This window comes from Oculina patagonica, chromosome 6, assembly GCF_052425735.1.
Source record: "Oculina patagonica isolate OP01 chromosome 6, crgOcupat, whole genome shotgun sequence".
Classification (NCBI taxonomy): Eukaryota; Metazoa; Cnidaria; class Anthozoa; order Scleractinia; family Oculinidae; genus Oculina; species Oculina patagonica.
Genome location: NC_135763.1, coordinates 35784541 through 35841660, shown reverse-complemented (window position 1 = coordinate 35841660; position 57120 = coordinate 35784541). Strand labels below are relative to the sequence as shown.

Here is a 57120-nt window from a genome sequence, read left to right as displayed (position 1 = left end):
GCTTTCAAATGTGATTTTGGCGCAGATCGTTTACTATTTTGACGAGCCGATTTTCCGAGAAACGGCATCATTTCAATGCTTACCCCCTTATGAGCGGACAACGTTGCTAATTTGCATTTATTTATAATAAAAACCATCATGGCGGCTATCGATCGAACTCTCTTATCGCCCCCTTTTTTTCTCTCCGTCCAAATTCCCCTACCTCCGTCCCCGGGCCCCGCCTCCAAATATGTCACACAACCATGACAACGACTGCTGTCAGTGAAGTGTCCTGAAAATTACAACGATAAAAGATTAAAAATATTAAAACAAGTCATATGCTTTCTGAAAAAAAATATGTCTTTAGCTTAGATTTAAAAATTGTAATGTTTGGGCTAGATCGAATGTGACAGTAATAAAATCTAAAATCTTCTAAAATCCCCTTACCTCGCGTTACCACCTTAGATTTCGAAAACGAAAAATACTATAGCGAACTTCGGTAGAGTTCTTTTCTAGATAAAACTGTCATCTGCCTGAAATTTTGCCATGTTTGTTCGACACAGCGCATTGCCAAAAATAATTCTCGTGAGAAATATTGCAAATTAATTTCGCTCTTGATTTTTCTCGAACTTCCGCTTGTTTTCTCCTTCAGAGAGATAGCTAGATCTTTGTTGAACGTAATTTGAAACTACCCAGCAGAGAAGAATATGTTTACATACTCGACAACGAGCAGTCTCTAAACCATAACTGAACAAACGCATTTAAAAGTGTAAAAAAATGCCGAAGAAAAATTGTGCTTGCCCATCTCGACAAAATAAATCGAAACTGATTCAGGTTAAAATAGGATTCCCAAACTATCTTTTTTCTTGGAAAGTGAAAAGTCTGAAATGAAATCTAACTCGAAAATTTCATTTTCTAATTTCTCAGAGAAAAGTCTGATTTCATGTCTTACGGATATCCGGTATAATTTTTTACTTTCCAAAGCTAACAGTATAAAATTAATAAGCTTAGCAGTTATGTTACAAGCCGAGGAATAAGTTTACTCAAGAAACAAGTTGAGGTATACGTGCTGGTCTTTATCAGTCATTTATTTCAACTGACGTTGGCGTGGTGAGTAAAACTTGCCTTGTATTGTATACGTTTTATACTATTTACCAGTTTAACTAAATAGCGAAATTTTATTTTTGGCCAAAATATATATACATGAAACTAGCTAGCCTGCGAAAACAGCCGCCTCTCATTCGCTCTCGCGTTTCGCACATAGTAGCTAGCGGGAGCAAATGAGAGGCGGCTGTATTCGCAGGCTAGAAACTAGCTGTTGAAAGTTACAAGTGAAATGTGTACGACCTTGTTCAGTAAAAAAGAATCTCGTGGTAATAGCTTATTCACACATGTGATCAGTGAATAGTCACTCACTCCAGCGTAAAAACGAGCCATGTTACCATATTTTAAGTCATTTTTTCTAATGTAAAAAAATCACTTTCAAATTGAAGACACATTAAAATGATATTTTTTAACGTAGGAAAAAACACCATAATGATACTATAACGAAAGTAAACTGATGATTGCGAGTGAGAAAGATTTTACTCAAAGTTAGAAATTCGGCCATTCAAGTAAGCTCTGGAACAGTCGCCGTAGCCATACGAAAATTCTTACCGAGGCAATCTCAGGGAAAAAACACACATTTTCACATTCATTTATTTTCATGCTTAGCCTCTTACAAAAACCTGAAAAAAATAAATTATTTCTGAATTTTTAAGTGCCTTGGTTTGCCTGTTACTAGCATATACGCCGAGCAGGGAGCCAGGGAAGACCCCTACTACTATAAAAAAAAAATAACAATTTGAGATTTTGGAACTCCAATTTGCCCAACTTTACTTTTTTCTAGTTTGTGCGCTTTTTCGCGTAAAGTTACAAAATCATAATGTTAAACTACCTTACTCGGTTCATTTTTCAGTTACACTGACAGTTACAGATTGAAGAAGGCGTCATGAACAACATAGAAGAAATCATAGAAGCCATCGCTATAGCCTTAGCTGTTGCCACTTTCTTTCTCAACACGGGTCGTACCCTAAAAGCCATTGAGTTATGCAAGGAAAGCTTGGTGTTGCTAAATAATAAAGCGGTCGGTATAAAACAGCAATTTGGCAAACAAATTTACGGACGAATCTATAAAACAATGTTCGAAGCGTACTGTCGTATCCAGGATACCACAAGTGCATTAACATATGGAAGGAAACTTCTCGCCATTTACCGCGAGTGTGGTGAGACAGTCCACGAAGGAATCCTCAGCGTAAATTTGGCAAGGATATACAGGAGTCAAAATAAGTATGATAAGGCAAAAGAACTTTATGAGAGGGCAACCAATATCATGAGAGAAATTGGAAACAAAAACGGCGAAGCAATCGCAATCGGAGACCTAGGATGTGTGTTTCACTTTCTCGGTGACTATGTCAAGGCTAAAGAATATCTCGAGAAAGCACTTGCGATCAAAATGAAAATTGGTGACCGAGCAGGAGAAGCAGCATGTTACACAAACCTGGGAGCTGTGTTTGGATCTCTGGGTGACTATGTCAAGGCTAAAGAATATCTCGAGAAAGCACTTGCTATCAAAATGGAAACTGGTGACCGAGCAGGAGAAGCAGCATGTTACACAAACCTAGGAGTTGTGTTTGAATCTCTCGGTGACTATGTCAAGGCTAAAGATTATCTCGAGAAAGCACTTGCGATCAAAATGGAAATTGGTGACCAAGCAGGCGAAGCAACATGTTACAAAAACCTGGGAACTGTGTTTAAATCTCTCGGTGACTATGTCAAGGCTAAAGAATATCTCGAGAAAGCGCTTGCGATCCAAATGGAAATTGGTGACCGAGCAGGAGAAGCAGCATGTTACGGAAACCTGGGAACGGTGTTTCAATCTCTCCATGACTATGTGAAGGCTAAAGAATATCTTGAGAAAGCACTTGCGATCAACATCGCAATTGGTGACAGAGCAGGCGTAGCAGCAAATTACGGAAACCTGGGAAATGTGTTTCGATCTCTTCGTGACTTTGTCAACGCTAAAGAATATCTCGAGAAAGCACTTGCGTTCAAAATGGAAATTGGTCACAGAGCAGGAGAAGCAGCATGTTACACAAACCTGGGAGCTGTGTTTGGATCTCTCGGCGACCATGTGAAGGCTAAAGAATATCTAGAGAGAGCACTTGCGATCAACATGGAATTTGGTGACAGAGCGGGAGAAGGAACATGTTACGGAAACCTAGGAACTATATTCAAATCTCTCGGTGACTATGTCAAGGCTAAAGAATATCTCGAGCAAGCACTTGTGATCATGATGGAAATTGGTGACAAAGCAGGAGAAGCAACATGTTACGGAAAACTAGGAACAATTTTTGAATCTCTTGGTGACCATGTCAAGGCTAAAGAATATCTCGAGAAAGCACTTGCGATCATGATGGAAATTTGTGACAAAGCAGGAGAAGCAACATGTTACACAAACCTGGGAACGGCGTTTCAATCTCTCCGTGACTATATGAAGGCTAAAGAATATTTCGACAAAGCACTTGCGATCAACATGGAATTTGGAGACAGAGCAGCAGAAGCAACATGTTACACAAACCTGGGAACGGCGTTTCAATCTCTCCGTGACTATATGAAGGCTAAAGAATATTTCGACAAAGCACTTGCGATCAACATGGAATTTGGAGACAGAGCAGCAGAAGCAGCAAGTTACAGAAACCTGGGAACTGTGTTAACTTTTCTCGGTGACTATGTCAAGGCTAAGGAATATATCGAGAAAGCGCTTACATTCACAAGGGAAATTGGAGACCGAGCAGGAGAAGCAGCATGTTACCGAAACCTGGGAACTGTGTTTCTATCTGTCTGTAACTATGTCAAGGCTAAAGAATATCTCGAGAAAGCAGTTGCGATCAACATGGAAATTGGTGACAGAGATGGAGAAGCGGCAGCTTACGGAGACCTGGGAAATGTGTTCCAATCTCTCGGAGACTACGACAAGGCTAAAGAATATCTCGAGAAAGCACTTGTGTTCAAAATGGAAATTGGCGACAGAGGAGAAGCAGCATGTTATGGAAACCTGGGAGCTGTGTTTCAATCTCTCGGTGACCATGTCAAGGCTAAAGAATATTTCGAGAAAGCGCTTACGATCAACATGGAAATTGGTGACAGAGATGGAGAAGCAACATGTTACGGAAACCTGGGAACTATGTTTCAATCTCTCGGTGACTATGCCAAAGCTAAAGAATATTACGAGAAAGCACTTGCAATCAACATGGAAATTGGCGACAGAAAAGAAGAAGCAGCAAATTACGCAAACCTTGGAATTGTGTTTAAAACTCTCGGTGACTTTGTCAAGGCTAAAGAATATCTCGAGAAAGCACTTGCGATCCACGTGGAAACTGGAAACAGAGCAGGACAAGCAGCAGATTACGGAAACCTGGGAACTGTGTTTGTATCTCTTGACGACGATGTCAAGGCTAAAGAATATCTCGAGAACGCACTTGCGATAAACAAAGAAATTGGTGACAGAGACGGGGAAGCAACATGTTACGAACGCCTGGGAAATGTGTTTACATCTCTTAGGCAATACAGAAAAAGTAAAGTATATCTCGAGAAAGCACTTCAGACGAAAATTAAAATTGGCGACAGAACCGGAGAAGGAATAAGTTACATAAGTATGGGAGGTTTCTTCGGATCTCTTGGTGATAAGGTCAAAGCTAAAGAATGTTACGAGAAAGCACTTGCGATCGGAGTGGAAATTGGTAACAGAAAAATAGAAGCGCGCAGTTACGCAGGACTAGGAACTGTGTTGCAATCTCTCCGTGAATATGTCACGGCCGAGGAATATTTTCAAAAGGCACTTTCAATAAGTAAAGATATAAGAGACGCAAACACTGAGTTTGAGTGCTACTGTTGTCTTACATGGACGAATTTATCGCAAGAGAAAATCCAGGAAGCTTTTTCCTACCTGAATCAAAGTCTTGAAAAAAGCGAAGATTTGCGAGGTTTAAATGCAGACAACGAAGAAATTAAGATTTCCTTAGCAGACGTGTATGTTTTTCCCTACAAGAAGCTCAGTGAATTGTTTTGTTACGCTGGAAATCCTAACAATGCTCTGTATGTTACAGAGCTGGGACGGGCTAGAGCCTTAGCAGACTTGATGGCAACTCAGTACTCCGCTGAAACACACATATCAGCTAACCCGCAATCATGGATTGGCATTGAAAATGTCATGACGAAAGAAAGTAACTGCACTTGTTTGTACATTTCTTACCATGCTCAAAAAGTGCTTTTGTGGATTCTCAAGTCAAGCGAAGTCATTTCTTTCCGGGAAATGACAGTTGATAAAAACACACTTTACAAAAATTTAGCACAGCCAGCTGAAAATTTGGATGAATATTTTGCTATCATGGCAAAAAGTTTCCGTAGCTTTGGTATTTTGCCCGAGGAGGTTTGTGAAGATCGATCTTTAAATGACATTGAACCGACTGAATCTGATTCTTCTCAGGAAGAGAGCCACGCAGCTTTCCGACATGCAAAGGATGAAAAAGGTCCCGAACCGAGTTTAACTTTGTTCCACGAAATGCTCATCAATCCTGTGTCCGACTTACTTCAAGAGCCTGAAATCATCATTGTTCCTGAACGCAACTTGTACCGTGTGCCATTTGCAGCTTTACTAGATAAAAGTGGGAAGTATTTATCAGAGACTTTCAGGGTCCGCATCATTCCTTCATTGACGACTCTCAAACTCCTTCAGGACAGTCCTGCAGACTATCACAGTCAGACTGATGCTCTGATAGTAGGTGATCCTGATGTTGGTGATGTGATTTACTGCGGAAGTCTCAATAGAAAGTTTGTGCCATTGCCTGGTGCAAGAAAGGAAGTAGAGATGATTGGACGACTGCTGGGCGTTCAGCCTTTGTTAGGACAGCACGCAACGAAGCAGGCGGTACTTCAAAGGATGGCTTCAGTGAGTCTGATACATTTTGCTGCACATGGTAATGCTGAAAGAGGAGAAATTGCACTTTCCCCTCTAAGATCTACTACTGGGATTCCACAAGAAGTTGACTATCTTTTGCAAATGTCTGACGTTTCAAAACTTCAACTGCGAGCTAAACTGGTAGTACTAAGCTGCTGTCACAGTGGTCGTGGACAAATTAGGGCCGAGGGAGCTGTTGGAATCGCTCGCGCTTTCTTAGGATCCGGTGCACGCTCAGTGTTAGTGGCACTGTGGGCCTTAGAAGACAGTGCAACAAAGCAGTTCATGAGTTGTTTCTACGAGCACCTTGTCCGTGGAGAAAGTGCCAGTGAATCTCTTCACGAGGCCATGAAGTGGATGAGAGAGAACGGCTTTACCGAGGTTTCTGAGTGGGCACCGTTTATGCTGATTGGAGATAACGTGACATTTGACTTTACAAAATGGAAGTACGTTTAAAATAGCGAAGAAAGCATTTTAAGATTTTGGTTAGTTTTCCCATGGTTGCCTGTGTCTAAATTAAACCATTTTAGTTCCATTTCATTGCTGGTTACGAAGTCAGGATCAAAATCTTACCGTGTCACTTTGAATTTGGGATAATTTTTTTTAAGCCAAAACACACACTTTTTATAGGAAATCAGATCGCTTGTTCTTGTGATCTGTCTTCAAATTTTAAAACGTTTTCTTTTTTCAAAAGCTTTCTATTTCAGTATTTGAAAACAATTTTAAGAAACAAAAGTATACTTTTCAAGCTGATTAGCCAAGCTCAGCCCTCTCTCTGGGCTATCTGACATTTAAATTCTTAAACTGTGATGGAGGCCTGAATATATCGTTTATAATATCATTTTTTAGCCCAGTTAAAAATTGATAAAGAGAAATAGTTAAATCTATAAGCTCACAGAATACACGAATAAAAACATTTGAAATCAATTTGCTCACTATATATAGGGGAATCTTTGTTTACAATATTTGCCTCATAAGCATTAGCGCTTCAGATTCTGATCGAGCTAAAAAAATATCAGTTATGAATATTGAAAACCATGTCACGATTAAAATACTACTATGATCAAATTTTCACCCCTTGCTTTTTTCGGCGTTTCATACAGTATTTAACAAAAGATTCAAAATGCTGTTTTTCCGTTTTCAAATATCTTTTTTAGCTCTGGAGATTCTTAAGCTTAAAAAAATCGTAAAATAGGGGGGATAAATTAGGGGACTGATGACGTCATCTACTCAATCCAATTTTATGTCAGGTACAAAAATTAAGTTATCTCGGTCATTTTTCTGCAGAGACCGATGAAACATGGCAGATCAATAGTTCTACAGGTGACACACATACAGTTATAATAAAATTATGTTATCATGGTAACTCACTCTTTTCCAGTCCTCACCAATTGGTTTTTCAGCTCGGAAAAATGAAACCCAGGCAAGACGTCTGCCTAATACATTCAAATGCTTGCCAGATCACGCATGTAAAGCATTATTGACATTTAACAAAAAAGAATGCCAGAAAAGCCCTTATAATCGGGGAATCTGGAACCTAGTGTGTTGCCATGGTAACCAAATCGTTGAGTTCATATTGTAAAACACAACTAGTATTACTGCAAACAATCAGAGACTTCTGATACAAATAATTTATTGGCTGAGATATCATTTTCTTAATATGTTATCAATCTTTTGTTAAGTCTATGACGTCATCACTTTGCTTATTTGCATATTTTAAAAACTTGAATATCTCTGGAAATAAAAGAGATATTGGAAAACAGTAAACGACATGTTTCTTATCATAAAGAGAACTTGATAATATGTTAAAACGGCAACGAAAGAAAAGATGCGAATTATAAATTTGAGCCTGATGTATTCATTACTTTTTCTTTGACGCGGGTTTGAAATCTCAAAATTTTAGAAAGAATGTACGTACCGTTTCATTAGCGCTTTTGTAGTCTTTGAAAGCTAATAGAGAGATTAAGCATGATGTTATACGGCTAACGGCAAACGCGAGCTTGCCTTTCATTTATTTTTGTTTACCATTTTATGGAATCCTTAAATTAATCCCTCATAAAAATAGGAAAAAAATCACACGTTCGCGACAAACACAAAACTGCTCATTCTGCGTACAAACGCCTAACGGCAGACGGCAGAAGTTGAATTTTTTGCCGTTTGCGAGAAAAATATATACTTTTCATGCATGATCTCTCTAATATCTCCTTCAAGTTACACGTGAAGAGCTGAAAATTTCGCCGATTATTAAGTTTCATAAGCTCTTTAAACTTCTGGAGTTATTTTGGATATAGCAGGATGCCTTCTTTACGCAAAGTCGTATGCTAATGAGGCAAAATGTAAACAATGACGTCAGCAAAGATCGCCCCACACAATGGCCAATTCCCTCTATGAGGCACGCCTGCAGGGAATCATGGTAGTTGTATTCAGCGTTGTCAAGTCTTGCGCATGTTTTGCTGAATGATCTTGCTGAATACAACTACCACTATTCCTTGCAGGCGCGTCTCATAGAGGGAATAAGCTTCTTTCGATATATTACAATTCAGCTTGGTAGCGAGGCCTAGAGGATACAAACAAACAAAAAATGAATAAACATGCTTGAATTTTTTGTTTGTTTGTGTCCTCTAAGCCTCGCTACCAGGCTGAATTTTAATACAGTCAACTCTCTCTAACGGACACCTCTTTAAGACGGACACTACCATAAGACGGACACCTGGTGCTGGTCCCTGCCGTTTTTCAGTCATTTCACTGTAACAAAACTCTCTGTAAGACGAACACCTCTATAAGACGGACAACGGACACTACCTCGAGTCTTCGTTCATTACTGTGCAGGCTTGAAGAAACGATCGAGCTCGTTTCCTGACCGCTGGTGAAAGGGAACGAAGACCCTGGGTACGAGGATGCAAGCCACGTGCAAACCGAAAAGACTATCGGGTGTGATTCTTCTACCCTGAGTGCCAGAGTCCTTTTATGGGTGGATTCCGGTTTCCAGCGGCGACGGCCTTAATTCGCATCCCCGAAGCTCGAGTATTCCACCGCAGGTGTGAGAAAAATCCTCTGGTACGCAGGGTATATTTTTTGTGGTTCAGATCAGTACCTATTGCTGTTTTTTTTTTGGCGGGTGATATGGGTCCGTACTTTCTGGGGTAAAATTACGTAAACGTACTTTTCAAGGAAAACGAAAATTGGTTGTTGAAGTCGGGATTTAGAGAAACTAAGGGTTCGAGAAATCGGGTTTCTACTAGTAGGGTTAGCCCCAGGGCTTTCCACAAGTTGCTCAAGATTTCCCAAAAAGTTGCCCGTAATTTCTCAAAAAGTTGCTCAAAAGTTGCTCCAAAAATCCAAAAAAGTTACTTCTGATAATAAAAGTTGCTCCAAAGTTGCTCCAAAAAATCCAAAACGCTGCTTCTAATCAAGAGAATTTCTCTAAATATATACTAATTTCCCTTTTAGAGTAAGATTTCTAAGCAGTTTTATGCAATTGTTTCAGCAAAAGAAGTATCTAAATAACATATTAAGGGGAATTTTTTTAAATAACAAGGATTTCTTTAACTGAGAAAAATCGTGAAGATATCAGTGACGTCATGTTTGCTGACGAGATTTGTAATGTTTTAATGCAAAATGAGCCGAAAGTTGAAATGTCTTTAGATGTTCCTCGAAAGTCTTCAGCAAACTTCGTAAATCTTCGGAAACGTTCGTATTGCCTTTGAATAACACTCGGATAATCTTCGGAGATCTTCCGTCTGGAAAATTGCTCAAAATGCAACAAGTTGCTCGAAGGTGAAAAAGTTGCTCGAACCATAAAAAGTTGCCAAAAAGTTGCCGAGCAACTTGTGAAAAGCCCTAGTTACCCCCAGTGATAAATTCGCCGGTAACAATTTATAAACTTGAGTGGACAAGGCACTGCACATTCAGCCTGAAAGAAGAACCCCTTTAATTTAGCCGGAGCCTCCCAGGATAGTCCACTCTAGGGGTCATTAATGGTCCATCAAAATTTTGCAGTGCTCGCAAAATCACACATCAGCTCGAAATGCTCGCAAAATTTTAATGGGTGCTCAATTGCTCGTGCTCGCATGCTCAGTTTTTAGTGGAGGTAGCTTTTTGAAAAGGGCTCGTTGCTTGCAAGACTAACGTTTGTCAAGGCTTGTGCACGCAAAGAAAAACGCTTTGCTCGCATGCTTGCAAATGCTCGCAAAGACCATTTGATACCTCTCACTCTAGAGACTTCGAGTTAGCGAGAGGTTCGAGTTACAAAGGTACAGTAAATATAATTAATAAAATATGCACTAATCCAGTGAAAATCAATTTTTGGTTTGAGTTAGCAAGAGATTCGAGTTTTTTTTGGCAAAAACATTTATTAAGAGTTTCGAGTTACTACTATTCGCATTATTTAGATCCTCGCATTGTAATGAACCGGGCTCAGCTGTAAATCGGTGAACGAGGAACGTAAAAAGAATGATCGAGTCTCACTTCATTTCAAAAGACTATACAGTCAGTTGTACTTTTATGTGGTACTGATTATAACATTGCAAAACAAAGGAGACTTTTGTCTGATTGGTCAGTTTCACAACTCGCGTGCGCATGCTCACTATCCAGCCGTGCAAAACAAAATGGCCGCCGAGGTAGAAGAACAAGCGATCGTCTTTGCTGTAAAGTGAAGAATTGATCCTTCTTTAACCTTCGAGCATTCGATTTTTTTCGTACGGCCGCGTTTCTAAAGCGGGAAAAAATGGCGTGCAAAAGGGCTGGCAAGCGTCGCAAAAGCTTTTCTCCACCATGCGAAGAACTGAGTGTAAGCAGCTAGCGGAGTTAGCTCCCTTCCATGGTCGAGAATGAAAAAAATGTACCGCGCCAAAAGCGGGTGTTATGTTTGTGGGAGGAAAAGTGGGTCTTCGCCTTTTATTAAACTAACCGAAAACGGAGAGTTGCTATGCACAAGCTGCTACTGTGCGAGGAAACGAGGAATTTTAACGGAAGAAAAATAGAAATAATATCAGAGTATGCGGTAGAGCGGGCGACAATTCAGCTTGCTGTTTTTGTTGCTCCTAATTTTTATATGTTTAATTTTGTATCTTATAAAAACTGGAAACTATGTGGACGGCGATAAATTTGTCATTTTGATTTTGTTTTATACAGTTCGTAAAGGAGTTTACTGCCCAGGCAAAGACAGAGAAAGCAAACAGACTAAGAAAATATTTGCAGTAAAAGTTTATTTCAGGATGCACGAAACTAGGGATATATTGCTGGTATATTTTGCCGGCAAACTTACTTGTTGATATGTGCTTCAAATGAAGAATGATACTGATCATGGAGATTATTGCCACCATTACTATTTCCGCTATTTTTCTTCTCTTCTCCGTTGTTTGGCACAGCTTCAACCGCACAACACAAGGCAAATGTAAATAGAAGCACAAGGAGGGGAACAATGTTGCGCAGGAACACAAACATCATAGTCCATGAAAAAAAAAAAACAGTTTGGATGCAGGGGACCACGCAACGAAGTAAAAAACTGCTTGGCTTGTTTGCTGCCGGATCTCTTTTTCAAGAAATGCTCGTACCAGACGTTACTCTATTAAAGTGCTAATAAAACCAGATTGATTGCAAGGCTGGTACAACGGCAGGAGGGCAACCATTTTTAAACGCCGATTTACGGAAACTTTTTCTCTCGAAAATTACGAATTTGGTGCCAACATTTTTAGTAGAAACCAGGCTTTCTCGATTCACCCGTACTTGAAAGAAATACCGCTGTTCCTAATGACTCCGGCTGCGAAAGCAATGGCCGCGCGGACTACGAGTCACGGCTTCCGATGGATTATGACATTTTTCTAAGGGCGATTTACGGGTTTTTTTCATCCGTTTTAAAACATTTTTTAATATTTCTGGATAGAGTGACAGCTAAATTACTGAAATCTGTCCGTACATTAGAGGAAAATAACTTCTGACCCTGCCAAATTATTATTTTTTTTTCAAAATTACGGGCATTTTTTTGCTGATATTTTGAGCCAATCTGGGGGCCTGGGAACGAAAATAAAACATTCGAGCAAATGTCGCACAATTTTTTTGCCATGCTGATTGCAAAAGATTTCACCGTGGCAGTTAAAAAATAATCGCGTTTTATTAAAAAGAAGGCTTGAAGTCTTGCTTGAACGCCACAATTTTTTATGATTTTACATTATTTCAGTGTTCTTCAAATTCTTTAAAAATTATAAGAATTAAAAATCGCTTAATATTTTCGGTTTCTTTTGACAGAGCAATAAATACCCGCAGGGCCACCTTAAAGTGCCTCGAAATCCCTTCCTAGCAAAGTCTTGTGCAAGAGAATTCAGCGAGAAGTGTTTATTTGAACGTTTCAATATATAAACGCTTACTTCTACGTTACAGTCTTTAAACAAAACCAATCCACGAGAAATGACTTGGAAATATCGTAAAATGAAAACATACTGAGCCGGGCCGTCTTAAACGACTGTAAATGTGTCTCTTTTGCCGGCATGGCGACCTATTTTATTAATATTACATCGCAGTAATCAGCAGGGAAAACGTAAGAATTGTTTTAGTTACGCTCTGAGTTGAAACTGTAATTACAAGAAGTCGAGTAACAATTTTTGACCAAATTTTCTCCCAATCTTCACTAAACACAACATTAAAATTGCCAAATTAAAGTCTTACGAGACAGCAGGCACATTAGCTCATATTTTTAACTTCAATTGAAGATGTGCTAGTTTTTTTACAGATCAATTCAGATCTTTCGAAAGCACTGGAAGACGGACAAGATATAAAAAGACACGAAATATTTGAATGCTGATAATTTTATTCAATTTTAACTCTGATTTAGAGTGCTTTACAACACTTTTTTCCAATGGAAATTCTTTCAGATTTAATTACAATGTATAATCATAGAATTTATTTAATGTAGAGATATCCAATATTTTCTTCATGACATTGTACTGGTCCCATTTCTTCTCACACGACGTATTATCTTGTTCAGCGAAACCTGCGAATGAAACGCGATCTTTCAATCAGTACACAACTCAGATTTGTACGTTGATGTGTTTTACTTGTTTGTTTTCTTGTTTAGCGTCAAGCCAAGAAAAATGAAATAATATCTTGATGTGATGTTTACTTTATAATAAGACTAAAATTAAGCAAATTTGGATTTTGTAAATGGTTTAGGTCGTTATAAGTCTCTTGTAGCTCAGTGGTTAGAGCATCCAAAATTGGAAGCTAGGTCATGGTTTCGACTCTTGGTCCCACGTTTGTGACAACTGGATTTGCATCTCTCAGAGAGAAAATAATTCTTAGAACTTTTTTTAGATTGTTTCGAAAAAACTCCATTTTAGTTTTATTTTCTATGTTTTACTTGTAGAACTATTAAAAAAAATTCGAGTTATAAACTAACCTCGTTTTCATTCTCCGATCATCATGGTGGCTACTTTGACAGGATCATATCCGTTTGGTTTGTGGATTTCTTTAATGCACACTCGGTAGTCAGTGGTGTTAATATGCTGTGTGAATTAAAAAAACATCGAAACATGCATTTAACATGATCATAAACACCCAGAAAGGTTTTTGTTCAAATTATCTAGTATAGTTTAAATCACGTTTATGCATGCAGAAACACAAAACAAGAAACATTTATTGAAAAACATTCACGGTGTTGACATGTATATACCGTGGAATCAGTTGAAAGCCAACCTAACGGAAAATATTTGACAGTAAATACAAGTCGTTTTGGCAAACAGCTCGGGTTTTCTACAGCTTCACACTTGCTCAACAGGTCGACACCTGGTGTTGATTGTGCAGAAATTCTCCTCGGTAAAAGTCTTTTAAAAAGTTTCAGAGGAAAATAAAAATCAAGCCATTTGTATTGGAAACCAGCTTTGCTAAATTGAAATTTTAAAGGTTATACAATATCTAAAAATTCTTAGATTTTTAAGTTTTCGGCCATTGTTTGTGCTTATTCAGAATTTATACCAAATAAAAATATCTTATTTGCTAATTGGATTACCTCTACCCAGGATGCAATGCTGTTGTACTCTGGTTTCATGTTCTGCTCAGCTCCTACTCCTGAACTGTGACACGCTGACACGATCACCGTGGGCGTAGATTTATAGACCTTGGAGAACTTCACGTCCTAGGAAAAGAAAATAATTGTTTATCGTCTGTCAAGCTTTGCACAGTACAGAATCATGTAGCACTGAATATTGGCTACTGCAGACTGTCAGGTCTTAGTATTCAATATAAGCTTTTTAAAAAAAGGGTTAAGCGACTAGATTGAATGTTGTCTTCAAATAATCTCATATTTTGTTTTTCCTAACAAGGAATCGTGCCGATGTTGAATGACAAAAACTACACAAAGGACTCTTTGCAGCTAAGATCACATGGTACAAAGTAACAGCTTGCTGGAGGGCGGCGAGCTACGCGCTGAGACAAAACAAAGCGACCGTTAAAGGGACTATGTCACGGATTTTAACAGCTTTTTAAACAGCCCAAAGATATATTTGTGTCGTAGGAAACCTAAAATTAATGGTCTATTTATATTAACAATTGCTATTTTAATAGCATTAAAACTATTTAAAAACGGGTGGATATGGATTGCAATTTGAAAACGTTAGTCAACGCTTTCAAGTTGTTTCCACGCGCCTTCAAAAAAATCGATATTTTCAGCCGAAGTTTGATTTCTATCTCCAAATAAAGGTTATATCTTCCATTAAATGTACAAAGACAACGTTTTTCATGGGTATAGTTGCCTATCACTTATTTCAAAACAGTTTAGACCAAAAAACTGCGAAATCTCCGTGACATAGTCCCTTTAACTAGTCATGGTTGACTCCACTATGTTTTAATGTCCCAGAGTGCCCCTTGTCCTTCAGCATGGCGGATTTTGCACCGTGTGACCGTAAGCTGCAAAGGGCCCATTGCTAAAACCTACTTTTATGGGCATGCAATGCGTCCAGATGTCTACAGGTTTTCGCACGCATTGCTTGCCTGCACTACGTATTTTTCACGCTAAAAAGTGCGCGAGTTAAAACTGCTAATATATAGGGTTAAGTTTTGCCTACCTCGCAGTACGCGTTGTGAAATCCAGCTTTAGGCAGATCGGTGTTTGGAAAGTCTACCAATGTCTGTTTGGCAAGGAGTTCCGATGGAAGGGATTGAAATGCAAACCAGTTCTGTTGAAAGAAAGATTGGAAACAGAAAGAATTAATACCAGGGTAATAAAGATCTCTTCAGAAGGCTAAGAAACATGTACAATGGGAGAGAAATAAAATGAAAAAACATCTCACAGTCTCTGGAAAGCACAAAAATATTCAGTAGGAATAACAAGGCAAAAAAAAGAGCTTTCCGTTTTATCTTTGCGACTGACGTTGCTATGCGACGTGGGTGTTGGCGCGTTCTAATTGTGTCATACACGTGCAACAAGTTTCCGCAAAAATAGTGAAGGTTCGCGTAAAATAAAAAAAAAAAAAGTCAAAGAAACTTTAAGTTTTTCACCGGAGATCGAAATGTTGTTTTACTTTTTGCTACTGTGGCGCATACTGCCGGAGCTTATCCCGGTTTCGATAGCATTAAGCAGCTCGGAATATTTCATCTCCCCCTTAGATGGGATGCTAGTCCATCGCAGGGTACCCCCAGCATTATTCCACTGGTACGCATGGGTGGAGAGAGGCACTACTAGAGTGAAATACCCCGGCCAGGGCTCGAACCCGGAACGTCCGCTCCGGAGTCCGGCGCGCTAACATTAGGCTACCGCGCCACCCATGAGGGATTCTTTTGGCATCATAATTTCAGTTAGACTCACCACTGCGATGTTCTCATGTAGTCCGTCAAAGTTCTGCATTTCCCTCAAACATGCTGTAAAACCGTCGGTTTTGGCATTCTCGACCCAGACTGTGGCGGCGTCATGTTTCTGACCCAGTACTCTGTGTTTAGCGGTCACCAGGATGTATGGTATCGAGTAGAATGTGCTCTGTTTAAATTACGAGACCTTTGTAACATCTAAAATATTCGCTTCTATTATGTTTTGTACCTAGTATGTCTAAACTGTGACCAGATTACACCCTATCTAATACGGAGAACAGACAAAGTGACTTCTTAGTGGCGATCTCTAGATCTATAATACGGACACCTATCTAATTCGGACACTTGGCTCTGTCTCTTCGGTGTCCGAATAAGAGAGGCTCAACAATGAGAGGAGCTGCTCATGCGCCTTAGAGACATCCGCTGACTACCACCCCGATGATTGCTTTGCAAGTTGTGAGAGCATCGCTCAGATTTCATATAAAAGAATATAATGTATGGGAAGTTGCTTCCTCCTCCATGACAAGGAGAGTTTAGAATATCAACTAACCTCAAATGAGACTGTTTTGCAAGTCGTGCCATCCCACCATTTAGACGGCATTTCAAGAAGGCCGCTGACCGCTGACTTCGGAGACTCTTGAAAGGCGACAAAGTCCACAAACGTGAGCCCGTCATCTGGTGTCAAGCGTTCTGCCCTTCCTGCCTTAAGCGCACACACCTCGAACGTGTTGATATTAACGTTCTCGACCCAGGTCACCGCAGCGTCGTGAATGAAGTTGCCGCTGTAGTTGAAGTAGTTGATAGAGGTCTGGACGAAAACTCTTCCCCGGCTGCTTTCAAAGGCTGCTTTCTTGAAGGAAACTGTTTTGCATTGCACGTCGGTTGTGTTCATACGGAGAGCAACGCGACCGCGTTCAAGAACAAATGCTATGAAAAACAAAAGACTGACTTAAAATTGGCTGAAAAGGGGCGGGCATTATCGTAAGGGACTCTGTAAGGTTTATTTGCATGTTGTAGGCTAAATTCGAATGCAACTCAAGACGATAACTACAGTTGTTAAATGTTATTTGCAGTAGGCGATTATAGTTAGAAAAAATATACTGTTCTTTAATTTTTCTGGAGCTTAATTGTGATACAAGCCCAGTGAGTCGCATTTAGGAAGAGTTGCTCATTATCATAGGATTTTCACGTCCGAGATATGCTGGGGCTGGACGAGGATTTGCTTAACTGGGGCCCATTTCTCGAAAGCCTCGGAAACTTTTTGTTAAAAACATAGAAGTGTAAAAGCCTGAAACTTTGTATAAAAAAACCTGTTTATAGTAAAGACAAGTGAATAAAACAGCTCTGTAATTATGTAAGCCGGGTTCGAGATTTTGCTATGGCTTTCCGGGTGCGAAAACTCTTCGGGATCTTCGAGAAACGGGCCCCTGGATTGTATTGATATTTCTTAACATTTTTACACTGAAGCCGGATTTACACAAGGATTCTTTATGTGATAAATATATTTGATCGTGTAGATGACACAACAATTATTTGTCAGTAATGACCTTGGACAGCAGAGATACGCAAAGAGATACGCGCGCACAATGCACTCTGGAAGTTTGGGGACCACATATGCTGACAATATATATTTGCCACATTTTATGTGACGAGTCGTTTATACGAGGAAAATTTGTTACAATAATTGGTCAAATTTTCTCATTTACACGAGCAAATAAAAATTGCCACTTAAACTGCCACATAAAAATTGTTCGTGTCAACAAGGTTTAATAGTTGTAGAATAATAAAACTTACGTTTGCATCCCCCTAGGTGTAGTATTGGAATATCCTGCTTTGCATTGCAAACAGCAAGCTCGTATTCACAACGACTATTGTGTGTAACTCCATACACGTCGCAGATGGGACTAGATTGGTTCCCTTTACATTCTTGACAGAAGCAATCATATTTTGTCGGAGAGGTCGGCTCACATTTTGAATAGTAAAGACAAGTAACACCTTGGCAAGGATTGACAGCTGTAAAGGAAGAAGACAAAATAACGTTCATGATTCTAAATTGAAGTAGTTACTCTCCAGTCTAATGTAGTCCAGTCCAATCCTGAATTTTCGACAAGCTTACTGGCAGTACTCATACTCAAAGGTGTTCTGAATGTATACAAGAGAACCAAAATTGTTCTAAAATTCAATATCTCCCACTACAGTACTGTACGCACGGCATAGTCATTGGCATAGTTATTAAGAAACACTCGAAAATTTGCCGGTTGCTTCTTGTTTTTTGCCTCCCATTGCTTATAGCGCACCCCTATCCCAACAGGTATGCAATGCGTACATAGAAAACATGTTTGAGTTCTGAACTTACTTCCGATAGCCCAGAAGTTAACAGTGATCGGATCGTGGACTGCATCGTAACGCTGGATATCTCTAAGACACATTTCAAATCCGTAGGCCGTTATACTCTAGAAAATTAAGAAATAGTAGAATAAGGAACAGTACAGATTCAAGATAAAATAATCAAATCATTTTTGACCTCGGGCAATCTACAAAAGAGATGTCATTGTTAAGAAGCGTGCATTGGTGAAATTGGTTGAAGTCGCTTTTTTTGGATGACCCGGCGCGTACCACGTGACCGTTAGCTGCAAAAGTCTCATTTACAATTCCGTTTCACGTCTTTCATGCCGTATCGGTATTTACATAAGACAAAGAATAAACGTGTTTTTTTTTTTACCGTATCGGTATTTTCATAAGACAAAGAATAAACGTTTTTTTTTTACCTGCGACCATTCAGTAATGGCGTTGTCGTCGGCATCAATATTTTTCTTCGCGTGCGTGGCTGTTGAGATGACAACAGGGGCTTCGTAATACGGTGCAGTAAAGTACACTTCCTATTCAGAAAGAATAAGGGGAATGTTAGCTTCAACTTTGAATATTAAGGAGTAATGTGGACCTCTTTGGGTGGGGAGGGGGGGGGGGGGGGGGTCCGTGTTCTCTTGTTGCCAACAATTTTCTTGTCTTCCCGTGTTCCCTAAACGATTTTCTTCGATTTTGGTGTTCCCTGTTTACTAAAATTTGCTCTTGTTTGCTTGTTTTCCGTTTTATTTTCCTTTTGTTCCCATGTCCCCAAAAGGTCAATGGCCATGTTACCTTCTTCCTGAAACCCCTGGGAGAGCCTCATTAATGAAAGCATCATCTTCTCTAACAATAGGAAGATTAGACGCAGGTAAAGGCCGGCAACCAAAACGGACAATGTTCTCGTTTCTGTCATGCCTTTATAGCCAAATAGGAATAAGAAAGCTCTTATTTTGATTTACAACTTAACATTGTAAGTCTTGTTTTCGATTTTGACCGTCACAAGTTATAACATGAAAATTTAACCCTCGGACGTACAAGGTTTTTTCCAAATTTTGAAAAAAGCATTTACCCTACAATGCTGAAACTTTCGGTAGCTGTTCATTCATCCTTTGCGGAAATTTTGACATGTCAACCATGTGTCCATGGTATATGACGTTGCCATGGCAACGTCACAAATACAAGAAGGTCTTGCCAAAAATCGTCATTTTTAACATTTTTCTTGATTTTTTCCAGTTTTTTAAAACAGAAGTGCAAGATTTGTTTATTTTTACATTTCATAAGCATTCTAGCTTGATTTTGCATCAATTTCCGTTATTTTGTGACTTTCTAAGAAAATGTTGAAATCCAAGATGGCGAATCCAAGATGGCGGCTCTCATGACGTCACGTGACGTCATATGACGTCACAGCCAATTAAAATTATGTCATCTTGTAGAGTAAGCTAAGGGCTTTCTTCTCAGACCAAAAGAATTTCGCTACGCCTTAATATAACGAAAACTCCGGGGAGGGGTTCCATCCACCCCCCCTTGTACGATGGTGGGGGTATGAGTTTGCTTGTACGTCCGAGGGTTAACTGAGTGAAACTTTAATGACCGTTTTAAATTTTCCGTGAATTGTGACCTAGAGTCTTACACCCCTCTTGCCTACCACCACGTCCCCTTTATCACCCTTATGCTGCGTACATTACTTGCAAAATATTTCGGACGATTTTAATTACTGACGGACATTGAAAGTGTCCGAAAACAGAACTGTCCGAACCTTTTAATCGTCCAAATTTTTTACAGTACAGTACTGATAGTTTTAAGTACGAACTTTCTTGGGCGACGCGATCACAGGTATTCAAGGACAGTGTACATGATAGAACTAGAACTCTGATTAGATCCTCTGATTAGATCCTCCGTGAAAGATCCTCTCCCTGACAGGCTCCGTACGCGCATCGTGTACAAATTTTCTTGTGCAAGCTGTAATGCTTGTTACGTTGGCGAAACAAGCCGACATTTCTCCACGCGCGTGCACGAGCACTTGTCATCGGACAGAACCTCTCACGTTTATAAGCATTTGCAGGCTTCAGAGTCATGCCGTACCTCTTGTAACTTAGACTGCTTCAAGATCTTAGACTCTGCACCTACCAAGTACCAGGTTAAGCTTAAGGAGTCTGTGTACATCAAGTGGGAAAAGCCGGACCTTAATCAACAGGTCAAACACATCAATTTGACGCTTTCCCTATAGCTGCACGCGCGCGCGCTTCTTTTTAATTCCGTTAACTTCAAAATTTATCTAGCGTATTGCTTTTCAACGCAATGTAACGTATGATTTGTAACAGGCACGTTTTAAATCACTGTAAACTTTCATAACCGTCACACTGACGATGACGGATGTACCGTCGAAACATGTTTGTGAAAATTAAAGAAGTCGTATTACTTTTGAAAACTCTGATTAGGCTTTTTTCGTTCTTTTTATCTTTGGAAGGAAATTTTTTTGTTTTACTAAAAATATAATGCAGTTAAATGCCGATTCACGCCCACTGGCTTAATGGTTTGTGCCACCGCCTCCAAAAAACAGATCTGATAAGGAAGGGTCAAATGAAACGGTTTTCAGATGGCAGGAATAGTGAAAGCTGTGACCATCCTTTTCAGTGAAGATCTTGTCGCAGATCATAAGGCCACCTTTGAAACCTTGTGCTCCAAAGCTGTAGCTGAGACATTCAGTTCAGAACTGAACGCTAGCCGAGACACTGCTCGAGCTACGTAACGGCTTGAAAGAATTTGTTATTTTCTCGTAGGTTTTTCTGTTAAGCCTCGAGCCTGCAGTAAAACTATTATTTTCACAGATGTTGTTTCTTTCAAATTCGTGTTTTATAGGCGTAAATTTACTTGAGCTATGTTTCAGCAAAATGTCCGAAATTTTTGTCCGAAATTTGTCCGAAAAAAATTAAAAATCCGAAAACAAGACGTCCGAGATTTTATAACGTCCGAATTTTTTTGCAAGTAATGTACCCGAGATCGGTAAATTTCCGCTAGAAGAAGATGGCCACATAATGTCAATAATGTACTGACCTTGCAGAAACTGTATTCGGTATCTCCGGAGGGAGAATAGTCGTTGGTGAATTCAAGTTTGCGACTGTAAGGAATTGAGTCAGACCATCCACTTGGTACACTTGCCAGAGCCAATACGTCCTGAAACGCAGACAACCAAAAGATCAGATTGACTTATTGTTGGTGAAGTCAAAAAAGATAGAAGTGCAACGCATTTATAACTTCAAAGGCGGGACTAGACCAAGCGAATTACAGCGATAGGATCCCTAGGCTTAGTTTTTCTCTAAATATATGCATGTGTCCTTTCTTACAGTGATCATGGAATTCTTTTGCTCAACATCACCACAATTACCTTATTATAGGAAAATAACGCTGTATGAAATTAACGCGAATTTTAAAAATTCGCTTAGCTTAAGTCGCGTTAATTTCCGCGACCTTAGTTGCCATTATTATTACCCACAATTCTGAATCTTGTCTAGACTTTCGTTTTTTCTGCAAAATAACTATCTTTTGCCCTACTTTGCAAAGTAAAATCCAACCGCTATATTTTTTACGATATTTCCAGTTTATGCCTGCTTTAAGAAGGTCAGTTCTGCATCTGAGACATGAACTTGTTTTGATTTCGGCCAAAAAATTGAATGATGAAAAAAAACTTGTTCTTCTTATCGCCACAAACCGCACTTCCTTGTGTTAATCGCGTTAATTTCCTTCATTATAAAAAATTCATCTCCTCTTTTGCGTTAATTTCTTTTATTTGGGAGTGAGTTTTCTTCCAATTCGCGTTGAATTTAGTCGCGTTAATTTCAACTACTTTAAAAAATACGAGCATTAATAATAAAGTAAAGCAACCTACCACTTTCACACCACTGTGCACGCCATCAAAGTTTTTCAACTCACGAACGCAGGCCTTAAAGTTGTCTTTAGTGACATCTTCTGCCCATACACTGGTAGCATCGTGTTTGTTCTTAGGCGGTGTGGTGTGGATTACGGTTAAAAACACATAAGGAGGACTCGAAAGCGAAGTGAACTGGAAAAGAAAAGCGGAAAAGCAGAACATGATTAAGCATAACATAATTTATAGCTTGCGTTGTCAGTTTGTAAGCCGTCTCTAGTAGTTTTTGAATTTCGATTCCTCTTGCCTAAAAGCTGGCTATTCAGTTAAGACAGCTAATTGTGTTGCAAAACGTGAAAGAAACTTCTTATTTTCGACCCCAACAGAAATTGCACATTTTTCATTCAGCGTAGGTTGTTGGAAAACTGATCAATGCTTATCTAAGATTTTTACCGACCAAGGAACTTTTAATATGTTGAAATTCCCAAATGCTTATTTTTTATTTTTCGAAGTTAAGAATGTTGGAAAAGAATTGAAGAAAATGACTAATGATAACTCTTTTAAAAGATGACTCGAAATTGACTCCTGGACTTAGCTTGTTCACGACTGTGCTTTGAACGGGGGTTTTGCGGATTACTGGTCTAACCCGTTCTGTAATAAGTGGTAGGCAACTTATAATTAACTTGAAAAACATTATCTGTGAAAATCTTAAGGAAGATATAACCTTAATTTGCGGATAGAAATCAAGCTACGGCTATAAATATCGATTTTTCAGTTAAGACGCGCGTAAACAATTTGAAAAGGTTAGCCTTAATTTTTCAAGTTGTAATCCATTTCCATCCTATAGTGACCCGCAACCAAACACGCTTGTTGACAGCTTCAGTGCTCTAATATAGCAATTGTTAACAAATTTAAAATCGACCATAATTATTAAGTTTCCTTCGACACAAATATATATATTAGCTGTTCAAAAATCTGTTAAAATCCATGACAAAGCCCTTTTAACAACGACTGTTTAGTAGTCGAGAGATTCCGAACAGAAGATTCCAGGAAATTCTTTACTTAGTACCACACAACAAACTTCCCTTACCTTTGCGCCTGTGTCCACAAGAACGCATTTTGTGCCCGTGGTCCACAAAGGAATGTCTTGAACTTTTCCGTAACCTTCGCTTGGTAATTCATTGTGAACAATAGCCATCCATTGCAAATAGATTGCTCTATTCCCTGTAATCGGTCCGGACGTTGCGACACAGCCTGTAAATCTGCAAGAAAATTGAAGTTGGAGGGGCTTGCGAAGCTTTTAATTTCTAGGTAAGCTATTCCGGGAGAGAAACCCTAGCGAGTTCCACTTTCTTCGGCTATGAGAGTTTGTCAGAATGAGGTTTACTTGGAAGAAGGATTTTCAGAACACTTTGATTTCAAAAGTACTTCAGTCGTCTGTTGAAGTGAGGAAACACGCACTATTCTCAATTCTAGCGGCTTTTTTAGTTTCGAAAAAGTACTTCAGTTGTCTGTTTATGCTGGGAAAGGAGCACTATTTTCAAATCTAGTAGCCTGCGTGGCCTCTCCGATCGCGCTTCGCGCTCTCTCCTCGCACCTCGCGCTTCGCGCTCGAACTCCCCTTCTCCTTCCCGTTTGAACGCCGGCCACGCAGGCTACAATTCTAGCGACTTTTTTTTAGTTTCGCAAACACATGACAAGATTTTCAATTTGCAAATGAAATTTACGACACGTTGATATATATATTAGTTGCACTAGATAGCAATCTCTCACGCGAAAACGTGTCGCGCCGATATGGAGAATAATATATGTAAAAAGGCAATTTTGGAGCAGTTTTGTAGATGTGCGAGAAAATGCGTGAAAAATAAAAAACACGAATTTTTGCGACCTTGTTGGTTCACTGACTTACCCTTTCCTTGAGACTGACTCGACCCAGGTCACTGCCGTGTCATAATTGCTTCCTTTCACGCTCAACTGGACACGAATATCGTCAGAGCTTAATTCCGGGTCGAATGGGAACGGTTTGCACTCGTACTCTTTGTCTTCGAGAACCGTTATCGAGCCTTGGCCAGAATGCAGCGTGGCTGATAAAATAAAACAAAACAACTGGTTTTCAGTGTATAGCAGAGCTGATTGACAAAATGCAGTCGCGACCGTTTTGCACGTTGAAAATTAAACGAGCAAAAGGTCGTGAAAGCTAGAAATACTCACAAATAACGTAAGTTGTTCTACGAATTTAATCATTTCGAACGATAGCGTTAATTTTGGTTCATTTTCAGTGAATTCTAACAAATTTTCTGCGTTAAATCAAGTTTGATACAAACAATTTTTTGGTGCAATGCGTGCACGTTTGTTAACGTTCCTAATGTTGCATAAAACTGGTTTTCGAACCACGGAAGAGAAATTTTCAAGTAAAGAGTTAAACTAACAAGACAATAAAAAACATCGCAGAGGCACGTACAATTCAATCTGATTTAGGATTTTCCATCTAAAAAGTAGCTCCTATAAAGGTCGACATGTACTAACTTACAGCAATTCTACGAGTTTTAAATGCAGCAAAAAGTTTATAACCACGTCCGTCTAAATCAACACATTTGTTTCATTCATTCTTTCGCACAAAACGTGTTGGCGACATGTACCTACCTGAGGTCTGTAGTGACGAAAAACCAAGGATAATAACACTCAAAACGAGCAGAGAATTCATCACTGAAGTAAACGCTGAGAGCACCATCACACTTGTAAACCACAGCAAGTAAAGGCTGAAAATGTAAATGCACCCAGAAAAACAGCTTCTTTTATAATGGGATTGAACAAAAGCGGCACGTGAACTGCAGAAAGGTGCAAAATGCACGAGAGCGAAGAATACAAATTAACATGAAAACAAAGAAGAAAGCAGACAAACAAGCAGACAAATAAAACCAAGGAAAAATAATGAAGGAAACAAATTTAAACGGGATCGGGACATTTGCAATTTTGCCAAAAAAATGTATCAGAGGAAAATATTGACTGATAAATGTTTTAGAACTTCACTGTCGAATTGCGATATTAAAAAACAAAGAAACAAGAAACAACAACAACAAAACATTCACATTGAATAATGTGTGAAACAATAACTTTTCAGAAGCATGCTTTCTTCAACCATATGACAGAAATATGCATGTTTCCTGTGCGGAAAAGATGTGTCCCGATTTCAAAGAGCTTTTTATTTCCATGTGAGAAAAAGGCGAGAAAATTGTTTCTGTTGTGTGGCATGCATAATGTGGGAAGTGCGGTGTGGTGCCTTGTTGCATTGCAAGTTGTAAAGGTCCGTTTTCACAGGCGATTTTTGTCGCGCAACTCAATATATTTTTTTCGCGCCGAAGTTGCATCAAGTTTCGAACAGGTTCGAAACTCCTGCGATGTCGCAGCAACAAAATCGCCATAAAATCGCCACTAGTTTACACGCAGGCAAACTTGCGGCGTTTTCCGGTGTAATGTTTAATAAATGAGCAGCAGTGTTTTATCAAGTTTAAAACACGAGGCGCAGCCGAGTGTTTTAGACTTGATAAAACACGAACTGCGAATTTATTGAACGGCTGAAAAATCTTCTGATGTAGATCAACTCATTCTTGCACTAATATTTAGATTTGGGGTTATTTTGGCCTAGAAAATTAGACGTAAAGTTTAGCCGTGTCTTTATCAGATATAAAGACACTCATTGAACATTAATTTCTTTTGTATTTTCTTTATGGATTATTATTGAGTTTTTTAAGGTGATTTTATCGCCGCGATACCACGCGTATTACTGGGCCTTAAAGAGAGCTCCCTTATAAAAGGGGACAACAAAACTATTTCCTTGTCAAATCAAATAAAATTGCAAATAAAAATGTTCTTTTATGTGCATTGAATCAACATTGAAGAGTATTCTTAGTGCATTGATTAATTGTAATTATGTCCGAAAAGCTGATCTTACATTTCCAATTCTTCTACCTTATTATAGGAATATAACGAGGCATTTTAACTACGCGAACAAAATGTACGCGTAATAAAATTAACGCGAATTTAGGAAAAGTTCTGGTGAAATGCTTATAGTAAAAAAGTTAGCATACATAAAATTAACGCGAATTTTTGAAATTCGCGTTAATAACATGTATCGTTAATTTCCTATAATAAGGTATTCACACTTCAAGTGAGTTCAAGTGTGTGATACACTACGAATAGTCCCACATTTCGCCAAGGTTTCGTCAAGATGCGAGCGCGCGAGAAATTCACCTCACACGTGGAAACACGAGACGCGTGGCGTTAGTGTAGGTGAGAAAGAATTGCCAATTTTCATGTGACTGGCGTGTTAGCTTTTATGTGACAAATAAAAATTGTCACATACGAAAAATTGCTCGCGTAGACGACTCGTCACATAAAATGTGGCAAATGTTGCGTGAGCATATGTGGTCCCCAGACTCCCGATCTCCCACTAAGCACTTCGCGCCCATATCTCTGTGCGTATCCCTGCTGTCCAAGGTCATTAATGGCACACTAAACTTTGAACTGCTGACAAATAATTGCTGTGTAACCTAGACGATCAAATATATTTGTCACATAAAAATTTTAACATAAAAATTGCCCGTGTAAACGCGGCTTTAGTGTGTGGTTATGCCCTGTCGAGTTCCAGTTAACGACTCAGTGGAGTTTTAACTAAACTGGCGTGAGCTCTGTAAGCGGTGATGCGCATTAAAACCTCCGTAAGCACTGGTTAGCGGTCTTTATCTAGGTAAGGCAATTAAAGGTCTGCTTTGGAGCCTTAGTAAGTGGCCCATCAGGCCAAAACTTATCCCTTGTCCACTCACATGCAGGGTTACCCCCAAGAAAATTCGCCGGTACCAAATTATACACCTAAGGCGAGAGAGGCACTGTGAGAGTAAAGTGTCTTGCCCAAGACTTGAACCCGGACCGCTCGATCCGGACGGTCCTAACAAAAATGTTATCGCACCAACCAAAGATGTAATCACATAATAATTACACACTCTTCAAGTAAAATTTTAAAATTTGTCGTACCATTTCTTTAATCCAAGTCGCATCAAAGACCATCCAAAGCAATACTGATTACGCAAACAAGAAACCGCATTTTAAACAGCTTTATTACTTTTCTACTTTTACAATTATTGCCTGAGTTGACATTACATCAGTTCTAAATGCACAAAATCACTGAACTACAAGCGAACTTTAACTAAGCCGTTTTACATGCTCACGTAAAAACAGGAAATCCACGAATCTTCAGTTATTCATTTTCCGTAAGTATAATGTCCGTGATATCCGCCTATAGCGCCACCACCTTGAATGTGATCATTCATGTTCTGGAATATAAATAAAATATAATTAAACTTAACAGAAACATATGACACTGTTGTTCCTATGCGGGACTTGAACAATTTAAAGGAGATTCAAGATGTCGCGCCAGCCAGCTTCAGTTTAATGATCTTATCTACCGCTTTCTTCACGCTGTTGTTTACCGGCTTCTGAAGAATGTAAAAGTCAATTCCATTCAGAAATCGGTAAACTTCAACGTTAATATAGCGGTATATAAGGTCATAAAAATGTATACGAAGGATCTTAAAAGATTTTCATTTTAATTTTCACAAGAAATAGGAAAAAATAAAGTTCTGAACTTCGGGTACCTTTTTAGCAAGTTCTTTTTAATTTTTTTTAAAAATATGTTTGCTTTTCTTCAGTTTTGACCTCAACGTTTGTATACAAAAGGTCGTTAATGGCTTAAAATACTCAGACAAATCTCGCTTCTACTTTTGATTAATCTGAGCGATTATGACACCGAAAGGAAATGTTAGGTTAAAAAATATGCAAACAGACACAAAAACAAACGAGAGGAATAAAAGAAAACTAATTGACTTCAGAATAAGTTTGAACTAATTATGAATACACGTTGTAAACCAAACCGGACGAACAACAAACAAACAGAATTGGGAAACAAACATACCAGGGCAAGTAATAACGCCCTAAGTCAAAATACGTTTTGTTAGACGCATGTTGCACAAGTTTGGAAAACAATCAAGTCCAAGAACAAAGCAAATACAGTATTACTCTAAACATTGCAATGAAGACAGCTACTTGCAGTAAACTGACAGACTTACCTGCAGCATCAGGATATGGAGGACGACCCACGGCATCATGAACAATTTGAGCATCACGATATGGAGGACGACCCACGGCATCATGAACAATTTGAGCATCACGATATGGAGGACGACCCACGGCATCATGAACAATTTGAGCATCACGATATGGAGGACGACCCACGGCATCATGAACAATTTGAGCATCACGATATGGAGGACGACCCACGGGCATCATGAACAATTTGAGCATCACGATATGGAGGACGACCCACGGCATCATGAACAATTTGAGCATCACGATATGGAGGACGACCCACGGCATCTAGAACAATTTGAGCATCACGATATGGAGGACGACCCACGGCATCATGAACAATTTGAGCATCACGATATGGAGGACGACCCACGGCATCATGAACAATTTGAGCATCACGATATGGAGGACGACCCACGGCATCATGAATAATTTGAGGGTCCCTCTATCAAAGATATAATAAATAAGATATTAGAACTTTTTTTTTTCCCACATATTTATTGCCATTGTTTTGCAAACAGAAATTTTACAATTTTACAGACTTATATACAAATTTGCGGTGCATATATACCAATGACACCGTTACAATATACCTATGTACTATCTTATCTATTTACCATTATCTTATTCGTAAGAACTTATGATTTAGCTATTATTACTTATATATAAATGCCATCTAGTCTGAAATTTGCTCTGCATATTATTTTTTACTGCTATATACTTCTCAGTTCTATATTTTAGATCAACTAGTTCTTTAAATACATCAATATTTGGGATTTTTGTATGTTTCCGACTCAACCAGATATGCAATTTTGCTAGAATTAAAAAATAATTCAACAAATCACTTTTTTCTATTTTCCCAATGAACACGTCTTTTAGCGTAAGTTCCTCCTGTTGGCCTGTTAATACAAACCAGAAATTTTTAAAGTGTTCCCAAAAGAGATGTGTCAAAGAGCAGTGGTAGAATAAATGATATACTGTTTCTGACTCATTTTTACAAAATGTACAAGTATCATTTGGAACATAACCGATTTTTGCTAACCGCGTATTAGTGAATGTAATATCATTTAACAGTTTAAATTGAAAACTTCTAACAAAGGTTTCCGATAAAATAGACTTTAAATTAAGAAAAGCCTTTGACACAGTTGTATCATCTAATCCAAAATCTTCTTTAAGTTTATTAAAACCCCTCGATACCGTTGCCCTTTTTGAGAGTAGCAGTTCATAGAATTGCTTACTTTTACAAGTTACTGGGTCAAGTAGCTTTTCATTAAAATGAAATGTTAGTGAATCTATTTCACTTTCATTTCCATCTAAGGCTTTTAAGTGGGTGGGAATTGCACATCGAATCCCTGACCACGTTAAAAAATTTGTGTGTCTCAACCCTTCATTTTTTGCCCTATTATATGATTCCACGTTATCCTTATTAAATTGCATCTGGTTGGTTAGAATGATTCCAGCTTTAACGTAATTGTCAAAATATATACTCTTACCATCTATTTTAATTAGCTTATTGTTCCAGATTATACGTTCAGATATAAGAGGCCTGGTAGAGGAATCATTTCTAAAGTCAGCCCACCATTGGAGAAATTCGCTATAGAAAGGGCATTGAAAGTTGTAATCGTTAACATCATAATTACATCTCAATAGAAAAGTGCCACCGTAACTGTCAAGCATTTGATTAATATAAGCTTTCCATGGTGCAGAGCCCTCAGAAAATATTCTACCAAGCCAGGCTAATCTTAAAGATTTAATTGAAGTTTCTACATCTATCAGCCTTAGCCCTCCAAATTTAATGTCATTAATTGTTGCTGCTCGTGCTATTTTGTCAGGCCCATTCCATAGGAAGTTATATATAATAGTGTTAATCTGCTTGATGAAATCTTGTGGAGTTGGGAGAACTGAGAATACATATATCATCTTCGAAAGCAAAAAGGATTTAATTATTGTAACTTTTCCAAGCAGTGAGAGACCTCTGCAACGCCATAACCACGTGTGCAACTTAATATCTTTTAGTTTTTCATAAAAGTTTTTCTGCAATTGTTCAGTTTCGTTATATGTAAAAACTATTCCAAGTGCCTTCACTGTATTTACCCATTTAAGTCCCAAAGGTGCCGCTGTATTATTTCGACAAGAGCCAATCCACATAGCTTCAGTTTTGGTATAATTGACCTTTAAACCCGAACAAGTTTCAAATTGATCTAGCAAATGAAAGGTACGTTGTACACAATCAAGATTTGGCACAAACACAGTGAGGTCGTCAGCATATTGTACGAATTTAAATTCCTCTCGCCCTATTTTAAGTCCTTGAATTTCTGTTTTACTTCGGATCGCAGTAGCTAAAATTTCAGCTGCAATAATAAAGAGATATGGTGATAATGGGTCGCCCTGCCTGACTCCTCTCTGTAGATCGAAGTAAGATGTGCACATCCCATTATTTATCACACAGCTAGATATATTTTTATAAAATGTTTCTACCCATCCTTTAAAACTAGGTCCAAAACCAAACACGTCTAAGCACTTTAACATGAATTCCCAATCGATGCTATCAAATGCCTTTTCGAAGTCAATAAAAAGTAATATACTTGGTATATTTTGCTTCTTTGTATAGTCCATAATATCTATAATTGATCTTGCTGCTTCGCCAATGAACCTACCCTTTACATAACCGGTCTGATTACATACTACTTATTAACCGAGAGTGAGGTCATTACAGGGGAATCTCAGACCGAGGCCGTGATGTATTGACCGAGCGACAGCGAGGTCAATACATCAAGGTCGAGGTCTGAGATTCCCCTGTAATGGCCGAACGGACGAGGTTAATAAGTTATTTATTATATGGCCTTTAAGCACTTTTCAAAAAAAGAGTATAATCAAGGGAAAAACACTGGAGGTAAAACTCGCTCTCTGTGGCTCTCTTCGTCGCTCATACTAAAAGAAGTATCGGTATGCTTATATTTTTCTTTCAGTTATTGAAAAGATAGTTATATTTTGTCGGCATTTTTTGTTGTTTTTTTGCCCCCTCGCTAGTAGCTTTTATTCACGACTCAAAAAACCGTCGAGCCGAGAGAAAGTTTCATAATGCCCGGTCATTACAAGAAAGTAATGCCCGCTCAGCAACCAATCAGAGCGCGCGTACTATTGTAGACATATAATAAAGTGAATTATTTCCGGTAGGACTTTAATAACTTTAGCTGCAATTACTTTAGATGCAATTTTCGCGTCTACATTAGTCAATGATATTGGTCTCCAGTTTTGAAGATAGTTTCTTTCTTTTCCTTTCTTTTCAATAAGTGTTATAACAGCTTGTTTCTGTGAGTGAGACATTTCCTTTTTGTAAAAAGCCTCATTAAATGAATCAACCATAAATTTGCCTAATAAAGGCCAGAATGCTTTATAAAATTCTATTGGAATTCCATCGTTTCCGGGCGTTTTACCCGTGTGAAAAGAGCCTAATATATTTTCGCATTCCTGAAGAGTTATTTCTCCCTCACAATTTGTGCTTAATTCCTCGGAGAGTCTTTTTAAATTTGGATTTTGAAAGAAGAAATTAGCTTCATCACCGTTTAGATTAACTTTTTGTTTACTATAGAGCTTTCTATAGTAACTCAGCGTTGAGTATTTCGAAAGGATCAGTTGAGATGGACCCACTGACAAACAGTTTACGTATATGCTTCTTAATATTATTACGCTTTTCTAAATTTAAAAAATATTTAGTATTTTTCTCACCATGTTCGTGCCACCTTGCTCTGGAGCGAATGATAATTCCCTCTACTTTTTCGTCATATAATGCTTCTAACTCACTTTTAAGTTTTTCAGTTTCTAGTCTAGTTGCTTCGCAAGGGTTTTCCTGAAATTTTCTTAGCATGTCTTGATGCCTGGCGTTAAGTTCTTCCTCCCTTCTCTGTCGGTCTTTTGACAGCTGCTTTGAATAAATAATTGAGCTAGTTTTGATTTTAAATTTAAGCCAGTCCCATTTTGCTCGCTTGTCTGACAGATCTCTTGCATCTTCCAGCCAATTGGGTAATTCTTTACTTATCATCTCAACATAATCAGGCCTGGCCAGCAGGGAAGTGTTTAGTTTCCAGAAACCTGATAGATATTAGAACTTTACGATTTCAAGGAAACAAGTCATGATCAATCACAAGGAGATTAAAATCTTTCGCGCTTGGTTAACCTAACGGATGGCGCGTTCCCGATCACTGAGTACAATACATCAACTGACCGGCCATGCGGAGCATGTTTTAATTACCTCATCTTGCTGTTTGGTTCCTATGTCATCCTTGAGAGTAAATGACATCGCCAGGCCCAGAGCCAGCATGAAGAAGAAAACAAGGTACTTCATTTTCCTTAAAAACAAAAAAAGCAAAACAGAAATTAGTGGATTGTCAGTGTAACTTGAAGAGAGTATTAGATGCAGAGCTCTCAAGCCTCACACATTGAGCGTGCGTGAGACTTACGCAAACAAATGCAACCTTTAGCTCTCACGTTTAAACAATTATTTCTCTCGTACTTAAATTTTTCATTTAAACAGTTCATTTTGAGGTAGAAATTGGCCACCAAAGTATTCTATCTGCTTCAAATGTAATTAAAAGAGGATCTTATTGCTGCTCATAATCGAGGAACACAAGTCGAAAACCGCTTTAATTCAACCCCCCTCTCCGCCCCCACTGATGGAAATTATAGCTCCGCTGTTCTAGATTCTCACTCTTGCGAAAAGTATCAACTTTGATAGCTTTGTAGGTGCATTTTGCGTGCCTTGAAGTATTTTGCGTTGCTATTGTAAACCTCAAACACTACTTTAGTCGATTCGTCGTGGCATTACACTGCATGATTGTTGACAATGTCTGCTGAGAAATGTTAGAGGTATAAAAAAGAAGGAAAAGGCTGAGGTGAAAAGGTACAAAATCTGAACGCTTACCGCAACCTACATGTGTATTTGAAATAAGTGAAGGAAAATATACTCGTTAAGGGAATTTACCTTTGGACACAGACGACTGTAGAAGATATGAACACTCTCTTGAAAAGCCCTCTTGTAATCACCGTCGAAGGCGAATGATGGCTGTCAAACACGGTCCGTTTAAGTGCAATACTCCATAATTTTCGAGCTTTTTTAAAAGTTCGCGGACACCGTACCTCACCGATTTCGCTGAAATTTGGCATGCAGTCTTGTTTTAGGGTCCTAACTACCAAATGGATATTAAAAAGTTTCAATTCTTTTTATTTTGGAAAATATCGAGAAGGCCGATTTGAAGCGTCCGTGACGGCCCGCCAACATGGCGGATCGAAGGTGTTCTTGTTACTTCGACACTGAACCTGCCGTCACAGTTTCTCGATCATACTTGGTATAGTTATAAAGAACTATCTTTCTTCTTTCTATATATCAAAATAGATTCGGCAAATGTTGAGTTTGGATGATCAACGGCCAAGAAGTTCGAAGGTATGTTAACGATGTTTTGAACAGTCTCAAATTTACTTCAAAATTAAAGGCTTATAACTCCACTGTTATCTCGATTTAGAACAAGCCATTTACCATGAACAAAGCTTGTTCATTGGTGAATTGATTCCATTAATAAAAAAATTGGGGAAATGTAACCGTTAAGAATAAAAAATTATGGAACCTCTAGTAAATTGGCCATTTCAGCGCCATTTCAGCGGATCAGCTCATTTAACAGCAAATAATCGGGAGAAACATGAAAGGGTTACAGTCGTTTATAATAAGCAGTTTTCAGGTATTCTTTGCTTATCTTAAACAAATACATAATCTTTGCCAAAGATATGGCGATTTTTGAGCGTACGATCGTTTCTCCAAATTTTTATGTCGGCAACTTTATTTTATTTGTTGTCGAGATTATACGCTGTTGTTATTCAAGTATACGTTTCACAAGAACTTCTGTTGCTCGCATTTCCCAAATCACTGTTTAAGAAATTGCCCATTCCGTAACAGGGTCATTCTTACTTTTTCTTTAAAAATTACTAGGAAAGCAAGAATGTCATAGAACGGTTTTATACTAGTGAAAATACCTGTCAGACATAACTTCAAGTGTTTGTGTTATCTGGCTGTTTTCACAAATATGCAAATTAAGGAATTCTTAAAGTACCTATCTTTAACTATTTCACGCTTAAAGATTCCTCTAAATCTTTTCGCCTACCTTTTGGCCAAACGAAGTTTTGTGTCTCCAGGCAGAATGCTCGTTATCAGCAATGAAAGTCGAAGAGATACAGAAGCTCGAGTAAAATTCTAACTGCTGTGAAATGAACATCGTTTGAGCTTGACGTGTATTTATAGATTGCGCTCGAGCTCCGTTAATTAAGTTTATTCATTTGGCGATCAGATAAAAATCAATGAATGATCAGAGTTATTAAAGTCCATTTCTAAGCACGAGAGACACGGAAGTTTGTTTCAGAAGCATTTATGCATAGAAATACCGGTTTATTTTTGAGCGGTAAATCTGCATTTATAATAGCTGGGAGTTTGGGGTGTTTTTTGGTGTTGGTTTTTTTGAGGGGGCTCGAGGGGGGAGGGGTGTGTGGAAGTGGTGCCTTCGTATCCTCTTTTGTTCTTTTACACTGTGGCCTGAACTTGGAACAGTTCGGGGAATGGATTATCAATTACTCTTCGTTATGCCATGTCACCCCTTAATGTGGGAGCGCCGCGCCTCAATTCACGATAAAAAATTTATGGCCGCCCGGTCCATTTATGTAGTTCTCCGCCAGGTTACGAGCCTAGTGGCCCATCAGGCCGGAGCTCATACCGGTTTCCGCAACGTGAAGCGACAACGAGTATTTTTTACTCCACCCGGATGGGATGCTATTCCATCGCAGGGTTACCTCCCTTCCCGAAAAGCTAAAGATTGACTGGTAATCATTTTTACACCTGGGTAAGGAAAGGGACTCTGGGAGTTGAGAGGCTTTCCAAAGAACTTAACGCATTGTCCCCCAAAAGCTCTATCCAGGACTGTTTGGTCCAGAGTCCAGCGCAGTGACCATTATTAGGCCATCACGCTCCCCAACCGTGTAAGAAAGTGCAAAAATCTGCTTGTATAAGCCCTGGGGTTGTACAGTTTGGCACGAAATGTGGGCTAAATAAGCGCCGCACTGGAGGCGTAAAAAATTTAATAAGCGCCGCGGCGCTTATTCGAGTAATTACGGTAGTCCCTTTCTTCACCTAGGTCGGCGATAAGGACATACGTGATGTAAGTCATGACGCATCACGAGAGGTTTCCTTATGGAGAGGTTCGACTTTAATAAAAAAAAAAAGTCCGAGATAACAAAAACAGCGAAGTTCTCACCTGCTTTTTTTTTTTGAAATGGACTTTAATAACTCTGATCATTCATTGATTTTCATCTGATCGCCAAATGAATAAACTTATTTAACACATTTAATAAATGGACCGGGCGGCCATAAATTTTTTATCGTGAATTGAGGCGCGGCGCTCCCACATTAAGGGGTGACATGGCATAACGAAGAGTAATTGATAATCCATTCCCCGAACTGTTCCAAATTCAGGCCACAGTGTAAAAGAACAAAAGAGGATACGAAGGCACCACTTCCACACACCCCTCCCCCCCTCGAGCCCCCTCAAAAAAAAAAACAACACCAAAAAACACACCAAACTCCCAGCTATACACCGATTCAGCGTAAGCCGGAAGTTGCATGGAAACGAGGCCTAAGGGCCCTCGGCGGCTAAAAACTATAAAGTTTTTACTAGCATTTGGGGCGTTTCAAGTCGAAACGTCCTTGGTCCTTTGCTTTTTTTAATTTATATTAATGATTTAATAAAGTCAACTAATAAGCTATCATTTATTCTATTTGCTGATGATACTAATCTCTTTTGCTCAGGAAAAGATATTAAGAAACTTGAATCTACAGTAAATGACGAGTTAACCCATGTTCAAGAATGGCTTAAACTAAATCAACTTACACTAAATGTCAAAAAATGCAATTTTATTGTATTCAAATCTCATATGAAACAAATAAAAACAAATTTGTGTATTAACTTAAATAACCAAGAAATCCAAAAAGTAGATCAGACGAAATTCCTTGGAATTATAATTGATCAGCACTTAACATGGAAAAGTCATATTGAATATATTGCGACAAAAATCTCTAAAACTATTGGTATTCTTTGTAGAATCCGCTTCTATGTTAATCAATCACTTCTGAAAATGTTATATAATAGTTTAATTTATCCGTATCTCTTTTATGGTAATACTATTTGGGCAAATAATTATCCTACCAGGCTTGACAAGTTGCTCAAACTCCAGAAGAAGGCATTGCGAGTCATAACATTCTCGCCATATAAAGCTCCCTCTCGTCCAATTTTTGAAAGACTGAATTTATTAGACATTAACCAAATCAATGATTTTCTAATAAGCATCTTCTGTTATAGTCATAAGTCGAACTCTCTACCAGCGTACTTCAATGATTTCTGTACAGAAAATTCTCGAATTCATAATCATTCTACAAGAAAATCCAATGATTTACACAAAAAGTTCAATAGGACAAATTTGGGTGTGTACTCGACAAGAAATAAAGTAATTAATATATGGAACACTATTCCAAATGAAATAAAATGTTCTGTCTCAATACATGTATTTAAAAGAAAGATGAAACAGTTTTTACTGTCAAATTGTTGTGCCTATTCAATTTAATATTAGTACTAGGTTTTTCAATCACACTTGTTGATTTTGAATGATGTAATGAATACACTTCTCGCTAGCTGAATCCTGATACCAAATTGATTAAATACTTTGTAATTAAGGTCTTAGTTAAAGGGGGACTATCTAGTAAAAGCCTGTAAGGGTTTCTTTAGTCCTCCTCCATTCTTTTATATGTTCCTAAATTTATGTAACATGTAGTGACCAAAATGGAAATAAAATTGATTGATTGATTGATTGAAATAAAGCATTTCCTTTACGAATTAGCCACGATTCTTGATCCCTATCAGTGCAAACGTATAAAGAGAAGAAATTTTAATGTCTACCAGGCGACAGGCGAAATTCTAACAGCTTAGCGGTACGATTTTGCTGCCAAACTTCAATATTCCCTCTCCAGCATAGGCTGAATTTCATCTGTTCTCTCAGGTAGTTTACAATCAATTTTGAATTTTGTTAATCAATAAAATGAAACCACTTTAAAGTCCAGAATACCTTTTAACCCTTTCCTTACCAGGTAGCCCTGTGGATTTCGATCTGAATGAAAACTTTCTAGTATTATGGAGAAACTCGCGTATTCACGCAAACATCATTAAAGACAGTCTACTGATTTTGTTACAGAATTTGACAGATTTTTTCAGTAGAATTTGTGATTGGCATGAACTGTTTCAGGTGTAAATTGAATTGTACATGTATTTGAGTTGCAGATTCATACAGGTTAATAATAAAATAAAGCCGACTTTCATATCAAAAGAATGATAATATAAAGTACACAACGTCGTTTTCGACGCCAATGGGTGAGTCGGTGTGTATACATGGAAGCTTATTTAGTGTTTAAAGTCATCAATGCTTTTTAAACACACAAATTCTAGAGTAGTAGCAAAGTGTAGCAGTGTATACAAAGCAGACTCGGTTGTTATTACCGGTAAAGTTATACCGACCTGGAGGCTTACATGTAAACTAGAAAATATTTTCTGCCGGTCAAATTCGATCCAGTTCACAAATGAAATCAGGTCCGTCCGTAAAAAAATTCAGTGAAAAAATCTGACATAACTGTATTTGACTGGGTTGACTGTACGCTTTTCGATTGTTGATTAATTATTATGATTGGAAAATGTAACAACAAACTGCAGCACATGTTTACCCGAGCTTCTCTGTCGAAACAAACTAACAAAATTTAGATAACTGAAACTATTTGTGACACATGTTTACGCGTGACCTTCTCTACGATTCTGTGTCGATACCTGCAACTTTTTATTCGGATTAAGTATTTTGAGTAGACCTTTGTCCTTCTCAATAAATGGTGACTCTATAAAGCAAGTTGAATTTACAAAATCCCTTGGTGTATATATAGATAAGAACCTAACTTGGAATCTACACATTACAAATATTTCTAAAAAGATTGCATCTGGCATTGGCACCCTAAAGCGTAGCAGGTCTTTTGTTCCATTTAAGACATTACTATGTATCTATAACTCTTTAGTACAACCCCATTTTGATTATTGTAGTGTCGTTTGGAGGAATTGCAGTAAAACTCTGGCAAGTAAACTACAAAAACTGCAAAACCATGCTGCGCGTACCTTGACCTCTTCTTCCTACGATGCCAATGCTGATGATCTTATTGCAAGACTTGGCTGGAATAAACTCGATGTCCAATTTAAATTTAAAACAGCCGTCATGGTCTATAAATCACTCAATGGTCTTGCACCTGACTACCTTAGGACAATGTTTTCTAATAGAAGCGATACGTGTACCTATTCACTGAGAGGGTCCGCGGGTAAACTAACTGTTCCGCTCCCCCGCACTAATTTTCTTAAAAACAGTTGTAGCTATAGAGGTGCGGTGCTGTGGAACAGTTTACCTGTCGACCTTCGGCAAGCACAAACTCTCACTAGCTTTAAATCCGGCTGCAGCAGTTTCGTTTTTGGCTAGAATCAATGTAAATATTAACATCACACGGCATTCATGGAAAGCAGGCATTTCTTTTATTATAACTAATTAATTCATTGTAGACGAATAATGTAATTTAAATTTATTATGTAAAATAGGTATTAAGTAATTTTAAATAAGTATTATGTATTTTAAGTCCTGATGATTTTTTACCGTGTTGAAATAAAGAGTATTATTATTATTTTATTATTGAAAACCTAAGGGTCTCTCAAAACCAAATTTGTTCTTCAAAAGTTCCATTCAGTAAATCATAAGGTAGTTCGTTTTATTGATTAACAAAATCCAAAATTGAGTGTGAACGGCAAACATTCAGGTTATGCTGATGAGCGAATATAAAATATTCGATTCCAAAGAAGGAGACAACAAAATCTTACCGGTAAGCTGTAAGAATTTCTTCTCTAGCCTGCTAGACCTTAAATTTCTTCTTCTTATACTTTTGAACTTAGGATCAAGATTCGCGGCTAATTTGTAAAGGGAATGCTTTTACCGACTCGAAATGCCCCACACGCTAATAAAAACTTTATGAATTTTGACCCGCCGAGGGCCCTTAGGCCTCGTTTCCATGCAACTTCCGGTTTACGCTGAATCGGTGTACGTGTATACCAGAGTAGTGACAAGGAACGGCAGTTTCTCACGTACTAAAACGAGTTAAAAATAGTCTTGCTAAACCATAAAAACCATTTCCTTGTGAATAAACGCAGCGGCAAGGATATTTTTTTTCCGCTTGGCCCAGCCACTTAGCTCGAGTAGCCTTACTCTTGCATGTATTTACTTAATATAAACTCTTCTGGGCACGAAATAAAAGATCGTTGTTGTTTCCTGCACTAATTACGATATTTAAAAGGACCCTAGTCAGCTACACCTTTGTTTTTGTTTACATACGCCATACGCGAGTGTCATACGTGAGTTCCGGTGTTACGCGAGTTCCGGTGTTACGTACTTTTTGCACGTCTTTACCAGCCAAGGTTGTCCGTGCCGTGACTCAAATTTGAGCTGGCCTGTGACAATTGCAAGTGCGGGACGAAGAAAGTTTCGTGTAAAAACAAAACAGCCGCGGTTTTAGTAAATAGAAATCTCAGTGCTTTTGCTCGCCACCGTGAACAAGAGGCGAACGCTGAGAGAGAAATAAAGGTATTTCTTGTAAGATTGTTTTTTTGTGTCGTTATACTATATACATGTTGTTTCACACCTTTTTTTAAGTCTTCGCCAACAAAAGTCAGGCTCAGTGCTGTCTCTGGTTATGCTCCTAGGCGGGGGATTTGACACCAGTAATCTGGTCTAATCTGCCCTTTTTTCGACGTTTTTGCTAAACAAGCAAAAACGGTAGAATAGGGGTTAGTAGACAAAATTTGGATCCACATATTTGTAAACTCTCAAGGGACTTTTTTAATTTCTCAAGGGACTGTTTTAATTTCTCAAGGGATTACTTTCCGCTGTGGGTGATCACTTGCGATTTCGTGGAAAAAACGTGACTTGTCACATTTACAAACGTTATATAACAATTTTAAAAGTGACATGTCAGCTTTCTTATCTCAACGCACGTGTGTCTGAAAGGCGATCTATAAAAAGCGTCGCACAAACGATGGATTGCGTAACTAAAACACGAATAAATAATCACTAGCACTTACATCGCGTTGAGAGCAATGTTGCATGAATCGGCTTTACAACATGCGATAGTATCTACGCAGTTCGAGTGGAATTTCAGTCAAAGACAGCAAAATTCTTTCGTATTTCATCTTCAAATATAATTCGAAAGCATTCACTGTATATGTGGCTTTTGTTTAATCCTGGGTCTTGATATCCGACCCTCGCCGAGCCTAGACAAAACGCAGCTTGAGTGTAACGATTTGCTTACGCAATGTTTTCTCCGACAGTAGTCGGAAATATCCGTATTTTTTTTTCGTGCTTTTTCATGGAGCAATCGTAACGATACGGCCTTGAACACATTGAACGGCGGTCTACCTATAACAATTCAAATATAGCGTCGCAAAAACAAAGCGTCGAACGCATATTTTGCTGTTTCATTTGCTAATTTCGCTGCCGTAATCGACTGCCTCGAAAGGTCCTTGCAGTTTTAAAGTATAGAATTGTCAGATCTCGCTGAAATTTGCACTGTTTATTTCAGTGTAATGTTAAGGAATATGTGTATAAATACCCGGCGCGAACGAGCCATTTTTGACAAAATTATATGGCTGCATTTCCTCCGCGAAGATAGGAAATTGTTAAATTAAACTACAAAGAAACTGTAATGATAAGTTCGAAGAACAATGCACAGGATAAACCTTCGACTCATACTTCATGCAAAAACGTCGATATCTCGAAGAGACTTTGATTTGAGTACTTATGCTTAGTGTGCAAGTGGCCCCACGGATGCCTGTGGTGGTGGGCACGTGAACAACTTTCAACTTTATCTTGATTGCTTTCATCACCAAATATAATATTTGTGTTTTTCTAACTTGGTTAAACAAAACTCTAAGATTAAGCTAAAAAAAACACAACGAAGACTAAAGCTACAATATAAAGCGACGAGAATTATGCAGAAATTAGCGAGGTCAAGTACTGTTAATAGCAAATAAACAAACCAATCGAGCCTACCTTGCTAGAAGCAAGCTCTTTCTTTCTGCTCTTGATCCACTCAGTAAAGTCTCGAGAACTAAACTAACTACGAGCTAAACACGTGCTCCTATTTATACCAGAGTAGTGACAAGGAACGACAGTTTCTCACGTACTAAAACGAGTTAAAAATAGCCTTGTCAAACCATAAAACCCATTTCCTTGCGAGTAAACGCAGCGGCAAGGATATCCTGCACTAATTACGATATTTTAAAGGATCCTAGTCAGCCACACCTTTGTTTTTGTTTACATACGCCATATGCAAGTGTCATACGCGAGTTCCGGTGTAAGCGAGTTCTGGTGTACGTGAGTTCCGGTGTACGCGAGTTCCGGTGTACGTGAGTTCCGGTGTACGCGAGTTCCGGTGTTACGTACTTTTTGCGCGTCTTTACCAAATGTATGTGCAAATCTCCGCGGCTCTCCTCGGTAAGGCAAAGGCGTGAGATTATGAATATGAATATGGATATGGATATAGAGATAATAACAGGCGGTGAAAGCTTAACAACAGTCGCCGTTTTTTAATCGAGGCTAAAAGAAATCGACAATGAAGCGACCGCAACCAACGTGGTCGTCTTAAATCGAGTAGCGAGTGTTGTTCAGCTATTATTATATTTCACACATACGGGTACTAAGATAACTTGAATCTATATATTGGAACGTGTTTTATTTACCACAGAGCTGCTCCTGCAAGAATACATGCAGCAGAAAGAAGACATCTAAGAGCCAAGGTTGTCCGTGCCGTAACTCAAATTTGAGCTGCTGTGACAATACACCGATTCAGCGAAAGCCGGAAGTTGCATGTGAACAAGGCCTAAGGGCCCTCGGCGGCTCAAAATTATAAAGATTTTATTAGCGTGTGGGGCATTTTGAGTTGGTAAAAGCATTCCCTTTACAAATTAGCCACGAATCTTGATTCTTGAAGAAGAAATTTAAGGTCTTGCAGGCTATAGAAGAGATTCTTACAGCTTACCGGTAAGATTGTGTTGTCATCTTCTTTGGAATCGAATATTTTATATTTTCTCATCAGCATAGCCTGAATGTTTGCCGCTCTCTGGCTACACTCAATTTTGGATTTTGTTAATCAATAAAAACGAACGTAACTACCTTATGATTCACTGAATGGAACTTTTGAAGAACAAAATTAATTTGGTTTTGAGAGCCCCTTAGGTTTTTAATCCGAATAAAAAGTTGCAGGTATCGACATAGAATCGTAGAGAGTCACGCGTAAACATGTCTCACAAATAGTTTCAGTTATCTAAATTATGTTAGTTTGTTTCGACAGAAAAGATCACGTAAACATGTATCGCAGTTTGTTGTAACATTTCTCAATCATAATAATTAATCAACAATCGAAAAGCGTACAGTCAGCCCAGTCAAATACAGGTATGTCAGATTTCTTTCACTGAATTATTTTACGGACCTGACTTCATTTCTGAACTGGATCGAATTTGACCGGCAAGAGAATATTTTATTGTTTACATGTAAGCTTCCAGGTCAGTATAATTTTACCGGTAATAACAACCGAGTCTGCTATGAATACACTGCTACATTTTGCTACCACTCTAGAATCTGTGTGTTTAATTAAAAAGCATAGATAAATTTAAACACTAAATAACCTTCCGTGTATACACACAACTTACCCATTGGCGTCGAAAACGACGTTGTGTACTTTATATTATAATTCTTTTGATATGAAAGTTGGCTTTATTTTATTATTAAACTGCATGAATCTGCAACTCAAATACATGTACAATTCAATTTACACTTGAAACAGTTCATGCCAATCACAAATTCTACTGAAAAAAATCTAACAAATTCTGTAACAGAATCAGTAGACTGTCTTTAATGATGTGTGCGTGACGTTTTCGCGAGTTTCGCCATTAATATATTAGAAAGTTTTCATTTAGATCGAAAACCAAAGGGCTTCCTTCCCACAGAAAAACCTGTTTCTTAAAAGGTATTCTGGATTTTTAAGTGGTTTCATTTTATTGATCAACAAAATTCAAAATTGATTGTAAACTACCTGAGAGAACGGATGAAATTCAGCCTATGCTAGGGAATATTGAAGTTGGCAGCAAAATCTTACCGCTAAGCTGTTAGAATTTCGCCTGTCGCCTGGTAGATATTAAAATTTCTTCTCTTTATACGTTTGCACTGATAGGGATCAAGAATCGTGGCTAATTTGTAAAGGAAATGCTTTCTTTCGACTCGAAATGCCCCACACGCTAGTAAAATCTTTATAGTTTTTAGCCGCCGAGGGCCCTTAGGCCTCGTTTCCATGCAACTTCCGGCTTACGCTGAATCGGTGTATCATAAATGCAGATTTACCGCTCAAATATAAACCGGTATTTCTATGCATTAATGCTTCTGAAACAAACTTCCGTGTCTCTCGTGCTTAGAAATGGACTTTAATAACTCTGATCATTCATTGATTTTTATCTGATCGCCAAATGAATAAACCTAATTAACGGAGCTCGAGCGCAATCTATAAATACACGTCAAGCTCAAACGATGTTCATTTCACAGCAGTTAGAATTTTACTCGAGCTTCTGTATCTCTTCGACTTTCATTGCTGATAACGAGCATTCTGCCTGGAGACACAAAACTTCGTTTGGCCAAAAGGTAGGCGAAAAGATTTAGAGGAATCTTTAAGCGTGAAATAGTTAAAGATAGGTACTTTAAGAATTCCTTAATTTGCATATTTGTGAAAACAGCCAGATAACACAAACACTTGAAGTTATGTCTGACAGGTATTTTCACTAGTATAAAACCGTTCTATGACATTCTTGCTTTCCTAGTAATTTTTAAAGAAAAAGTAAGAATGACCCTGTTACGGAATGGGCAATTTCTTAAACAGTGATTTGGGAAATGCGAGCAACAGAAGTTCTTGTGAAACGAATATTGAATAACAACAGCGTATAATCTCGACAACAAATAAAATAAAGTTGCCGACATAAAAATTTGGAGAAACGATCGTACGCTCAAAAATCGCCATATCTTTGGCAAAGATCATGTATTTGTTTAAGATAAGCAAAGAATACATGGAAACTGCTTATTATAAACGACTGTAACCCTTTCATGTTTCTCCCGATTATTTGCTGTTAAATGAGCTGATCCGCTGAAATGGCGCTGAAATGGCCAATTTACTAGAGGTTCCATAATTTTTTATTTCTAACGGTTACATTTCCCCAATTTTTTTATTAATGGAATCAATTCACCAATGAACAAGCTTTGTTCATGGTAAATGGCTTGTTCTAAATCGAGATAACAGTGGAGTTATTAGCCTTTCATTTTGTAGTAAATTTGAGACTGTTCAAAACATCGATAACATACCTTCGAACTTCTTGGCCGTTGATCATCCAAACTCAACATTTGCCGAATCTATTTTGATATATAGAAAGAAGAAAGATAGTTTTTTATAACTATGCCAAGTATGATCGAGAAACTGTGACGGCAGGTTCAGTGTCGAAGGTACAAGAACACCTTCGATCCGCCATGTTGGCAAGCCGTCACGGAGGCTTCAAATCGGCCTTCTCGATATTTTCCAAAATAAAAAGAATTGAAACTTTTTAATATACATTTGGTAGTTAGGACCCTAAAACAAGACTGCATGCCAAATTTCAGCGAAATCGGTGAGGTACGGTGTCCGACCAAAGTTCGAATCTTATAGACTATGACAATTAAATAGCATCCAACAAATCAGCATATTTATTCATGTCATGGTTTAGTACAGCAATATCCAATGCAACAGGATACGGATGTACACCCACCTCAGGAAACGGATAAAAACAATCACTGGAACATAAAAAGCCCCTTATGCATGAAACCATAAGGAATGATTGTTATGCTTTTTTACCATCCAATATCCTTTTACGTAATGACATAGCTTTTATTTTCGCAAAATGCTCTTTCTCGGATCTTTCTACTAGTAGGTAGACACTTAAGTGCTCAGAATAAAGCCTATTTATACTCGTTTATTTCCATAATTATTCATTAAGCCTCGAGTAAGCCACTACTTCGCTGGACCTATATTGTCATTCCCCCGTTGTAAACAATACCACTATTGTTTTCTAGGGCTCTATTAAAGAGGCATTGTTGTGGCCTGTTAGTATTTGTTTTAAGAACTGTTGACATGTCTCGTTCGAAGAGGTAAATGATCCTATAACTTACATGTTTCCAACCGTTTGCAACTCAATTGGAAGCCATCTGCACAGAGTTCCTCGAACTTTTTGGCCAAATCAAGAAAATTCTGCTCGATCGAGTGCTTGGAATTTATTGAGGTCCAGTTTTTATTTACTCCAAACAAACGACCTCAGGAAACGGAAATGAACGACTACAGGATACGGAAACCATTAAGATTCGACAACGCTTTGTTCCATTGAAATGAAGTGGTTTCAGTTGGTTGGGTTCAGTCCCGGGGGGGGCGGGTACTCCCTATAATGGCCTATACGGGGAGGCTCCGCCCGAAAGGGGTACCTTTTTCATGCTTCAGGTATATAAAAGAGTAGGGATTTTACAAGTATAGGTATATGAAAGAGTAGGGATATCGGTTATTTAAGCGTTTAAAAGGGCCTTCTATTAAAATATTTCGAATATACGCACCTTATGGCTGTATCATTTAAACGCTACATAAAAATGGCATCAAGACTTCCTGTTTTAGGCATATGTCATGCCTATTTGGTATACGAAAGGAAGACCAATTTTCAGTAATAGTTATATGAAAGGGTGCCTTTTCTGTCAAAACGGTTTTTAAAGAGTAAGGGGTTGGACCTGGGGGCGGAGCCTCCCCGTACAAAATATTTTTAAGTAGCCCCCCCCCACCCCCCCGGGTTCAGTTCGTGTTCTCTTAGGACACAACTCTTTTTGGGTTTGTTGTCTGAGTGATCAATACGCGCAACAACACTTTACAACTTGTAATGCAACAATATATTGCAAGACAAGTTGAAAGAAAATGTTGTTACTGGGCCTTTACTGCACTAGAGCCTCAGAGAGCTACTTAAATTTTATATATGGATAAAGAGAAACAACAAAACTCTTTCCTTATCAAACTACATAAAAATGCAAGTAAAAATAAATCTTTACGTACGTTGGCTACATAGACTAGCTTTTATTTACTCCAAACAAACGACCTCAGAAACGGAAAAAACAACTTCAGCAGGAAACGGAAATAAACGACTACAGGATACGGAAACCATTAAGATTCGACAACATTTGTTTCATTGAAATTACGTGGCTTCAGTTGGTTGGGTTCAGTTCTTGTTCTCTTAGGACACAACTGTTTTTGGTTTAGTTGTCTTAGGCCCCGTTTACACGGGTCCGGACAAATTTTTGCACGGACGAATTTTGTACCTGGACCGCCTGTTTACATGGATCTGTGCAAATTGTGTTACAGATTGCAGTGGTGTTTACACGGAACCGTGCAAATTTTAGACCAGTCGCGGCACTTGAATGGCTTTTTTACGTCTCTGTTGTGATTGGTTATCGCTAATGTTTTAAGCCAATCATGTTGCAGCTAATGCAGCACGCGGCAAATGTTTCATTTTTGCTAAGCAACCAGGCAAAATATAACTAGATTCCAGGCCTTAACCGCGCTATCTGTGCAAAAAGTTGCACGGTTCGGGTGTTTACACGAGTCCGTACGAAATATGGAACCGTGCCGGTCAAAAATTTGACCTGCTTTTTTCAGGTCCAAAACTTGCACACTTAGCCGTTCAAAAATTCGTCCAGTTCCGCCGGTCCCGTGTAAACGCAAGGTGGAACCGTGCAAGTTTTTGTCCGTGCAAAAATTTGTCCGGACCCGTGTAAACGGGGCCTTAGTGATCATTAAACTTTTTTAGCTTGCGGCTTAACTCGGTTGAAACGGTGGATTCGGGCAAAGGTTCCCCAATACAACAACAGTTACCTATTCAATCGGCGTCAACCCTAGCTGCCTTGAAACGGTTAAACAATATTCAGCAATAAGCCGTTTTAACATAACCAATCAGGGACACGATTATATTAACCACATAACCTATATAGCTAACAGGTGTCAAACATTTCAACTGAATATGGTTGAGGAAGTGTTCTTTGAGAAACTTCAACCAAATTCACAGAAAAAATACGACCTAGCTAAATAAGAAATTTCACACAAGTTTTTACGTCAGGAAAGCTTTCACCATTTACTTAAATTAATTCATTGTTAGTGTTCAACACCAATAACGGGCAAAGTGGTTTGTATTATCGACAACTATTTCACTAATATTTGGTAAAATTACAGAATTAACAATTTCTTTTTTGCCACCTTGAATACATTTTGATTTTCCAGTTAGGATCCATTTCCTTTTTTCACTGTCAGTGAATGTTTCGCTCTCAAAGAGTGCTGTAATTATAATACCGTTTGAATGGTGATAGAATAGTCAATAGACTGTGAAATAGTAATATTGATTGTGTTAATTATAATAATGTGGTTTTCAGCCCAAGTGTGCATAGCGTCATCGTATATACAAATTTAACATTTAAAAAATCTTTTAAATTATTTTTTACAGCACTTTTAAGACCGAATCACCACTGTTGTTGTTAGAAGAAAAAACAGCACGGGTCGTGTAAAGAATGCAAGTGTATTAAAAATTTTAAAAGCGGTCACTACATTTTGGATGGGGAAAAAGCTTTCCCTCAAACTTAACCCAGTGGACTATCTTGGGTCTTAAGTAAATGCAACGACTTTAGTTTTTGGAAATACGTTAAAATAATTTGTTTAGAGCTCACAACAGTTATAGCTGCAAAAGGACTAATTGCGAGTACTGCCTCTCGTGTTTGATACATCAGACTTGAACCACAGCGCCGAAATATTGCAAAGTTACGCGGAAAAGAACCCCTGAATTGACAGTAACTATTTCAAAGTCAAAAGCAGATCCAATCTTTGTAGCTGTCTTAAAATACAAACTTTAGGCATTTCTCGAGGAAGAATTGCGCCCTTCAGTTTGACAGGAGCCCACTGTCCTGTATTCCAGTCATCTAATTCTTTCCTTGTCTTTTCTAGAAATATAACTAACCCCTGAAATTACCATTGCATTCAGAGTTGTGCTCTAAGTTCTGTGCGCGACATAATCCCCGATTATGACTATTCTCTTCCCCCCCCCCCCCCCCCGCTCCCCCACCAACCAAAAAAATCCCATAAACGTCCTTCGCGGATATTCTCAGTCCAGGCCAAAGCGAGCTATTGAGTGACTATGTGTGCATGTAGTCATCCGACTACGAGAGCCGCGGAGGCGAGCGAAGCCCTCCCACCCCCTTGTCCCCGCTGTCGTCCATTCCTCTCGCAATTATTTTCCCTTGTTCAACGATCAAAGGAAAATGTACAAGAAAATAGAGGGTTGTGCACAGTCTGAAAATTACGTACACCCGGCATAGCACTTTCATACACACCTAATTAATTCCTCGATTTCTAGTATCATGAACTTGGGCAATCTCATCCGCAGTCAGCCAGCTTTTCTTTTGATCAGTACCAAGAACGCGGACTATGGCTGTTTCCGAAATTATCAGCCAATCAGATTTCAGTGAAAGTCCACTCGGATTTCAAATCGGAACTCACCATGGTCCGTGTTATGAGAGATGACTAAAAGCTAGGGGCGAGATTAAACAATGTGCTGCCTATGGCAGTGGCATAGCGCATGACCATGCAAATGTTTATCTCCGAATTCATTGCTGTAGTATCTCTATAGTGTAAACGTCTTACGATCTAATGGCGCCCAACCATAATTTCTTTCCGAAGTCACATGAATCTGAATTAAAGAAAAATCGACATGTCGTCACCGGACGGGATATGCCGCTCTTTGATTCGCACTTCTCTTTGTTTCCAAAGATTATGTCCCGCGAGGAAACTGAAGTAGCTAAGCTTGGCTCAGAACTGGGACACATATTAAATGTCTCATTCAGGGGTCAGGGAGATTATTTTGAGAACAATAAAAATGCTGATATGTTCAATAGATTGACCATTGTAATTAAGCCAGCCGTGCTTCCATATTTTGTTAAATCATCGATTGAAAATTATAAACCTGCGAATTATTTGTAGCTTATTGGATAGATATCTGACAGATTCTGTAATATATATTCTCTTAGATGTCGGCGAATATTTCATAGATAACGATGACTACTCGATTGAAGTGATCACAACACATTAGACATGTTGTAACAAATTTCTTTTCAAAGCTTATCTGCTGATACATAGGACGCCTTGAAAGGCCACTGAAAACAGGATAAAAATAATTTAATTATTTCATTGAATTTACGAAGTTCAGCTATTTTTTACCGTCTTTCAGTGTTCCTGTATTAAGTCGAAGCGTCTAAGTCATCTAGCTTGTATGCGTACTTTCCAGCCAGAAGAAAAAAATATAGCGTTATACTCACGCGACTACTACAAGTCAAGCTATTCTATATGAGGGTCTGAATGGGGGGTACCTCGATAACACTAACCACTTAATTTTTTGGCTCTGTGACATGAAACAGTAAAAGTTTAGGTTTGTTAACACTAACTGTAAAACTCTTCCCTGCCACACAAGTTTTGCCACCATAATTGAACCTCTCTTTGTTTTTCTTGTGTCTATCCAGCACGGGTATGGGTGGTGCAGTCCAGGGGTTGGGGGGGGGGGGGGGTTACTTTATAGCTTTGCACCCATATGGGTGGCTTTTTAATCCTTTAAAGAACAAGACAGTAGGGTCTCAATAATATCTCATTCAGGGGTCAGGGAGATTATTTTGAGAACAAAGAAAATACTGATACTTTTAATAATGGATTGACCTTTGTAATTAAGTCAGCTGTGCTTCTATATTTTGTTAAATCATCGATTGAACATTATAAGATCTTATAAACCTACAAATTATTTGTTGCTAATTGGGTAGATATCTGACGGAGTCTGTAATACATATTCTTTTCGATTTCGGCGAATATTTCATAAAAGACGCTGACTACATCATACGAAGATGTACCACGCCATTAAATTATCGAGTTGAATTTACGAAGTTCAAGCTATTTTCTACAGTGCAGTTTTCAATGTTCCTGTATTAAGTCCGCGAAACATCTAGCTCTGAATGCGTGCTTTCCAGCCAGTAGAAAAGAACAAAATATATGATGAAAATACAGGTACAATCATTTCTTCACCTCATTGTTTAGAGACAGTTTATTTTTAAAGTTTGCATTTCAATGATCTTCTTTCGTCCAGGAGCCGCGGTTCTTGTCAAGATCGGCCAAGGCTTGTTTGGCTGTTTCGTCAGTAATTGTAGCGACTTCTTCCTTGGTTTTGTCAGCAATCTTCATCTGTGCCTGATCGAGTTGATCCTTTGTGTAGCCAACTTCTTTCATCATGTCACAAGAATCCAAAACCGTCTGGAGCTTCTCACGGACGATGTTATTTATCATGGCTGCCTTCTTCAGTTGAATGCGAGGATGAATGGCGCTGTGGATGGAATGTCGAAGCTTGTGTTTTTTCTCAGCTCCAAAAGCGGCCCCAATGATTATATCTATGCCAACAACAGCAACAACAGCCCCAGCTTCGACACCGAATTTAATAAAGGTAAGTGCATCCAAGCCGATAGATAGGGCGTCAAAAAAGGCAGCTTCCGCGATGCGGCCTGCACAACGCAGTGCCATTACAGCAGCCTTTTTTAGTGCAAGTTCAATGGGACCGAAGAAAATTAAAGAAGCGAGAAGCTCACTGACGGTGGCTTTCCAGCCTTTGTACTCAAATTCTTTGCTGCTATCAGCTGGAATATCAACTTCAATGTCGCTATACATCTCTCTGATTGTTTCATCCAATTTGTTAAGAAGACGCTGAATTTCGGTTGCATCCTTGCTCAGATCATTCATCAAGCTTCCAATATCAGCTCCTAACTCTTCCACGCGTCCTTCTCTCTCTTTATTGCCTGGATAAAGCACATCTTCCATCATGGTTGCTCAGTATAGGTAGTTTGCACTTTTAACGTTTCCTGTTAGGAGAGAAATAAAGATGATTAAGTTTTATTTGTTTACAAGCTTAGGCCATCCTAATAAAATCCTTCGTTTCCCATCGCCCCGTCTCTTGTGATGGTGGGTCGGCCGGTCGGGCCAAAAAAAAAAGTCAAGAATGAACGCTTTAAGGGGTCTGGGTTTATTTAAGAAGCCCGGAGATGCAGAACCGAAAGATTTTGTTTCAGTCGATCTCGCTGAAAATGTTGGAACAATCGTTAATGCCCTTGGCACGAAGAAGCCTTTGAAAAACTTATTTTTTATAATAAAACAAGATCGTGTGCTTGTAAATTAAAGTACTTGCCTCTTTGGCTAGTGAATCTGGATTTTTTTACATTTTGAAAAAAATGGGTCGGTCGGGCGATGGGAAACGAAACAATTTATTGGGATGGCCCTAAGTCCAACGTCGAAATATTGTTTTGGCAGGTTAATGCTTTAGTTCATTAGCCAAACTAATACCTGCCCTTGTGTTTATTTTCCTTGTAATCATAACTATAAAAAAGTGTTTCATTACAACCTGTAGAAAACTGTAATCCACCTGCGCGCTTTTGTAAGTAATTAATTTTTCAAAACTAGGATTAACGTTAGTCAATGGTTCTAAGGAAAATTTGTTATGTTTTCAAAACTAGCCTCCCTAATTACTATATAAATAGAAGTGCCTTGTAAAATATTCTTTGGTTATGTTTTTGGAGTAAAGTCTACTGTTGGAATGAAGTTCTGTCTTACGTCTCTAAATATTCCAAATACTGCAATAGATCTCGGCCTTTCCGCAGCCAGCGTGTTCCTCCAGAATTGGAGTTTTCCCTCAGGTGTATAAAAGGGCTTCTCCAGGCCAAAAACGTATTCAACATTCCCCACTTTGAAACGGTACCGGTTGTTCAACGAGAAACGTTCAGTCGGAGTGTAGAAGCATCAGTTTTGGGATTATTTTAGGGATATATTTCTTAGTACGTGCTCGGGCGTTCAAATAATTTACTCATCTGCGGAAAGCAAGGATTTCATTTATGAGCTAAGCGTGAGTTCACTAAGTCAGACTAAAACTAAGTGAGAATCCGAGTTACAATTTGCTTCAAAATTACCCTTCAATTCTAACTACTTTTTCGTAGCCGCTAAACGGGTTCTCAAAAGGAATTCATGTTTCGACCTTATATATTTGTCTTTAACTTAAACAAAATTTCGGTTTGACCGCTGTTGTAAACTTTGTAACTTAAGAAACACAAAAACTCTAAATGGATGCTTATTGTAGCTTAGAATCTGTTCTCTATAGTAAAACTTATTGCTTTCCGCAAGAGGTGTTTTCAGCTGTGAAATTTACACCTTCATAGCCCTTTGTTCTCAGTTGAACTTCGTTTAGCTCAGTTTCATATACTTTCTGCAACCTTAAACTAAAGTTCCTTTCGTCATAACCTGAAATGAGCTACTTACTAGCTTTCACCGAAACGAACTTATTCTTTAAGTAAGAATTCAGTAGGAATATATTCCTTTTGCAATTTTTGCACGATTAGCTCATTTCGCATTCTTTTTGTTCTCAGAGTTGGCGGCATCTACAAACACCTATCTTTCGCAAATGAATAGCGTGGAAACTTGCGAAAAGTAGTTAATCTCAGTGTTTCATTTTTATTGTACACTCAAATATAGCTGCCTTGATACTCTCAAAGGTATAATTTTTTTTCAAACATATAATAATTCACTCTCAATTACGCTTTCGACTACGCCCGGCCTGTAAGCAGAGAAGCACCAGAATGAAAACCAGTTTAAATCATCCTTCGCGTCTTGCAATTTGCGCATAAACGATGTTTAAACCATGAAACAAACTGCCAAGATTTAAGAGGATGTAGAAGCATACAGGGAAAACTTGAAGCTTCGGTACCAACACTGCGAAAAACGATAGCGGCATTTAATTATAAAGGGACTGTGTCACGGCTGAGTTAAGTTTATTTTATTAAGTTTTGCCAAATACTCGCTATGAAGCTGAATGTTTGCAAAAAAATATTACTTCTATGGATCTAAATGACAAAACCATAGCTTCATTGCAACCAAATATGTCTCCCGGGCGAGACTAACATTGAAAACTGTTCAGCCCAACAATATTTTAAAAACCCAGTCGCAATCCGTTTCAATCTTCTTCACTTGTGGCCATCCATTCCTTCTTTTGTATTTGGTGTGTTATTGAAATGTTCTTTTACTGTTTTAAGAGGTTATTTTTATATTTCGCCGAATTCGATGGTCATTTTTCATGACTAAATTTGGCTTAAATCCGTGACACAGTCCTTTTAAGGCCGTTGGTTAGGCGACAACGATCCTAAGAAGCATGCGACATTGCGACACGGTTACCCCCGTTGGAAGGCGATTGAATTTATTTTTTTAGGTATTTAGTACTATTGAAGGTTTTCACCGACAGGATAAAGTAAAACTAAAACCACCGAGTAAAACAACTCAAGAATTTGATAAGAAAATATTCGTAAGAAGTAAATTCATTGTCTAGGTTTATAAGCGTGTCTAATATAATCATTTCTCAAATAAACAGAAAACGTCATTTGGCCTGGACTGATGTAGAAGTGTAGTTACAAACTTAAGCTTACTTGAAATTTTTATATTCTATTAGCAATTTTAATTAAACGCGATATTTGGCAGTAGTTATAGCATGATTTATGTTATATTATTACATATACTCACAAGATAATCTACTTTTCCGATTCTTAGGTCTGTTCTGTTTGTTACGGTCGAGGGTCGATTTAAATCGAATTGTTGCGATGTTTTATATCGGAGCACACTCACGGAGAAAGGCACTGGTCCAACTGCTGTACAAGCAACTTGAATCTACTTTATTGCTTTTAAAAGGTAGATTTTTAAACAACACAATACGGGCCTAGTTGTATAGGTGTTTTGCACCTGCTCTCAGAACAAAGCCTTCGAATAAGAAATGAGCTCTAGGTTTTAAGGGCGCGAAAAGTATTATCCTTAGAATTTTCTCTATTAATTTTGTATAGCCCAGCTTACGTAAGTCAAACTGAGTTGTCGAAACGCTATTGGCTACAACTTGTTTATGACAGTTGCCCTTTTGTAATAACTTTGAGCTCTGCCTGAAAGTGAATGAGTCAAGATCGCCATTAAACACCATGTTACGTTATTTGATGATGGTTTTAACCACTTGATATGAAAGATCCCGGAAGGTAGCAGGGCACCTCCCGCTCAGCTATAGAGCTAAATCCCCACAAAAGCCCCTGTTGCACTAACAAAACTGCGGAATTGGTTTGTGAGAGTATAATCCTAGGCTAAAAGCTCAAAAATCCCAAGCTTTATACGTTTCGAGAAAGCGAAGAATTCACTATCTATCCATTATTCTTTTTATAAAAGCGTCATGGCTGTGTGAGTCAAACGTGACTAGTAATCTGCAATCAGGCGTCTTTTTTTAATTTGCAGGTTAGAATGTGACCTTTCGGTGGACGCGGAAAAGCTACACGAGCAACCGTTGAGAATTTGGGAACTTTATGAGACATAATAACAAGTTGTATGGAGAAGATAAACAGCGAAGATTTAGAACGCTAAAATAATGCGACTGCATCTGAGCCAAAAAGCCGTTCAAATGCCCAACTACAAGCCCATTTTCAGTGATCAAATGTCCCCAACCCCGGAACAAATTAATAATCAACCAGATAACTGTTTTATCTGTATAGCTTCCTATGCTCGTAAAATCTTGTCAGCATATATACCGGCCTTATAAATAGACCACACTATTTTTTCCCCTATAATTATGTATCAGTCAATTCCAAGCGAGATCATCCCCCCGGGCATTTGACCGATACTGAGGCCCGGATAGTGGGGAATTTGATCGAACTGAAGCCCGGATGGTCGGGCATTTGACTGTTGACAAAATGTGTCATAAACTATAAAACGCTAGCGAGCTCAAGCGCGTAAAGTTAGTATTTGATTACGTTAATGTAAAGTACCTAGTTTCAATTAACGTATCTATCTTTTCCTATTAAAATTAGCTGATAAATAGGGCAGGAGTGTCCGTTTAACGAGAAGGTAACTGGTCGTTTGCGAATCCGCTCGTACTCGTAGGCAAAACGACCGCAATTCAACGAGAAAACCGACTCAATGACATTTCAGCCCCGACTGGTGGGGCATTTGACTGATGTGCAACTTGGAATTGACTGATACGTTAATACATTGAAGATAATCGGTCTCCGCCATGATTATAACATTTATAAACCCAATAGCGTTTACTGCGTTCAAGTTCAAATAACAACCTCCCTGTGATCGGATCAAATTCCCCACCCACGCAAAGACTTCGATTATCAAATTCCCTTCCCCCCCGGGAAGGAAAAGGCGTCAAATGCCCGGGGTATGCCTGGGGGGGGGGGGGTTTGTTGAACCTTCGATTTGACTGATACACAACTCGAACCAAAATCGATTTTCCCTTGATTTCCGTTATACATGTAATTTTACCCTCAGTAACTCGAACCTTCGATAACTCGAACTCCCGCTAATTACTCGAACCGATGTTCGTTTTCCTTTAGGTCATTTTCTTTATAATTTTACCCTCGATAACTCGAACTATGCCTTTCAAAACGTGACAAGTCAAAGCAAGCAATATACTGTAGTCAAAAAGACTGAAATCTTTCTTGAAGGCCTCAAAACACGAACTGTGCCACGCCATTGACGTGCTACAGACGTTTAGTTAAGAATAATCGATAACTGTCGATAGTAATACTGAAAGTAAATCGCATGAACCCTGTAGCACTAGCCCGACATTGTTCTCTTTGAAACTTGCAAAGTTTGCAGTACCCGGACTTCTCCTCCTGCTGCTTTGCTTTGTTTTGTTTCAAATTACGTTGACTACGCTGTTATGATTAATACAGTAATTTAGAAATGTGTTGTTTAATTTTTACTCGACTTCTCAATACTGTAATTAAACTTGATACTGAAAAATGTACATAACATGAACAGAAAAACAGTTAACATCCCTTTTTCCTCTGGTCAATTTGTTCTCAACTTCCGATTACTCGAACTCCCGATAACTCGAACCTTTTTCAATTTCCCTTGAAGGTTCGAGTTGTCGGGAGTTGACATGTGTCATAACAAAATCTGCATGTCCTTTGTTTAAGCCAAACATACCAGCGCTGCTTAAATAGGTCCTCCAAAATACAAAAGAATGTCTAATATCTTATTCTGTGGAAAAATTGTAGGTACAAGTATGTAAACAACGAAAAAACTTACCGAGTACGGCTCAATCCACTGCGAGTAATCGAGAGCAATGCACCACTTGCGTTCGGAATCCAGTGATATTACTGTTGCACATGTTGAATCCATGAACTCCTGTTGAGTCCATTGCCAAATTTGTTTAGTGTTCACGTGAAGGAATTGTGCAAGCAAACGCCCATATTTGCCATATTTGTCCACAGGCAGACCACCCTATGTGTTCGTGGTTAATAATTGTTCACTTAGACGAACAATAGAAAAATGTTAAAAAAAAACTTATGTTGAAATCTATGAGAGTTACGAATACAGCTCTGAAAATTACATTTATAAATGAACCTCGTTCTAAATATTTCAATAAAGGTGAATTAAATGTTAATCTACTGATGTGTGGTGTTTTTTTCGCGTTCTGGGCCGTATTAAGCGTTTTTTTCGTATGTTACGTTCGGCCGGAGGTCGGTAAAACGTAACATACGAAAAAAACGCTTAATACGGCCCAGAACGCGAAAAAAAACACCACACATAACATCAGTAGATTAACATTTAATTCACCTTTATTGAAATATTTAGAACGAGGTTCATTTATAAATATAA

The 57120-nt window shown here is 38.5% G+C and overlaps 4 protein-coding genes across 4 annotated transcripts; 1 reads left to right on the top strand and 3 right to left on the bottom strand.

Moving 5' to 3' along the window:
- Window positions 1-1049: 1049 nt before the first annotated feature.
- LOC144657268 (uncharacterized) lies at window positions 1050-6454 on the top strand. The gene is made up of 5 exons (XM_078517586.1): window positions 1050-1089; window positions 1937-2243; window positions 2403-4735; window positions 4856-5821; window positions 5852-6454. The coding sequence occupies exons 2-5, from the start codon at window positions 1970-1972 to the stop codon at window positions 6431-6433; spliced, it is 4155 nt and encodes a 1384-aa protein (XP_078373712.1). The 5' UTR covers window positions 1050-1089; window positions 1937-1969; the 3' UTR covers window positions 6434-6454.
- Window positions 6455-12768: 6314 nt separating this feature from the next.
- Window positions 12769-24774, bottom strand: LOC144657245 (uncharacterized). Its single transcript, XM_078517560.1, has 14 exons — window positions 24627-24774; window positions 23893-24067; window positions 23074-23245; window positions 22005-22178; window positions 21173-21292; window positions 18541-18651; window positions 18129-18225; window positions 17567-17785; window positions 16323-16699; window positions 15774-15941; window positions 15034-15144; window positions 13980-14105; window positions 13371-13476; window positions 12769-12965 (listed from the first exon to the last, which is right to left on the bottom strand). The coding sequence occupies exons 1-13, from the start codon at window positions 24712-24714 to the stop codon at window positions 13378-13380; spliced, it is 2037 nt and encodes a 678-aa protein (XP_078373686.1). The 5' UTR covers window positions 24715-24774; the 3' UTR covers window positions 12769-12965; window positions 13371-13377.
- A 2315-nt stretch (window positions 24775-27089) lies between these two features.
- LOC144657256 (uncharacterized) lies at window positions 27090-33144 on the bottom strand. The gene is made up of 4 exons (XM_078517576.1): window positions 33106-33144; window positions 32377-32473; window positions 28106-28569; window positions 27090-27313 (listed from the first exon to the last, which is right to left on the bottom strand). Exons 2-3 carry the CDS (start codon window positions 32467-32469, stop codon window positions 28294-28296), a joined length of 369 nt encoding a protein of 122 aa, XP_078373702.1. The 5' UTR covers window positions 32470-32473; window positions 33106-33144; the 3' UTR covers window positions 27090-27313; window positions 28106-28293.
- Window positions 33145-50117: 16973 nt separating this feature from the next.
- On the bottom strand, window positions 50118-56574 carry LOC144658922 (uncharacterized). Its single transcript, XM_078519422.1, has 2 exons — window positions 56548-56574; window positions 50118-51305 (listed from the first exon to the last, which is right to left on the bottom strand). The coding sequence occupies exon 2, from the start codon at window positions 51265-51267 to the stop codon at window positions 50521-50523; it is 747 nt and encodes a 248-aa protein (XP_078375548.1). The 5' UTR covers window positions 51268-51305; window positions 56548-56574; the 3' UTR covers window positions 50118-50520.
- Window positions 56575-57120: the final 546 nt, after the last annotated feature.

Bases quoted from the DNA above. Each gene is read 5' to 3' on its own strand.
- LOC144657268 (XM_078517586.1), top strand. From the start codon at position 1,970: ATGAACAACATAGAAGAAATCATAGAAGCCATCGCTATAGCCTTAGCT. The intron at 2,244-2,402 runs GTGAGACAGTCC...TCGGAGACCTAG, and splicing joins CGCCATTTACCGCGAGTGTG to GATGTGTGTTTCACTTTCTC. The intron at 4,736-4,855 runs GCACTTGCGATC...TATTTTCAAAAG, and splicing joins CTAAAGAATGTTACGAGAAA to GCACTTTCAATAAGTAAAGA.
- LOC144658922 (XM_078519422.1), bottom strand. From the start codon at position 51,267: ATGATGGAAGATGTGCTTTATCCAGGCAATAAAGAGAGAGAAGGACGC.
- LOC144657245 (XM_078517560.1), bottom strand. From the start codon at position 24,714: ATGGTGCTCTCAGCGTTTACTTCAGTGATGAATTCTCTGCTCGTTTTG. The intron at 18,226-18,540 runs GTAAAAAAAAAA...TTAATTTTCTAG, and splicing joins CCATTACTGAATGGTCGCAG to AGTATAACGGCCTACGGATT. The intron at 17,786-18,128 runs GTAAGTTCAGAA...CTTCCTTTACAG, and splicing joins TAACTTCTGGGCTATCGGAA to CTGTCAATCCTTGCCAAGGT.
- LOC144657256 (XM_078517576.1), bottom strand. From the start codon at position 32,469: ATGAAGTACCTTGTTTTCTTCTTCATGCTGGCTCTGGGCCTGGCGATG. The intron at 28,570-32,376 runs GTAATTAAAACA...TATCTTTGATAG, and splicing joins GAACCAAACAGCAAGATGAG to AGGGACCCTCAAATTATTCA.